The following is a 72,089-nucleotide window of genomic DNA, read 5'->3' as shown; positions in this document are numbered from 1 at the left end:
ACATATGTGCCATGGTACACCTGTGAAAGTCAGAGGAGAAATTAGAGAAGTTGGTTTTTTCTTTCCCAATGTGGGTTTCTGGAATCAAACTCATATCAGCAGTCTTCCTGACAAGTGCCTTTACCTACTGAGTGATAGAATCAATGAAAACTGAAAGTATGAGTATATGATTAGACAAGTAACCAGAAGTTGACACTAATACTTAATTGGAAGGAGAAGTGAAGGAAATAAAAGCAGAGGAAAGAGGAGAAACGTGAGAAAAGAGAGTGGAATACGATGCAGCGATAGTGATAACCTACTGAGTGAGTTCATTATTAGGCCTTGCTTCACATGCTTGTATTCATTTAATGCTCACAATAAGCCAGCACAAAATGCTATCATCATTTTATAGATGAGGGGGTCAAATCACAGAGAGGTTAAACAAATCTCTCAAGGTCATAGAGCTAACAAATGACCATTCTGATGAATAATTCCTATTGATTAAAACAATATAATAAGTATATTGATTACCATGACAGGTGGAACTAAAGTACCCCTTTTAAATCCATGATATCTATCTATATATCTATCTATATCTACATCTGTATTATATTCCCTAAGTTCTGAGAAGCAGATAATAGGAGTCAGTGGAGAAACTTGGTTGTTTTCCATTGGAGACCCATGCAGCTTTGTTAGATAATGTTCTTATCTAAAGTGCAACACAATATTACATTTGTCTAAGTGCTTTGCCAGATACTGAAAATACAGGCAGTGTGAGAATCAGAACAAGGTCAGGTTCCAGGAGTCTGGAAGGTAACCAAAGGCTTAATTTAGAAGCTAGAGCATTGAAATGCAGAATGAGTAATGAGGATATGAGACCTTTCTGGTTTGGCAGGCAAACAAAGCAAGATGGTGGTTATAAATGCCACACTTGCAGGTTTCTACGTAGAGCTATATTAAAAATACGATGGCTTGGTGAACTGGGAAGGAGGTTTCACTTTTTAGAGAGCTTTGAATAGGAATGTGGTTTCTTCCTCCTTGTCACAATCTTGGAGTATTTTAGGGGAGAACAGAACAATGAATGGGGGTGCATGATGTCATCAGTCAGTGGGACAGTAGGATCATTCTGCTTGGAAAATAAAACAAATTGCAGGAGGCCTTCCTTGGGTAGACTTTGAACAAAGAAAATAGATTACGAAGGTGCTGCAAGCCCTGCTTGAGTTAAAGAACACTAACACAGGTTGATGGCTGTGGGAATACAGATGGAGGTATGGGTCAAAAATTGCTTTGTAAAGCATTTAGTTTATTGTTCGTGTGTGTGTGTGTGTGTGTGTGTGTGTGTGTGTGTGTATGCATTTGTGTATGGAAGTGCCAGCCGAATCTAGAAGATGATATTGGATTCCTTGGAGTTCTAAGAGGTTGTAAGCTGCCCGATGTGGGTGCTGGGAACCAAACATGGATCCTCTGGAAGAGTAGTATGGCTCTTAACTGCTAAGTTATCTTTCCGGTCCCTGTTTCTTTTGTTTTAAACTTTTGTTTATTTTGTTTTATGTGCATGAATCTTTGCCTACACAGGAGGATGTAGATGCAGATGCTTTTTGACTCTTAGGTCTTTCTGAGTAGTGGGAAAGAAACTGAAAGGCGAGAAGTGGTAAATTAAGTTAAAGCTGAGATGTGGAGTAAGGGTGTAAAGGGAAAGGGAGAGAAAGGCAGGGTGATAGAAAGAGGGTGAAGAAAGACTTCACATGTTTTCACTCATATGCAGAATCTGGGTTTATTTTATTTATTTTAATGTCATATATAATTAAAGCTGAAGGGGGAAATTTGGGGAAAGGAACGGGACCACCAGGAGTCAGGAGAGAGAATAATGGAGGGTAGTGGTAGTGGTGGGGGTGAATATGGGCGAAGTATGATACACATGAAAATATCACAGTGAAACCATTATTTTTCTGTTAATGAAAAATTGTTATGAAGAGAGAATACAGTGCTTCTGTATAGGGAGAGAAATAAGCATCAAAAAAATCAAGTAATTTGTTTAGTATCATAAAATTAGAGAATGATAGCATAGAGATACTTTTAAAAATTATTCTTGAACTCCATTTAGAAAAATGTTATTATTGAAAATTTAATACATATAAAGAAATATAATATTTGTCCCTCAATTTCTTCCTTCTAACTCATACCCCTCTCAATTTCATGTCTTTTTTTTTTATCTTATATACAACCCAAACAACAACCAAGAACGCACCCTCTTCTGGCCCCATCAGCTATCAGCTGCTAGTACTGAGCTCTGTGGTTACCACTTGCTTGGAATGTTTAAGATATAAATACAGGGCTGGGGCTTCAACTTAGTAATAGTGCACTTGCCAATATGCATAACATTCTGGATTTGATCTAGGTTAACCACACTCCAGTGGAAGGCCATTTATCCATGAATATATGGGCAGTACAACTTGGACTGGATCGGTGGGGAAAAGAAGAAGATGACAAAGAATGGGGAATGAAATTGAGGGTTTATCTGGAAGGAGTTAGTTGGGAGGGAAGAAGACTCTTCAAAGTACAAAATTCTCAAGATCTGACTAAAAATCCAAACACAACTGAACATTGAATAAAAAACAAATCCAACACAAAGATTGCATAAAAGAGACTCACAATGATATAACATTTCCACACATACAAAATAACTCAAAGTAATTCAAATAATCTAATATGCTGTCCCTATAATAAACGATAAGTGTTATCTAAAAAGACTCAGTCAGAGGCTCATGTCAGTGGTCTTAGCATCCAGGAGATGGAAGCAGGAGAATCATAGCATCAGAGGCTCAAGTCCATCCTGAGCAGGTTGCTGAAGGAGGCTTTGCCTCATAAAATGAATCAAAGAAACCAAACAGCAACCTCAAATCTTCATTGGGAATTCTGTCTTTCTGTTACTGGTGACTAGTCTTTTCTCTCACTTCCTGTTAACACAGCAATTGACATGGACATTATGGTTTTCCTCCAAAATTTGTATTCTATAGGCCTACCTTTTCAGAATGTGACTGTATTTAGGGAGAAAGCCCTAAAGTAAAGTGGTGATTAATTTAAATAAGGAAGCTACGTGGGTTCTAGTACAACTTGAACAATTTTCTAAGTATGAAGAGGAATTTCACAACTTCTTGCATATGGGAATGATCAAGAGGGAAGCCATCCAAGGTGATCCTCTGAGGAAAACAGCCCTGAACACACCTTCGTCTTGGCCTTCTGGCCGCTGTCACTGTGAAAAAATACACGTCTGTTTCTTAAGTCTCCCTGTGTATGATGGTTTGCTACAACAACCTTATCAATTGATAGTCATGTCCTGGAAGTTTAAGCTTCCTGGTGAGTGTCTTGGCAGAGCCAATGTTCCTTCCCAACCTCTCTCGTAACTCTTTCTAGAGATATTTATTAAGTTCCTGTTCCAGAAAATGACGAAATCATAAATTTTTAATCAAAATTAAATTGTTCAATAACTGATATAGTTTAGCAGCACAGAAGGGATGAGAATGTTCAGATGTTAAGATGTAATACTCAATATTTCCCAGCCATTCTCCCTTATGGCAATCACTAGAGATGTTAACATGAGCTACCAGTTTAGCTTTTTGTGTATTGCATTATTGGTCTATCCTGTGCCATTCACCATTCAATGTATCACATTTGCTGTCAGATTTATAGTGGGTTTTTTATATGAATTTGTCATTCTTAAATATTCCATAATATCTTCCTATGGATAACTTCTAAATAATCTTAAAGAATCCATTTGATTGGACTTTTGAGATCCTGGCTTATTTCCATTTTATAAATTAAAAAAAAATTTTGATAAACTGTTTATTTGAGAATTTCACACACGCGTACACTATATTGATATTTCCAGCCTTCCCTCTCTCCCCCTTTTCTATTGTTACATTTATGTATTTTCTAGTGGTGTATGTGTGGAAATAAGTAGACAACTCGGGGGAGTCAGTATTCTCCTTGTACTAGTAGGGTCCTTCAGATCCAATGCATGTTTTTAGGCTTTGGGGCAAGCACCTTTACACACTGAGACATCTTGGCAGCCTCTCTTTTCAGAATTTTTTTCTTCCTTAAAGCTTATGAACATGTTATATTTATGAACAGCTACTAAATACATAAAATAATGTATGTAATAACAATTAGTGAAATAAAGAGGCCATAATTTTGAAGGAGAGTGGGAGAGGGGCACATAGGAGACTGGAGGAAGGAAAGGGAAGGGAGAAATGTTGTAATTACAAAAAAAGTTTAACAAAAAAATTTTAAAAAGGAAAATCAGATAATTAGGGGAATGGAATAAAAGAACTAAAAAATTAATCTTCAGATTTACATAAGGTGAACTTGCTTCTATGAAATATGAATAATAGCTTAAAATTTTATGTATAATTTACTTATTCATTTAGACATACATACATAATACATGAATAGTTTACTAATTTAGAAACACTTATGAATCTGACTCTGACATTTTAAGAAAGATTTAGTTCAAGCTATCCATGTGCGCCTTTGCCATCGGCACCTTTATAATCCACAGAGGGTTTCCGGGGAGTAGCCACCAAGTGCGAGTACGAATTATGGCTCCAGTTCTCACCACAGCTCCTCATCTTTCTCAGCTCGTAGATTTGCAAACATTCTCTACACATTATCAGGCTCAACAAGACAGGCTCTCCTAATTCGCATTCACATAAAAGCTGCGGATGAATTGGGAAAGGTTGCAGAGTTGAAACAGTCATTAATAATATGTGGAGCCAGCATATCTATGCTCACCAAATGTAAACATTCTGAGTTTACACATAAGCTCACTGTAACTACCTGCTCCCATGGTGAGTATATATATTGCACCTCTACTCTCTCAGTGCTTGAGGTTTAATCTCTGTCTAGATGCTCTGGATTGCCCTTTGACAACTTTTGTAAGGGATTCAAATCACAGTGGTGAATATTTGCAAAGGCATATAGGTGTGGGGAATGTTTCATTAGGAGCTTTTTTCTCTCTGTATAATTGCATGCATGTGAGCACATGCTGGAGGGTGGACTCGGCCCCTTGGACATGCTGAGGTATACCTTTAGCTCTAGAAAAGCTTTTATTAGAATGATCAGATAATTTGTTAGAAGATCATTTAACTATATAACAGTGATCTAGAAATATCAACCTTTTTTACACATTGTAATATTCACTTAAGGTCACTAAGCTGGTGGAGATGACATTGATGTCTTTACTTCTAACTGCATCTTTTTGAGATAAATACTTTCTAATACCATTGTTTGAGGGTTTACTATTGCTGTGAAGACACACCCCCACCATGAGATGACTCCTGAGCCCTAAGGAGGAATCTGTATAGTTGCCCTACTTATGGCTGAGCACTTCCCTGGCACTTTTTCTCTGCCCTTTGACTGGTTGTATTAACTCAATTCTTTGAAGGTCTCCTAGTTTTCATGGGGTTGAAATGCACCCAAGTATCTCCCAGTTATCTAATCCCCACTAATTTCCATAGCAGATGTACACATTTTTATTAATAGCAGCAATAGAGTTTCCCCCTTACTCAACATCCTCATCAGCATAAACTGTAACTTGTGTAATTGATCTTGGCCATTCTGACAGGTGTAAGATGGAATCTTGTAGTCATTTCCCAGCTACCCAGACCCCAAATAACCACACAGAAACTGTATTAAATAAAACACTGTATGCCCTATTAGCTTATGCATATTTCTAGCTAACTCTTATATCTTAAATTAACCCATTTCTATTAATCTGTGTATTGCCATGTGTTTGTGGCCTACTGGTAAGGTTCTGTCCAATGTCTGGTGTCTGTTTCCTGCAGTAGCTACATGGCGTCTCTCTTATTCTACCTACTCTCTCATTACATTTCTTCCAGCCTGACTATATTCTGCCCTGTCATTGGCCCAAGCAACTTCTTTATTCACCAATGGCAATAAAACGTATTTACAGCATACAAAGAGGAATCCCACATCAGAATCTCAAAGTTGTTTTCATTTGCATTTCCTTGATAACTAAGAATGTCGAACATTTCTTTAAGAGTTTCTTGGCCATTTGAGATTCCTCTGTTGAGATTCTCTGTTTAGAAAGGTATCCCATTATAAAAAATGGATTATTTAGTTTGTTGATGTCTACTTTGTTCAGTTAAAGAATGTTGGATATTAGCTCTTTGTCAGTTGTAGGGTTGGAGAAAATCTTTTCTCATTCTGTAGGCTGTCATTTTGTCCTCTGCCTTATGGAAGATTTTTAGTTTCATGAGGTCCCATTTATTGATTGTTGTTCTTAGTGTGTGTGGTATCAGTATTCTGTTTAGAAAGTTGTCTCCGGTGCCAATGCTTTCAAGGCTATTCCCAACTTTTCTATTAGGCTTAGTATATTTAGTTTTATGATGATGCCTTTGATTCACTTGAACTTTGGTTTTGTGCAGGGTGAAAGACATGGATCTATTTGCATCCTTTTACATGAAGACATCCAGTTAGACCAGTCCCAGTTGTTGAAGACGATTTCTTTCTTTCAGTGTTTATTTCTGGATTCTTTATAAAATTAAGATCAATGTGTCTGTTTTATGTCAATGCCATGTGGTTTTGATTACTATAGCTCTGTAGTGCAATTTGAATCAGGGATGGTGCTATCGCTAGCAGTTTTTTTGTTTTTTTGTTTTTGTTTTTTTTCGAGACAGGGTTTCCCTGTAGTTTCTAGAGCCTGTCCTGGAACTAGCTCTTGTAAACCAGGCTGGCCTCGAACTCAGAGATCTGCCTGCCTCTGCCTCCCGAGTGCTGGGATTAAAGGCGTGCGCCACCACTACCCGGCCAGTTTTTTTTTGTTGTTGTTGTTGGTTTTGTTGTTGTTTTGTTCAGGATTGTTTTAGCTATTCGGCTTCTTTTTTGTTAATCCATATGAAACTGAGAATTTTCTTTTCAAGGTCTGTAGAGATTTGTGTTGAAATTTTGTTGAGGACTGCTTTGAATCAGTATACTTTTTTTGTAGGATAACCATTTTTTTAAACTACATTAATCTTATTGATCCATGAGCTTGGATGATTTTTTATGTCTTCTGATATCTTCTTCAAAGACTAGAAGTTTTTGTAATACATGTCTTTCTCTTGCTTGGTTAGAGTTATACCAAGATATATTTTATATTATTTGAGGGTATTGTGAAGGGTGTTGTTTCCCTGATTTCTCTCTTAGTCCATTTGATATTTGTATAGAAAAGGACTACTGAATTTTGGAGTTAATCTTGTAAAAACACTTTGCTGAAGGTGTTAATCATCTGTAGGACTTCACTGGTGGAATTTTTCAGATCACTTATGTATACTATTATATCATTTGCAAATAATAATACTTTGCCTTCTTTCTTTACTGTTTATGTTCTTTTGATTTTCTTCCATTGTCTTATTGCTCTAGCTAAAACGTCAAGTACTACTTTAAAAAGATATGGAAAGAGTGGACAACATTTTCTCGCGCTCGATTTTAAAGGAATTGCTTTGAGTTTCTCCCTCATGTAATTTGATGTTGGCTATTGGCCTGCTGCAAACTGCCTTTTTCATGTTTAGGTACATTCCTCATATCACTAATCTCTCTAGACTTTTATCAAGAAGCGTGTTGGGTTTTGTCAATGGCTATTCTCATGTAGTGAGATGATCATATTTTTTCTCCTTTATTTATATGGTGGATTACATTTACTGAATTTTGTATGTTAAACTACCCCTGCATCTCTGGGATGAAGCCTACCTGATAAGGTTGGAAGTTCTTTGTGATGTGTTCATTTTCGATTCAGTTTTTAGGTATTTTACTGAGTGTTTTTGCAGCTATGTTCATGAGGGAAATTGTTACTCCTTTTTTTTTGTGGAATCTTTATGTGGTTGGTGTTCTTATCAATTACCATTTTATGTACTATCTACCACAAAAGAAAAAAACTATGATAGAGTTACAAACAAGATAAAATATCTTTACATTTTCTTTTATGAGTCATGTGTGCTAATGCCAACATGCTATCCTTTCTTAACACCTAATATTCCTCTTTTTCAGTTTTCTTTCTATGTGTTGTACTACCCATACTTACACCTGTTAACATGCATACATCACAGGGTAGGACCCACATATGAGGGACAATACGTGTTTCTTTCTGAGTTTGGGTCTTCTATAATATCATACATTTTACTTATCTATTCTCTTGTTGATGGACATGTAGGCTGGTTCCATTTTTTTTTTGCTATAGCAAATGGGGCACTGATAACATGGCTATGTAAATATTTCCATGGTAAGATATAGGATTTTCTGAGTATGTACTCATGAGTGGTATGGATGTTTCATATGGTTGTTCTATTTTTGATTTTTTGAGAAACCACATCTGTTTTCCATATAGCCGAATCAATTTGCACTCACATCAGTAGTGAAGCAAGGTTCCTTTTCCCCCACATCATCCTCTCCAACTTTTGTTGTAAAGATAACCCTTCTGATTAGAGTAAGGTGCTATCTCAAAGTAGTTTTGCATTTCTCTGATGACTGGGGATTTTGATGTTAAACACTTTACAAATTTGTTTTTGGCCTCTCCTCACTCTTATGTCTAAATTTTTAAATTAAACACACATGGAATTTTTAAAAAAATCAATAGTTCTTACAAGATTTCTTTACCTATTTCTTGTAAACTCTTTGGAATGTTTTTCTGTACCTCTAAGTAACACAAGTTCTTGTGCCCCTTCTTGGCTTATTAGTCTAAAATATCACCTGCCCACTTCTGACTGTGGAATTTTCAGATTCACCTCCCCTACCCCACTGTGCCTTCTGACTGCAGAAGTGCCACTTCTCAGCACACATCTCCTCGACAGAACTAAAAGTGATGGAGTGGAGACCACTGAGAGTCTTGAGCATTTTCTTTGTATGCACAATGTTTTTGTTTTCCCTGGAGGCCACAATTGCCTCAATATCCTCTTGGGATGTTGAGATGCATCTAGGAACCCTTCAGTTTTATCTTCCTGGAGAACTCATTCTCTGAAGCACTCTGTGACCCACTCTAATCCCTATTGTTTTTCTTCTTTGCTGGGGTATATCTGTGTCAGATCTTACCACCATCACTGAAAATCATACTTTTTTTCCCTCTGAGTGTACACTGTCCCCTCAACTTCTTTTTCTTTCTTTTTTTAAAGTATTATTTTGTTTTATTGTATCAAAAATAGTTATGGTTAGTGACACTAGTTTTCTTTTTCTTTTTTTCTTATTTATTTATTTTTAAAATTTTTAAAATAAATTTTTCCATTCAAAAATTTACACTTCCTCCCCTCCTCCCATTCCCCCCTGCTCTCGCACTCACCCTTCTTCCTCCCCCAAATATCACCATAGAATCTTCGTCCTGCTACAGATGGAGATAGAGACAGAGACCCTCATCAGAGCAACCGACTGAGTTCCCAACATCCGGTTGAAGAGCAGAAGAAGGGAGAAGATGAACAAGGAAGTCTGGACCACAAGGGGTTGGTCTACCCACTGAGACAGTGTGCCTGTTCTACTGTGGGCTCACCAAATCCAGCTGGACTGGGACTGAATGAGCATGTGATCAAACCGAACTCTCTGAATGTGGCTGACAATGGGGGCTGACTGAGAAGCCATTGATAAAGGCACTGAGACTTGTTTCTACTGCATGTACTGGCTTTTTGGGACCCTAGTCTATTTGGATGCAAAGCTTCCTAGGCCTGGATGGAGGAAGGGAGGCCTTGGACTTCCCACAGGGCAGGGTTCCCTGCTCTCTCCCCTCAACTTCTTATCTTTCCTTTTGCCAGCTGATGTGCTCTATTTTCTGGAAGCCCATTCTCATCTAGGTTCTCTCAGCAGGAAATCTGCAAAGAAATTTTGAACATCCTGATTGACTTTTCCCTTCACACTTTATTTTGATGTACGTGCACTCCCTTAGGATTTCAGTTATTACAACAGGTCGTTAAAGCTCTGGTTGTGGCTCTAGAAATGTGATGATGTTTTGATTGGCATAGTTTGTTTCTTAGTAACCTCTTTTTTTTTTGAGTTTTTCATTTCAGTGATGATGTATTCAGTTTAAAGAACTCTTTTAAAATGGCAATGCTCGTGATCCCTTTGTTTCTATTTGTATGCATGCAGTCTTACTATGTATAGAAGGCCCACTTAATGGCTGGTCCCATGTCCAGTAGTAGATGGCCAACACATAAAAAAGAAGTAAAATGGTATTTTTCATGGTTTTTTTGTTTGATAATGCTTTGTCTGGGCATATTTCTTTAGCCTTCATATCTTTTGCTTATGTATTATGGTTTCTGATTTTTTTCATGAGTTTTCTGTATATGCAAATGTGTGTGTCTCTATATGTTTCTTGTGCTTTTCCTTTGGCTCTTTTGTCCTGTTTCTTTTGTCCTTTTCTAGTTTGTTTTTTATCTTATCTTCTTCTTATTAATTATTATTGATTTTGGTGCCTACTTTTGTAGTAATGATGGAGAGAGAAGGAAGGGTGTGAACTTGGGTGGGTGGATGAGTGGGGAGGCTCTGGAGGAGTTGACAGAGAGGAAACTATAATTAGAATATAATGTATAAAAATACATATTTTCAATAAAAATAATTGCCTCCAAACAATACTCCTTACTTTGATCCCTTTCTTCTCTCCATTTCCAGTGTGAACTTGTCTTTTTAATTCCCGAGAAGTTTGTGAGTTCCACTAAAGGAACAGCTTGTATATTTTGGCCTTACCCTTAAGCTTTAGGATTCAGTTTCTCAGGTAGTTTTGTCATTGCTATGAGACGATCTCTGCTGTTGTTGCCGCCTCCCAATCTGCCTGATGCCTCAGTCTCGCTGTTTGAGTGAGGTTTGGGGGTAAAGCAAGGGTGTGCGTGTGTGTTCAGTTTTCTGGTCGGATACCAACAGCGTCAATATTCTGACCCACTGTACTTTCATCATTTTATACATATTGGCATATGCTTTTAACTTGTTTTGAAAATCATGGCTGCAGCACCTTGAAATGTGTCTGCCAAAGTCCAGATGTAAGAGTGCTCAGGGGAGTGCGACGGGGAGATGCTTTGAAGTCTCAGTAGGTAGAGCTGAAAGGGGACTTGACTCTCCTAAGCTGCGAATGAAATAAATAATTTCTCCTCATAAAGTTTATTAGATGCCTAAGCTAGTTCACAGCTGAAGGTAAGAAGCAATATAAGATGAAATGAAGAAACCTTGCCTACCTTGGCTAAAGTCCCAAATTCGTAGGAACCTCCTTCAGCCAATGGTCTTTGAGAGGCTGGACCAGGTTAAGGCGTGGCTTTGGGGTACCAAAGAGCTGAGGTCCCACCTGCTGGCAACTCTCTTCCTGTGCTCCACACCTAGATGTTGGATCCTGTTCCTGTTCTGCGAGTTTCCTTTTTTTTTTTTTTAAATAAAGAAAAGCCTTAGTATACTCTATTAGGAGTTAGCTTAGAATTATTTGACTCACATTCCTGCCATTTGACCCGTTCTGCATCACCAAATGTGTCTAAATGCTTCATAACACTATGCAATATTTTAGTGCATCAATCATGCATTATGATTTTTAATGTAATATTTTTATTAATTCTTTGAGAATGTCCATACCTTATATTTTGATCACATTCTTCTCCTCTTCCTAACTTCTCCCAGATACACCTCCTTATTCCACCAACTTTATACCCATTTAAAACAAAACCCTCACCAAGTAAAATTCGTGATACACATGCACTCATGGGATTGGGGCTATTCACTGCGGTGGGATTGACCTACGTGGGACCTCCTCACCCTTAAGGAAGTTATCAAATGTCATGGTTACAGTTAGTGGTGCTGGCTCAGGAACTCCTGGAATATTGACTGATTTGATCTTGTCCAAGTAACCACAGCTGCCCTGAGCTCATGAGTGCAGCAGCCTTGTCATGTCCTGAAGACACTGTTCTCATCCTCCCCGACCTCTGGCTCTTCCCGTCTTTGTGCCCCTTCTTGTGTGATGGCTCTTGAGCCATATGGAGGGATTGATAGAGTTGCCCACTCATGGCTGAGCACTTCCCTGACATTTTTCTCTGCCCTTTGACCAGTTGTGTTAACTCAATTCTTCGAAGGCCACCTAGTTTCCACGGGGTTGAAATGCACCCAAGTATCTCCCAGTTGCATATCCCCAACTGGCCACATTTCCTACTTAGTCCAAAGTGTGTACATGTCTAGCGGGCAGCTCAGCTGTGTTAGACTCATAGAATGTTGGCCTCCCACCTGGAGGCCGTCTAGTAAGGGAGCTTGAAAACCAGTCTAGGCTTGACTGGGCTTGAAGTGTTTCACTCTTCAATAGTAACTTCTCCACAGCAGCAAGAACCTGGTTGTGTCAGAAAATGTCGCGAATTTTACTGATCTAAAAAACAAAAGGAAACATAACAGAAAACTCCACAAAAGCCCTTGCAGGGCTCAGACCAGCAAGCAGAGAGGTCTTATAGCTCTCCCTGCATTCTCTTTGGGGAAGAAAGCATAGGAGCTTTAAATTAATACTTTCCATCTGTGCTGTGGTGTGTTCATTGTTCTGAGGCGTATCAGGGTCCATCAGGTGTTAGGAAATCTCCTAGGGATATTCTGTATTCAAAGGAAATAGTACCTCTGAGTGGTTAGTCTTGAAGTATGCTAACACTCTTCTGATTTGGTTTGATCTGAGATAATGTATTCAAAAGGTATTTTTAGGCAGAAAGCACCCAGCAATTTTCTAACTGAATTTTGACACATACTCTCCTTATCCACAGCAAGAAAAGTTATTTAAAAGTTATGCCAGTTAGGTTTAGGTTTCAATAAATTCCTGAAATTCCATTTTTAAAAAATGGTGACCTGGACTCCCATTGTTCCCAGAATAATCTGTTTGGAGATGCGTTAAAAAGGCAGGGAACAAACACTGAGACTTTTAGATGTCCTTTCCCCTCAGGTGTGCAGTTTAGGGTGAAAGAATTTTTTTAGTTTTGCAAGTACACAGGAGGGAATGAATCCAGGTGCATTTTAATCATGTAAGATTTTGCAAGATTTTGCTACATTTCCCTGGACAGTAATCAGTCAACAGACAATTGCCGCCAGTGGTGGTTTGCACACATGGAAATCAAAAACTGTGCTTGTGCCCCATGTGTTGATTAGATGCTGGAAACTGAAATAGTATCTTTCCTTTACTGAATTTTGTGCTTATGATTGAAAGGCACCATATTATATTTCAAAGCAAAGGCACCTCTTTAGGGAATACTTGTGTAATTTACATGATTGTAAAATGGTACTAGGAACATTCACTAGATAAGCAGTTACCCTGGCAAAAACTACAGATGAAGGAATTAATTAGTATTAATTAATGCATATATTACCTTAATTATTAAGACATGTCTGTGGTGTAGCTGTCAATAAATGCTACCTTATAACTTCCTGAAACTCAGAATATTTGGGGTTGATTTTATCTGGTTATAAATTGCATAGGTGAAAATGAATTATTTTTACATATAATTCAGTGTATTCTACCAAATACACACATCCTAGTCCTCACATGGAATATTTTTTTGTCCTACAGAGTTGCCCCATAAGACTCATCTCCTTCCTTGGCCTCTGCTTACCAGTTGTCTATTTTCTACATCTCACCAAAGAACTGGAATTACTGAGCATCAAGTCATTTCTTTTCTTCATTTCACACATTTGAGATTCACCTATGCTCATGTAATTATTAGCACTTTTTCTTTACTGTTGACTGCCATTCCTTTGTAGGACACAGCACAATTTCCTTATCCATTCACAAGTGGACTGGCATAAGAGTTCTTTCCAGCATATTATGAACACACCTAGAATGAAGTCATTTTTTTTGTGTGCGCATAACAGCTCTTATTCTATTGAGCAAATGTCTATAGAATAGATGGGTCATAGAATAAGTATGTCCTCCCAGAATGTGTATCACTAAGCACATCCTTAGTAAAGAAAAAGAAAGAAAGGAATTCCAGCTTGACTGTATGTAAAGTGGGGCTGTTCCACATCCTCACCAACACCAACTGGGTATTTGTTCAGTCTTGTTGCTATAAATAACACAGGTTGGTCATTAATCTGTGATTCTCCTGTTTCAGCCTTTAAAATTCTGGGATAGCACATATACAACCATGTTGGACTGTCAGTTATTTGATTTAATTATTATACTTGGTTCCTTGTGGTATCTGAGTTAAGTTTCAACTTTCATTCTGTGATTACAAATGATGTTGAACATCATTATTCTGTTGACTAATCATCTAAATCTCTTCTTGTAATGTGTCTGTTCAAATATTTTGCCGTTATTTAACAATTTAAGTCATCTTAGTGAGCTAAGAAGTTCTTTAGATAGTCCACAGGTCAGCCTTTTATAGGCATGTTTATACAGTCTCTGGTTTGTAGCCCCTTTCTCTCTCTCTCTCTCTCTCTTCTTCCTTCCTTCCTTCCTTCCTTCCTTCCTTCCTTCCTTCCTTCCTTCTTTCTTTCCTTCCTTCTTTCCTGCCTTCCTTCCTTCCTGATGTGGAATTTCCCTCTGTATGCTGTGATTACCATTAATGAATAAAAAACTACTTTGAGCCTATAGCACAGCAGGGCAGGACAGAGCAGAGCTAGGCAGGAATGACTGGACTGAATGCTGGGAGAAAGAAAGGCAGAGCCAGAGAAAACCATGGAGTGGATGGAGACAGTTGCTGTGAACTTTACCTGGTAAACCAGTCATGTGGCGATATACAGATTAATAGAAACAGCTTAAATTAATATAAGAGTTAGCCAGTAAGAAGCTAGAGCTAATGGGCCAAGTAGTGATTTAACTAATACAGTTTCTGAACCGGGCGGTGGTGGCGCACACCTTTAATCCCAGCACTCAGGAGGCAGAGGCAGGTGGATCTCTGTGAGTTCGAGGCCAGCCTGGTCTACAAGAGCTAGTTCCAGGATAGGCACCAAAGCTACAGAGAAACCCTGTCTCGAAAAAAACCAAAAAAAAATTAATACAGTTTCTGTGTGATTATTTCGGGTCTAAGCTAGCCAGACAGCTGGGAACCAACAAGTGGCATTTCCTCCAATACCTTCCTTTGTTCCTTCCTTTGTTCTTTCCTTTTGTTTTGCTTGTTGCTCTCTATTTTAGTTTTTAGCTGGATTTTTATTCATCATTATGCATATATATGTATATATATATATATATATTGCAAACTTAAGCCTCTTTTGTATCAAATTTAAATCTTGACTTAATCAAGATTTAAATCAAGATATATTTATAAACAATTTCCTGTATCATTAAGTACTAGTTTATATTTTTAACATTGTAAACAGAATACTTCATGTTTTATTCTTCTACTAAGCAGCTTTATAATTAACATATATATCAATTGTACCTGTTAAAGAAATTCAAGATAACATTTACACGCGTGTATATAGTATACTAACCTCTCATGTTCTGCCTCTATCCTACCAATTCTGCACCCCTCTTCATCCCTAGTAATTTGTTTTTCTCTGAGGTTGACTTTTGAAGAATGAGAAGTTTCCATTTCAATAAATAGTAATTTATCAACCTTCAAACTTAATTTTATTTATCTCTGTGTGTGTTTATGTGGTCAGAAGCCGACTTGTGGAAGTGACATTTTTCCTTCTGCTGTGGTTCCAGGCAATAGATCTCAGATTGTTATGTTTGGCAGTGAGTGTCTTTACCCATTGAGTGATCTCCTGAAGCATTCATTTAATTTTCCTAAGTGTTTCTATTGGTGGTTGTATCTTTTGTATGTTCCAGAAACAAAATTGATCTAAATGAAGGTTATTACCAAGATTTCATTTTTAGATGTTCTATGGCTTTAGATTTTATGTTTAGATTATAACCTATTCTAGACTACATTTTATGTAAGATAACAGATTATTTCTCTCTGTGTTTTTCCGCTGTGCTGACATTCAAATTCAGTTTTTTTCAGTTAATAATGAATAAAAAAATAGGTTTGTTATGGATTTTCACATTGCACCACACACACACACACACACACACACACACACACACACACACACACACACTCTTACATATTTTTATCATCCCCATTACTCTATTCCATACTTCCTCCCATTTTACTAGTTTCCCTTCTTTCTCTAAACAAGTGGCTCTCAAATCCTAATGCTTTACCCTTAGTACAGTTCCTCATATTGTGGTGACCCCCAACCATAAAATTATTTTTTTCACTACTTCATAACTGTAATCTTGCTATGGTTATGAATTTTTATGTAAATAACTGTTTTCCAATGGTCTTAGATGACCCCTGTAAAAGGGTCATTTGCCCCTCAAAGGGGTCATCATCCACAGCTTGAGAATGACTGCTCTAAACAGTACCCATTTCTGCATTTAGCTCACATGCATTACCCTTTCTTTTCCTTCTCTGTTTTTCCCCCCTTAAGTCCTTTGCCCTTTCATGACCTTATTTCTACATTTATAATTTATAACAGCACACATATAAATTTAAGTCTAGATTTGGTGTATGATAGATGCACCTTGAGATAGGGTAGTCCTGATGAACAAGGTCACAGGTGTCGGGGAGTCCAGTGTGCTTTCCTAACTGAGCGTCACATACACACGTGAAAGTGGAGGCTGCAATGCAAATGCTGCAGAATAAAGCTGGGTCCAGACCATGAACTGCTGCCATATTCCTGGGTTTGTCTAGATGTTTATTCTCTTATTATATGAGTTAGATTTTCTTTAATGTCTCGCTTGTCTGTTACAACTCAAATAAGTGGTTTTTAAAAAGTTTTATAAAGAAGAGATTCGTTTCATTCATAGTTTCAGAATCTATAATTCCAAAATCACGAAGCCTCATATGTTCAGCTTCCAATGAGGGCTCAATATCAGACAGCAGGAACATGGGCCGTAGAGACAGATTACATAATCAAAGGAACCCAGAGACATTGGAATCCATAGACCTTTCTCAAAGCTTGCCCCAAGTTGGTGCAGGGATGTCCCAATATTATTCACTTCTTTTATTAACAATCATATTATTAGTTCTTTGAGAATTGAATGCACATAATGTGTTTTGACCTATTTGCCTCCACTCTTCCCTCTAATTTTTCCAGATCTGCCTCCACCTCCCTACCCATTCCCAACTTTGTTTCCTCTTTTTCTTTTATAACCTACCAAGTTCAATTTGTGTTGCCTGTATACTCATGAATGTGGGACCATCTACTGGAGTGTGGTTAATCTCCCAGGGGCCACATTCTTAAAGAAAATGAACTTTTCCCCTCCTAGAAGCCATGATCTGTCAATAGCTCCTCAGTTAGGGGTGGGGGCTCATGAGCCCTCCTCTCTGTATGCTAGAATGTTGACTGGTTTGGTCTTGTGCAGCTCTTGTGTAGGCAACCACAGCTGCTGTGAGCTCCAGAGAGCAATGGCCGTGTCATGCTCAGAGACATTGTTTTACTCTGCTTCTCACTTTGGGGGTCTTACAATCTCTCCATCCTGTCTTCCACAATGGTACCTGAACCTCAGGAGAAGGGGAGGTGGTGCACCCCATTTATGCCTACGTACTACACAGAACATTTATTTTCTGCACTTTGAACAGTTACATTATGTGTTCTTAGGGCTATAGCTTAACCCTCTGACCTTAGTATCTCCATAAAGAAAGTGGAGATAAAAACTGTATTTGTCTTATACGGTTCTTAAAGAGATTAGAAAGACAAGATGGGCAAAGCACTAAACCATTCACGATTGATATGAAACTTGTTCTTCCAGTTCATTTTTAGCCACCAGCTCACCTAAGCACAGAGTTTAATGGAATCCCTCGACATTAGGTTCTGTTGTGTTATTTGTTCTCTTGGAGCAGAAGAATTCCGGTACAAATATTAAATCACCTTTTGCCTATTAATTCTGGATGAGGTTCTTCTAATTCACTTGTTTAAAAAGACATCAAAAATGACTAATGGAGAATGACTGAACTCACATCATGGAATTAATTATGTACAGATGACTAAGCATTTCACTTGTGCACAAACACAATTACAAATGAGCCAGCTAAATATATGCTGCCACCCTCAATGTTTATCACTAACTTGTTTCCAAAGACTTTTGAAGAAACGCTCCATGGATACTGCTAAGGTGTTTTCCCTGGGATCTTCATTCGTATCTGCTTTCTTCCTGTGCTGTTCAATGATGGTCATTGATCCACTTCCATGTTCCATGCTGGGCAGTCGCTGCCAAACAAGCTGCTCATGTCTTCTTTGTCACTCCCTTTATTTAAGACTGATGCACTGATCCCAAGGATGTCTAAGTGCCTGCCTGCATTTCTATGACACTCACAATGCTGATACTATTATAGATACTCCAGCACTTTATCCCAGGGTTTTGCAAATATGGTTGCTGGTTACAAAGTGTCTTCTTTATTGATTCCTGAGTAGTAATGATCTTAATAGAAGCTCTTGGACAAGCCAAGCCATGTAATTTACAAGGCTGAGTGCAAAGTGAACAGGGATGGATGTTTGCTCAAACAACCCTAATGTTCTCAAGATAGTGACAAAAGAGCCCAAAACATCCGTGGAGTCTGTTTCAGTGCAGAGCCTGTGCTTCTGCAAGTTGCATTCTTGAGCGTTTACATGTTTTGCTGGAAAAGTGTTCTACATAACTCAATCATTCATTTCTCTGATGCAAGAATACATCCCCTCTCTGCCATCTTCACAACCTTAGCAATCGTATAGAATTCACTATCCATGTGCTGTCCTCATAGTTCTGGTGGCTCAATTGTTGTATAGCTGGTACTTGTAGACTTCCAGATTTCTAATAGAGGCAAGGTAAGCCTTGGGTTACTCGTGATAAATGTTTATTGACCAGAAATATGTACATGGTTAGATGTACACAAAGAAGCATAAAGGAGTTGTGAATTGGGGTGCACAGGTCTGTGATCACAATGCATAGATACTTGAAGCAGGAAGATCACAAGTTTGAGATACTTGGTTACATGAAGAGCTTGAGTCAAGAATGTGTTACATGAGAGCCTGTCTTAAAAATAAAGAAAAAGAAAGGAAGGAATACAGAGAGATAGAGAAAAAGAAAGAAAGAAAGGAAGGAAGGAAGGAAGGAAGGAAGAAAAGAAAGAGAAAGAAGGAGAAAGCTAAAGGGATATGTTTTCATACTTCAAAGACTACTTTCAGATATTATGTTCTAACTGCTGTTTGACTTTAAATGGTTTTTCTTTGTTACTATCCTATAATTTTCTTGTCAGGAGAGGTGAAAGAATAGTTAAGATAGTAAAGCTGATGCAGTGAGAATCACATACATTTTGCTATCAGGGACAATATTTGACACATAGTAAGTACTCAAAACTTTTGCTGTTTCTCTTGGTTTCCATATTTGGGCCAGGGAAAAACGTAACATCCACACTCTTGACTTTTATGACCAAAATTTGGATCAATATAGGCTATCTGTCCTAGCATAATCTGATGTTTTGCTTGTTATACACAAAGCTATATATATCAGCCCTGGATATACTTCAAGATTAGAGTCGATAAAATGCATATATCTGCTGACTTAGCAGTTGGTGGGCTCCCAGGTGTAAAGGTATGTGTATATGTGTTGGGAATGGAAGGTAAATGAGTGCATTTGCTCCTTCCTTCCCTCCCTTCCCTTTTCTTTTATTTCATTCTTTTATTTCCTCTACCTCTGCTGTCTGTTCCTATTCTGGAGGTCAAAGACAGTAGCACTGTTTCAGGCCTAGAGAATGAGATATCTTCCAAGAAACTCAGCACACTGAAGAAGAGTAATAAGAAAAGCAGATGTATTTAAACTGTGATAGTCTGGATGAACACAAATGAGACATTAACAAAGATCTAACTGCCACATTGAGATTCTGGGCTACTTCTCAGGGAGGGTAACATATATATATATATATATATATTTCCTTTTTTTTTCTCATGGTTTATTTTTTTTATATTTAAAAATTTCCATCTCCTTCCCTCCTCCTCCCCCCTCCCTCCCCTCCTCCTCCCCCTTCCCTCCCCTCCTTCTCCCCCTTCCCTCCCCTCCCCTCCACCCATACCTCCCCTCCCTCCCTCTCAAGGCCAAGGAGCCATCAGGGTTCCCCACTCTATGCTAAGACCAAGGTCTTCCCAACTCCCCCCAGGTCCAGGAAGGTGATCGACCAAGCTGAGAAGGCTCCCACAGAGCCCGTCCATGAAGAACAATCAGAGCCCAGAGCCATTGTCCTTTGCTTCTCAGTCAGCCCCCGCTGTTGGCCACACTCAGAGAGACGGGTTTTGTCGCATGATCCATCAGTCCCATTCCAACTGGAGTTGGTGATCTCCCATTAGTTCTGTCCCACCGTCTCCATGAGTGAACGCACCCCTCTCGTTCCTGACTTTCTCCCTCATGTTCTCGCTCCTTCTGCTCCTCATCGGGACCTTGGGAGCTCAGTCCAGTGCTCCAATGTGGGGCTCAGTCACCTTCCCCATCTGTCGCCAGCTGGAGGTTCCCTCACGGTCCTGACTTTCTTTCTCATGTTCTCTCTCCTTCTGCTCCTCATCAGGACCTTGGGAGCTCAGTCCGGTGCTCCAATGTGGGGCTCTGTCATTTTCTTCATCTATCGTCAGGTGGAGGTTCTATGGTGATATGCAAGAAATTCATTAGTATGGCTATAGGAACTGGCCTTTTCAGGCTCCCTCTCCTCAGCTGCCCAAGGAACTAACTGGGGGCGTCTCCCTGGAAACCTGGGAACCCCTCTAGGGTCAAGTCTCTTGACAACCCTCAGGTAGCTCCTTAAATTCAGATATATGCTTCCCTGCTCTCATATCCACCCTTCCTATATCCCAAGCACCCCATTCCTCCGAGCTCCCCCCGCTCTCCCCTTCACACTTTTCTCTCCCCATCTTCCCTTGGCCCAGTCTTGCCCAACCCTCAAGTTCCCAATTTTGCCTGGCGATCGTGTCTACTTCCAATATCCAGGAGGATTACTATATCCAGGAGGATTACTATATCTTTTTTTGGGAGTTCACCTTCTTATTATCTTCTCAAGGATCCCAAATTTATAGGCTCGATGTCCTTTAATTATGGCTAGAAACCGAATATGAGTGAGTACATCCCATGTTCATCTTTATGGGTCTGGGTTACCTCACTCAGAATAGTGTTTTCTATTTCCATCTATTTGCCTGCAAAATTCAAGATGTCATTGTTTTTTACTGCTGAGTAGTATTCTAGCATGTATATATTCCACAGTTTCTTCATCCATTCTTCCACTGAAGGGCATCTAGGTTGTTTCCAGGATCTGGCTATTACAAATAATGCTGCTATGAACATAGATGAACAAATGCTTTTGTTGTATGATTGGGCATCTCTTGGGTAGATTCCCAATAGTGGAATTGCTGGGTCCTGGGGTAGGTTGATCCCGAATTTCCTGAGAAACCGCCACACTGCTTTCCAAAGTGGTTGCACAAGTTTGCATTCCCACCAGCAATGGATGAGTGTGCCCCTTACCCCACAACCTCTCCAGCAAAGGTTATTATTGGTGTTTTGGATTTTAGCCAATCTGACAGGTGTAAGATGATATCTCAAAGTTGTTTTGATTTGCATTTCCCTGATAGCTAGGGAGGTTGAGCATGACCTTAAGTGACTTTTGGCCATTCGAACTTCTTCTGTTGAGAATTCTCTGTTCAGTTCAGCGCCCCATTTTTTAATTGGGTTAATTGGCATTTTACCGTCTAGTCTCTTGGGTTCCTTATATATTTTAGAGATCAGACCTTTGTCAGTTGCAGGGTTGGTGAAGATCTTTTCCCAGTCAGTAGGCTGCCTTTGTGTCTTAGTGACAATGTCCTTTGCTTTACAGAAGCTGCTCAACTTCAGGAGGTCCCATTTATTCAATGTTGCCCTTAAAGTCTGTGCAGCTGGGGTTATGCATAGGAAACGGTTCCCTGTGCCCATTTGTTGTAGAGTACTTCCCACTTTCTCCTCTATCAAGCTCAATGTGTTCAAATTAATATTGAGGTCTTTAATCCATTTGGACTTGAGTTTTGTGCATGGTGATAGATATGGATCTACTTTCATTCTTCTACAGGTTGACATCCAGTTATGCCAGCACCATTTGTTGAAGATGCCCTCTTTCTTCCATTGTGTACTTTTGGCTCCTTTATCAAAAATCAGGTGTTCATAGGTTTGTGGTTTAAGATCCGGGTCTTCTATACGATTCCATTGGTCAACTTCTCTGTTTTTATGCCAATACCAAGCCGTTTTCAATACTGTAGCTTTGTAATAGAGTTTGAAGTCAGGGATGGTAATGCCTCCAGAAGAACCTTTATTGTATAAGATTTTTTTGGCTATCCTGGGTTTCTTGTTTTTCCATATAAAGTTGATTATTGTCCTCTCAATCTCTGTGAAGAATTTTAATGGGACCTTGATTGGGATTGCATTGAATCTATAGATTGCTTTTGGTAGAATTGCCATTTTTACTATGTTGATCCTCCCAATCCACGAGCAGGGGAGATCCTTCCATTTTCTGGTATCCTCTTCAATTTCTTTCTTCAAAGACTTAAAGTTCTTGTCAAATAAATCCTTCACTTCCTTGGTTAGCGATACTCCCAGATATCTTATGCTATTTGTGGCTATTGTGAAAGGTGATACTTCTCTGATTTCCCTCTCTGCTTCCTTATCCTTTGTGTATAGGAGGGCGACTGATTTTTTGGAGTTGATCTTGTATCCTGCCACGTTACTGAAGGAGTTTATCAGCTGTAGGAGTTCTTTGGTGGAGTTTTTGGGGTCGCTTATGTATACTATCATATCATCTGCAAATAATGAAAGTTTAACTTCTTCCTTTCCAAATTGAATCCCCTTGATTCCCTTATGTTGTCTTATTGCTATTGCTAGAACTTCAAGCACTATATTGAAGAGATAAGGAGAGAGTGGACAGCCTTGACGTGTTCCTGAATTTAGTGGGATAGCCTTGAGTTTCTCTCCGTTTAATTTGATGTTAGCTGTCGGCTTGCTGTAAATAGCTTTTATTATATTTAGGAATGACCCTTGTATCCCTAATCTCTCCAAGACCTTTATCATAATAGGGTGCTGAATTTTGTCAAATGCTTTTTCAGCATCTAATGAGATGACCATATGGTTTTTTTCCTTCAGTTTGTTTATATGATGGATTACATTGATAGATTTTCGTATGTTGAACCAGCCCTGCATCTCTGGGATGAAGCCTACTTGATCGTAATGGATAATTTTTCTAATGTGTTCTTGGATTCGGTTTGCCAGTATTTTATTGAGAATTTTTGCGTCAATGTTCATGAGTGAGATTGGCCTGTAATTCTCTTTCTTGGTTGAGTCTTTGTGTGGTTTAGGTATCAGGGTAACTGTAGCTTCATAGAAGGAATTTGGCAGTGACTCTTGTGTTTCTATATTATGAAATACCTTAAGGAGTATAGGTATTAGGTCTTCTTGGAAGTTCTGGTAGAATTCCGCATTGAAACCATCTGGTCCTGGGCTCTTTTTGGTAGGGAGGTTTCTGATAACAGTTTCTAATTCTTCACGACTAACAGGACGATTTAGAGCATTTACCTGGTCCTGGTTTAACTTTGGTATATGGTATTTATCTAAAAAACTGTCCATTTCTTTTACATTTTCCAATTTTGTGGCATACAGGCTTTTGTAGTAAGATCTAATGATTTTATTCTATCTAAACATTAAGGATACTCCTAAAGTATTTGATGGTAGACTATGATTAAGACATCACACTACAAAAACCTTATGCAGAAGGAAACCTTACTGACGTGCTTCTGCTTTAAATATTGTGAAAAACGTTACAGCGGAATGAATTTTCGCAGTGGTTAGGTCAAATGCAGTTACATCATAGTATGCTTTGCACAATTTAAGGCTTTGGCTGGTTCTTTAGTCAGCTTCTTCCTCTGATTCTTCTTCTTCAGCAGTTTCTAGCCAGGTTAGCCACTGATTTACCTGGAACAAAGCCTTGCCTTTTCCTGGAAACTCTTGAGTTATGTCTTCCTTCCAAGCCAAGAAAGCTTCCTCCTCAATAATTTCCATGTCATAGAAATGAACAAAAAATCGAAGTAACATGCCTTTTGGGAAGCTGCTGTTGTAACAGTGCACCTGCAGAGCATACAGGGCACTGACCTGTAGATCCACATGATCATGAAGGAATTTCTGCATCACTGGCTTGAAAGAGAGTAGCAGTTGTTTCTCCTGCTCTAACTGTTCTTTGGAAGGAGCAGAGGAAGAATTTGTTTCATCACTAGGTGGGCTTACTTCACTAGAAATGTACTGTAAGAAGCTGGTCATTAAGATGTTCACAAATCCTTTATCTACATGAAGTTTGGGAGATATGTTATCTTTAATCCATTTATATATAGTTTGAGGGGATGGATCCAGCTTAATTTGCTTCAATAGTTCCTTCTCCAATTTAAGAAGCGGGAATAAGAAACTCAATCCCTTTCCTTCCAGAATCTCCAACATTCGATCTTTATTCTGATCAATTTCTGGCAGCATTTTCTGCATATTGACCTTGCTTTGTTGAAAAAGTTCAGTTAGCCATTCTCGATCTTGTAATTTAGCTAATTGTTGAAGACAAAGTAAGAAGAGAGGGAAGTGGGTGCCACTCTCCAGTGGTTGAGCTAGTTCTGAAATGCTCACCAACTCTGAAATTATAGCACGAGCTGCAAACTGTGCCAAATAAGATTTCACCAAGGGGATGTCAACCTCCAGTTTGGGGCACTGCTCCAATACGTTCAGGAAAGCCTGCATGAAGTTGTCACTTGTGGCTATTCCTTCCTGTTTGAGTAAACTGATCAAAGAGCTCGCTTTTTCTTTATCTTCATCACTTCTATCTAGTGACAAGATGATCACTTTGCTTAACATCTCAGGAAGAAAGTGTTTCGGGGCTCTCATTTCTCTCATGCCATTGACGGCCTCATTTGCATTTCCACTATTCAGATATTCAGTCACAACGGCTTCAGTCTGTTTAAGTAGTTCTTCCTTTGATGGTGGTGGCTTTTTGCTAGTCTTGGCAGGCTTTTCCTGGATAAGTGGTGGATTAGTTTTGAGGCCAAGTTGTGGTGTCTGTCCCAGAGGTGGTGTTTGAGTGCGTGGTGGCTGTGCACTGGGAGGAATCATAGTTATCTGGGGCTGAAGCTTTGGCACCTGATTTTTATTCATTAGGAACGACTGAGCAGGCCTCAAACTAATCTCATCTGCATTAAGCTGTCCTTTTTTAGAAAACAGAGGTGGCATATCCTTCGACTGTCCTTGCAGCTGGGATAAGAGTCCCTGACTCTGGTTATGGTAGAGCTGGCTTAGCCCCTGGCTTTTCATAAATTTGCCCCCCCATCTCTCCAAACTGCGATTGCGTGGGAGGCATGATGTGTCCCCCATGGCCATTGAAGAGCTGATTTGAACGATGTCGTCCCATCGTGGGTGAAAATCTATCCTGGATAACTCCTGGACCAGTACCAATTCCACTACCCGGCATTTGTCCAAACATATCAGCGAGTCCCCCAAGTGGGTCCCTATCCATTTTCATCCTTGGCGGCATGAACGGTCCCTCCAGGAAGAAGTCATTCCTCCCTTGAGCCATAGGAGCAGGAATAAACACTCCTAGATCTTTGACTGCATCTTGACGGATTTGATTGATCGTCTTTGGTCCATTGTCAAGAAAAGCCTTGCGAGGAACCCAATGGTGTTCTCGCAACTCTACGGTATCCTGCAGTAGGAAACGAATCCTTGCTGGCAATTCCTTACTTAACATTAAGGAACACATTCTGGCAAAGTACTGATCCATTAAGGACTTGGCTCGTTCATGGTCTAATCGAGGTCCCACTGTCCTCATTATCTGACAGAGGCACTCCAAATCCTCTCCCATATCTTTGAGTTGGACTCTCTTTTTCTTTTCCAAAAGTGTTTTGATGCACTTATGAAGGATAGATTCGTGAATAAGATCAAGCTTGCCAAGTTCTCCAATAAATTTGATGTTCCCCAACATCTTGATCTTAGCAATAGCTCTTTGTTCCTCCTCCTCAGGGAGGAGGGGATTTTCACGCTTATCATAGACATCAACATTTCTGGTTCGGTTTTCAAATTCATCTTGCAATTTGGAAATCAAGAGGCATCTGAATGTTGTGCTTTGCTTCTGTCCTGGTTGACCCTCTGCTGCTGGGCCATCAAAGTTTGGTGCATCTTCTGCCAATCGCAGACATAGCTGAGCATACAGCGAGCTATACTTTGGCTCTTCTAGGGCTTTGTCCACAATCAGCAGTATGACCCCTTTAAGGATGAGTTTAGACTCTACACCCACATTGAGGAGCTCAAGGCATAGCTTGTCAAACTTTTCAGGAGTAAGCTTATTTAGTATGCCTCTTACTTTCCTGAAGATTGCATCATGTCGTTCTTTTTCATTTGCGGAGTTGTTTGCTGCGGAGTTGTCATCTCGTCTAGTGCTTCGTGCAGGAATCCATTTCTGAGCGTTTTGCCCTGGGGTTTTCCCCAGGAACTCGCTGTTGCCAGCAGTCTTGGGATAGTGCTGAGGTGCATGCACCCCTACTTCCTCCTCCGCCCGAAGAAGCACTGAAACGAGAAGCACCCCCTTCTGCGATCGCACTCTCCACTTTGGCGGCTTGACAACGAAGAATCTTCAAAAGAATAATATTAATGGATGGGGTGGGGAGGGGAGGGGATGGTACAAACGAAAAGCCTTCACCGAGAACTCAGCAGCTGCGACCGCAGCTGCCTCCTCTGGATCCGGTCGTCGGGGACGGGGAAGGGAGGGGGAAGGGGAACGGAAAACAAAAAAGGGGGAGGGAAGGGGGAGGAAGGAGTCGAGGATGGCCTGAAACGCTCAGCTCAGAGGAGTCGCCGCTGCAGCCGCCACCTGGTACCCGCCGCCGCCTCCATAGAGCTCCGGCTCGCTGCTCTCTCTCTATATATTTCCATTAAAAAATTTCCACTTCCTACCCTTCTCCCATTCCCCTTCCGCTCCCCCACTCACCCTCCTCCCTCTCCCTCCAGTCTTAAGAGATGGCAGGGTACCCTTCCCTGTGGGAAGTCCAAGGCCCTCCCCCCTCCATCCAGGCCTAGGACTAGTGTCCCAAAAAGCCAGTACATGCACTAGAAACAAGTCCCAGTGCCCCCATTGCCAGCCACATTCAGACAGTCTGGTTTGATCACATGCTCATCCAGACCCAGTCCAGCTGGATTTGGTGAGCTCCTATTAGATTAGGCACATTGTCAGTGGGTGGACCAACCCCTCACGGTCCTGACATCCTTGCTCATCTTCTCCTTCTTTCTGCTCTTCAACTGGACCCTGGGAGCTCAGTCCAGTGCTCTGATGTGGGTCTCTGTCTCTATCTTCATCCATCACCTGACGAAGGTTCTATTAGAGATATTCATCAGTGTAACTATGGGACAAGGCCAGTTCAGGCACCCTCTCCTCTGCTGTTCAAGGACCTAGCAGGGGACATCCCTGTGGACACCTGGGATTCCCTCTAGAGCCAAGTCTCTTGCCAACCCTAAAATGGTTCCTTTAATGAAGATATTTTCTTCATTATATTTCTTCTCCTATATCTGCCCTTCCTCCATCTCAACCCTCCCACTCCCCCAAACTCTCCCCAATTCTTCCATTCTCCCTTCTCTTTCCCCCTCTCCCCTTCCCTTCACCCTACCCCACCCCCATGTTCACAACTTTTGCCTGGCGATCTTGTCTGCTTCCAAATTCCAGGAAAATCTATATATGTTTTTCTTTGGGTTTACCTTATTATTTGGTGTCTTTAGGCTTGTGAACTATAGGCTCAATGTCCTTTGTTTATGGCTAGAGTCCACTAATGAGTAAGTACATACCATATTCATCTTTTTGGGTCTGGGTTATCTCACTCAGGATAGTGTTTTCTATTTCCATCCATTTGCATGCAAAATTCAAGATGTCATTGTTTTTTAACCGCTGAGTAGTACTCCAATGTGTATATGTTCAACACTTTCTGTATCCATTCTTCCATTGAGGGGCATCCAGGTTGTTTCCAGGTTCTGGCTATTACAAATAATGCTGCTATAAACATAGTTGAACAAATGCTTTTGTAGTATGATTGGCATCTCTTGGGTATATTCCCAAGAGTGGCATTGCTGGATTCTGAGGTAGGTTGACTCTCAATTTTCTGAGAAACTGCCACACTGATTTCCAAAGTGGTTGCACAAGTTTTCATTCCCACCAGCAATGGATAAGTGTTCCCCTTACCCCACATCCTCTCGAGCATGGGCTATCATTGGTGTTTTTGATTTTAGCCATTCTGACAGGTGAAAGATGGTATCTCAAAGTTGTTTTGATTTGCATTTCCCTGATTGCTAAGGAAGTTGAACATGACCTTAAATATCTTTTGGCCATTTGAACTTCTGTTGAAAATTATCTGTTCAGTTCAGTACCCCATTTTAAAAATTGGGTTATTTAGAATTTTAATGTCTAGTTTCTTGAGTTCTTTATATATTTTGGAGATCAGACCTTTGTCTGATGTGGGGTTGGTAAAGATCTTATCCCATTCAGTAGGATGCCTTTTTGTATTAATGACTGTGTCCTTTGCTTTACAGAAGCTTCTCAGTTTCAAGAGGTCCCATTTATTCATTGTTGCTCTTATTGTCTGTGCTACTGGGGTTATACCGGGAAGGTAACTTATGAGCAAGTCCTGCAAGGATAACTGTGAACATGGCAGGAAAATCATCCTGCAGATGCAAGGGGTATTAGGCAAAGTGAGCATTTAGTGCGTTCTCTTCAAGTTCCACCAGCAGTTTGTATATGGAACAGAAAAGTGAAGGCTGGTGATTGTGATTTGATTCATAGACAATGTGGACAAGAAGCAGTGAACTAAGAGAGTCAGGTTTTTATTTTCTCCCTGCCTGTCATTCTGACCATGCTTGTACCCCAATATCTCAGCCATTCTGGGAACCTTTGCATTTTGTCTTTACTTCTTTATGGAAGAACATAACCCTATGGCTTTCACGGTTTTTTTTTGGGGGGGGGGGTATGCTAATTCTAAGAGGAGCCTGATAGCATCCTGGGGCCTTATTCTGATACTGAGTATCTTTTTAATGCTGATGAATCTTTTCCACATGGGGCTATATTCTTTACTTTCCATTTCCAGGTAGATTTTGTTGCTTGTTGTCCCTCTCCCAGTCCCCATCCCTGGTAACCTGATTTTGTTGGATACCTTAATCAGAACACCGACATTGTGATTCCAAAATCCTATTTCTTTTTAATTAGTTATAACTTAGTTCATTTTTGGGGCAACTCTTCCAACCCATTTTTTTGTTCTTTATCAGGTAGACGTGTGTAAGGAACTAGATTTCTTTGTTATTTTATCTTCCCTCCTTTCATGCCATGCTCATCCTCATAGAAAGAGAGCTATATACCCCTTCCCTTAGAATCTGGGGTGCTATGGAATGATCTGAATGTTCCGGGACTGCTGACTCCAAGCTGTACATATACTAGTAATCTTCGCTCTATTTCCTCAGAAGACTTTAGTGAGATGCCTTCAAAAACTTGTGCCAGTCATGCTAGAAGCCACAGAGGCCTTGAGACATATTGGTGTTTATCCCTAAGTAAGCTTCCAGTGTATGATCAGCTCCAGCTGCTGGCATGTATTTTTTTTCTGTAAAGGAAGTCTGATGTCCAATCAGAATGCAGTTGTTTATACCCCCTACCATTTTTGCCACTATCACATTTTGGGCACGGCTTACCATGCCAGTCTATATTATAGTTAACAGATATCCACCTGTTTTAATCAATTTAATTCTTAGTCTGAATACCTTGAGGGTTTTAATCTCCTAAATCTAGGCGGAAACATTGATTACATAAAAGTGCCACCTTATCTCTGTGGTACTTTCTCATGTCTAGTGAATGAAATCATGCATATCTAGTTTTATGAGTGGCCTGGCTGTGATAATTTTGAGTATATAATTATGTTTTATGAGTGGCCTGGATATTATGATCTTTAAAACTTCACCTGTCATTGTAAATCTATAGTTGGCTATTTGTGTGACTAACTCAATTTTAGATCTCTTTGATGCAGTAGAATATCCCCCTCTGAGCACCTTCTTATTTCTAGGAATAGAAAGCACAAGGCTGCACTGCTTAAGCAAAGCATCAGATTCCAGAGAGGAAACATTGGATATTCCCAGGTGAAGCCACTCTCTTTTGTCATTCTATTGCTGGTTAGCCAAAACTGAATAAGTCACTATATCTCATTAAGCCCATGCATCCCCATGAATAGAATAAATTTTCATCTTGCTCTAGTATTGTTGGTCAACAACACATACTCTAACTTTCTAAAATTTATATGCAGAGTGCCTATATGGTTTATAGATGATTTAAGTCCTGTACGTGAAGCATTTTGGTAAAACACAAATTTCTGTATTACTGCCATGTGAGCATCTATATTTATATCCAAACACAGAAGGTTCAATTTGGTATGTATTTCAGAAACATTTCAATATCTAATGATTTTTTGAAACCATTTTTAATTACCCAGTATCATAGAATTCAAACAAAAACAACAAAATAAGCACATCAAAACATGTTTGACTTAAATAAAAATAGCAGGCAGCTGGAGAAACAGGCAGACTTTGCAAAATAGGCTGTATGAATCAGACTTTACATATTTATAGCTGAGTAGCTCCAGCAACGCTGGCAGTTAGTGCAATGGCAATGGGAGAGAAGCTATTTCAAAGGCTTGTTGCTATTGGACAAAAGGAAAAACAGCCGGAAAACCACGTTTTACTTTATTTATTTATTTTTGGCCAAATTTTCTAGGAGAGTAAGACATTTATTTACTTTGTATCTGAAATATGTTCATCCAGCAGATAGCCAGCAACACTAGGGTAGAACCATCTTTATCATGTCCAAGTTGACTTCCAAATAGAAATTATATTCTGTACATAAATAAAATTAGAGTTATAGAGGAATGCAATTTATTTGACCGATTAATTGCTATAAATAAAGATTACCAAGAAAACATGTAAAGTTTTAATACATATACAGGACATACAATAACTTTCAGAAAAAGATGATATAAGCACCTGGGGAAAATTAACACCCACAAAGATCAAATGCAATATATAGGTTTTGGATTTTGGGGTGGTGGTAGAAGGAGTAAGATAATGAAGAAAAAAAACAATGAGAGTGTTTGCTAAATAAATGAACATGACACTAGTATGCATATTTAGAAACATTTATTTCTGACCAGAAGCTCAAGTGTTTAAGAAGAGAATACAGAATACAGAACAAAAATAGTATTATGGTTCCTTTTATGCAAGCCAAGGATAACATGACACATATCACTGCTCTAAGTTGAAAACAATGTATAATAGAAAATAAAGCAATAATGTGGAAGTTTGTTTGTTTATTTTCTGAGATGTGACTCGTGATAAAGCAAAGCCCAAGCTACAAGAAAACCATGTTCATGGTCAAACTGAGAAGTAGTGAATGGGGCTTAGGTTTGGTTCATGGTTGGTAAGGACACTTATGGGGCACAAGTAGGTATTCTAGGTCAGAAATGCATAAAGATATGCTAAAGCAAAGTTATGGGTGATTTTGAGGAATGACTGCTGGAGAATCTAAAACTTGCTGGTGACAGTGTGATAATCAAAGAGATTTGACTATAAGTCTACACTGTGCCTCCATGCTCAGTGTATTTACACTGGGATGTCTGGTTTTATGTCTTGCTGCAATACTTATCTATTAGTACTACCTGTTTGTTGATACATAACAAATTCCTCCCTCAATTTATCAACTTCAAAGAATACATACTTACCACTTCATCATTATTGTGGATTACAAATTTAGGAGGAATTTCATCATCTTAAAGTCTCATAATGTTGACTCAGGAAGCCAACCTGGGCTACAGTCACCTGAAGACTTTATTAAGCTTTGGAGGTTGGTTGTGCTCATTCACATGGCTATGGGCAACAGGTATTAGGGCTTGTCAGGTGAACCCCTATTTAATATTTTTTGAGTAGTAGAAAACTAGAAACTAGCTTTCTAAATTGACTTATCTGAGAAAAACATTATGTCATTTGATGTAGGAAATTGTGTTTCAGTACCTGCATTTCCTGTTGCCCATAGGCAAGGAGAGGAGGATTAGGCTTCACTCTTACATGAGAGAAGTATAAAAGGATTTCTGGAAATATTCTAAATCAGTATACACTGAGAAATATATATTATGTCACCTGAGAGAATTGGATTTTTGGCTAAGGCTTTTTAGAAGATGTGTACAGTTGAATTACCAAGAAGGTATTATTGTGTCTGTTTACACAATTGCATTTAATATATATATATATGTATATGTATATATATATATATATATATATATATATATATATATATGAAAGCTATAGAAATCCCATACATAACACACTTATAGTATATACCAGAGAGTTAATAGCAATCAGGTTGGTACCATCTGAAAGGACTATGAAATAGAACAATTCCTGAAACCTAGAAGGAATTCTGTGTACATGGCTGCTTTGGGTTGATGGATAAAGCCATGTCATGTTTTCTCACCAAAAAGGAATTAGGAAATAAATGTAAAAAAAAATCTTACTTCTCTCTAGTCTTAGTTAATGTTGTTCTGAAGAGAAACCATGACCAAGCCAACTTATAAAGATAAACATTAAATGGGGGCCTACTTACAGTTTCCAGGGGTGAGTCCATGCCTATCATGGCAGGAACATGGCAGAAAGCAGGCAGGCATGGTGCTAGAACAGTACTGAGAGCTTATATCTTATCCACAAGTTGATTTCAAAGAGAGTAAGACTAGGCCTGGCATAAGCTTTGAAACCTCAAAGTTCAACCACAGTGACACACTTTCTCTTACAAGGCCACACCTCTGAATCCTTGCCAAAACTGTTCCAGCAACTAGGGACCTAACATTCAAATATATGAGCCTATAAGGGCCATTCTTAATCAAACCACCACACTTTTCTCTTTCCTTCTCAATTTCTGCTCGTTTCCCTTTAGCCATCATAACTGAGAGCTTAAGTTGAAAAGAGATCATTGGTGTAATCCATCAACCGTAGATTAAATGACAGGAAGGCAAGGAATGGAGGGACGATCTAAGGGTCAGATGGAGGATCTCTTCACCATGATGAGAACTGAACTTGTTTTTGAGGGATGAGTCAGGAGCAATAAAATGAGGAGTAAGAATAAGCCAGTGACCGTGGTGGCACACACCTTCAATCCCAGAACTTGGGAGGCAGAGGTGGGTGGATCTCTGTGAGTTCAAGGCCTGTTTAGTCTGCAGAATGAGTTCCAGGACAGAATCCAAAGCTACAGAGAAATCCAGTCTTGAAGAAACAAAAATAAACAAACAAAAAGAATAAGTCAATGGGTCTGATGATGTAACTCAGCGATTCAGTGGTTCAGAGTATGTGCAGGGTGAGCCTGGACTGCTTGTAAATGAAAAAAAATTCATCAGATAAAACCAAACAAATAAGAACATAAAAAACCAGCTATCAAATATTTATCTATCCAAAGAGAATTTATGTGATGTATTAGAGTTTAAATAGCATGGTTGCTGGTATTAAAGGAGCCATGTTGAGGAGGTCCTGAGAAACACAGGGGTTTAACTTAAAACAATGGTCATTTAATGCATATTAAGAACAAATATGCTGAAGGACTGTGTGGTGGTTTGAAAGAAAATGATTCCCAACAGGATTGGCATGGTTAGGAGTTGTATGGTTAGGAGTGTATGATATAGAGATGAATACTTTGCATTATATGGATATTGGTCTGTTGATACATACTTAAGGTTGATTTTGTTACACTGTGTATATGTATATTTTACTCTTGTTTAAGGTATTATGTTCATGCAGTTCATTTAAAAATGTAATGTGTAGTTAAGAAATACAGATTAATTAGATAGTCATTTGTAATAATCAAAGTCTGTAATCATGTTAGTTAGGTTTTCTAGATGTATAGAGATATATTTTAGAAAGAGAGGTAATCTTAAAACACTTTAAAGAACTGTATAGTATGGCATTTATATAATTTAGGATTCTTGCCGGGCAGTGGTGGTGCACACCTTTAATCCCAGCACTCGGGAGGCAGAGGCAGACAGATCTCTGTGAATTTGAGGCCAGCCTGGTCTACAACACCTAGTTCTAAGAACCAGCGAGGGCATTAGAAATTGAGAAACAGAACACTCACTCAACCAAACAAGACCAGATATTAGCACCTACAATTACATTCTTCCCACACCCAGAGCCCTAGACACCAGAGTTAAAAACACAGTCGATAACAACCAGGGCAATATGTCTCCACTAGAGCCCTAGAGTCCAGCAAATCTAAGGCAGTAGGCTCTGATTATTGCAAAATAGCTGAACCACAAGCTAAATAATTTAAAACAGACTTTATGAATACAAAAGAGCTCCTAAAACTGGAAATGAATAAATTATTTAAAGAAGTCTATGAAAGCACAAACAGTGGAAGGAAAAATATAAAACAGCTCAAGATATGAAAGTGGAAATAGAATCAAGAGAAAGACAACTGAAACTTATGGAAATATAGAAGTAAAAAGTTTAGGAACTTGAACAGAAACTTCAGACTCAAGCCTCACCAACAGAATACAAGAGATGGAGGGGAGAATCTCAGGTATTATTGACATGATAGAATAAATGGATACCTCAGTCAAAGAAAATAAATCTTAAAAATTCCTGGCACAAAACATCTAGGAAATATGGAACACCATGAAAAACCAAAGTCTAGGAATAATAGGAATAGAGGAAAATGGAGAAACCCATGTCAAAGGCAAGAAAAAAATATTTTCAAAAAAATCATAGAAGAAAAATTTTCTAACCTAAAGAAAGTGATACCTATCAAAGTACAAGAAGCATAAAGAACACCAATTAGATAGGACGAGAAAAGAAATTCCATTCATCACATAACGATCAAAACTTTAAACATAAAACAAAGAAAGAAAACTGAAAGCTACAGGGGAAAAAGCCAAACCCAGAATTATACCTGACCTCTAAATGGAGATTCTAAAACCCAGAGGTGTCTGGGAAAATGTTCTATAGACTCTAATAGACCACAGATGCCAGCCCAGACTACTATACTCAGAAAAACCTTCAAATACAATAATGGAAAAAAGAAATTCCATGGTAAAACCAAATTAAGTAATATTTCTCTAAAGATCCAGTCCTACAGAAGGTACTAGAAAAACCTCTAATCTAAGAGATTAACCACACACAAGAAAACACAGGGAATAATACCAGACCAGCAAACCAAAGGAAGAAAAAAAAAACACAAACACATATACACACACACTCATACCCACACCCACCACCACTACCGCAGTTAACGTAATAACAGTAATCTACAAGCACTGTTCATTAATATTTCTCAATATTAATGATTTCAATTCCCCGATAAAAAGAACTGGACTAAGAAAATGGATAGAAAATGGAACCCATCCTTCTGTTGCATTCTAGAAACTTCTTAACAACAAGGATAGACACCATCTCAGGTTATAAGGATGGAAAAGCATATCCCAAACAACTGGACTTAAGAATAAAGTTGTTGTAGCCATTTTAATATCTGACAAAACAGACTTTAAACCACAAGTAATCAAGAGAGATGGGAAGGAAACTACACACTCATCAAAGAAAAAAAAACAACCAACAGGACCTCACAATTTTTACCATTTATGCCCAAACATAAGGGCACTGAAGTTCATAAATAAATACTACTACAGCTAAAATCACATATGGCCCTCATATACTGAATCAATGAATTAAAGATTTAGTTATGTGAGACAATAAGTAAGATCGATCAACCCTCATCCAAATTAACTAATATTCAGAGAGAAGATCCAAATTAATGAAATTTGAGAGTAAAAGGAGACATAACAACAGACACACACACAAAAAAAAGTCAGAGAATCATCAGGAAAACTTGTATCCCACCAAATTGGAAAATCTAAAAGAAATGGATCATTATCTCAATCATACCACTTACCAAACTTAAATCAATATCAAATAAACAATTTAAACACACCTACAACCTCTAGTGAAATAAAAGTTGTAATTAAGAGTAAAAAAGCAACAACAACAACAACAACAAAACAGAAACAACAACAACAACAACAAAATATCAGGGCCAGATGTTTTTAGAGCAGAATTCTACCAGACATGAAGGAAGAATTATTGTTTTACAAAATATAAACACAAGAAAAATTGCCCAGTTAATTTTAAGAGGCCACAGTTACCCTTGTACCCAAACTACATAACAACCTAACAATTAAAGAGAATTATAGATAAATTTCCCTTATCAATCTAGAAGCAAAAGTTCTCAATAAAATACTTGTAATAAATCCCAAGAGCACATAAAATGATTAAAAACTAGGATTCATCCCAGAGATGCAGGGATGGTTCGACATACATAAACTGATAAATGTAGTACACCATATAAGCAAACTAAAAAATAAAAAACACATATAACCATCTCATTAGATTAGACCTTTGAGAAAATCTAACACCCCTTCATAAGAAAAGTCCAGGAGAGATTTAAGGATACAAAGGACATACCTCGATATAACAAAAACAGTTTACAGCAAGCCTATCGCCAACACCAACTTGAATGAAGAAAAACTTAATGCAATTCCATTAAAACCAGGGACAGAACAAGATTTTTCACTCTCTTCACATCTATTCAATATAGGACTTGAAGTTTTAGTTGGAGAAATAAGTAAAGGAGATCAAAAGGATACAAATTGGAAAGAAAGAAGTCAAAGGACCTTTATTTGAAGATGTTATGATAGTGACCTGAAAAATCCCACCAGAAAACTCCTACAGCTAATAAGTACTTTCAGTAAAGTAGTTGAATACAAAATAACTCACAAAAATCAGTAGTCCTTCTATATACAAATGACAAAAAGACAGAGAGAAAAATCAGGAAAGCAATGCCTTTCATAATAGCCTCAAGTAGTATTAAAAAATCTTCAGGTTACTTTAACCAAACGAGTGAAAGACTTTTACAGTAAAGACTTTAAATAGTGAACAAAGAAACTGAAGAAGCTATCAGAAGATGGAAAATCTCCCGTACTCATAGATCAGAGAATTAATAGATAAAATGGCCATTATATCAAAAGTGAGCTACAGACTCATTGTAATCTCCATCAAAATTTGAATACAATTCTTCACAGACCTTGAAAGAACAATACCCAGCTTTACATGGAAGAACAAAAAGAACTAGCATGGCTAAAACAATTCTGAACAACTAAAAGAAATTTGGGAGGTATTACTATCCCCAATTTCAAGTTTTGCTACAAAACTATATTAATAAAAACAGCATGATATCAGCACATAAATAGACAAGTTGATCAATGGAATCAAATTGAAGACCCGGACATATAGCTACACACCTACAAAACCTGATTTTTGATAAAGAATCCTGAAATTCACACTGGAAAAAAGATAGCATCTTCAACAAATGGTGTGGTCAAACTGAATGGCTGCATGTAGCAGAATCCAAATAGATCCATACATCTCACTCTGCACAAAACTCAACTCAAAATGGATCAATGACCTCAACATGAAATCAAATACACTGAATCTGCACAAAACTCAACTCGAAATGGATCAATGACCTCAACATGAAATCAAATACAATGAACCAGCTTAAAGGGAAATTGGGGAATAGCCATTGGTCCAGGAGAAGACTTTCTGAACAGAACACTGTTAGCACAGACTCTAAGATTAACAATTAATAAATGGGACCCCCATGAAACTGAAAAACTTCTCTACGGCAAGGCATCATTCAAATAAAACAGTTGCCTACAGAATGGTAACACATATATTTTTTTAAATCAACTACACTTTGTATAAAGAGGTAATACACAAAATACATAAAGAACTTAAAAAATCTAGATATCAAGAAAACAAATAATTCAATTAAAAATAGGATTCTGACCTAAACAGAATTCTCAAAAAAGGCAACTCACGTATCCAAGAAACACTTAAGAAATTGTCAACATTCTTATTCATCAGGGAAAAACAAATCCAAACTACTTGGGATTTCATTTTACACCTGTCAGAATGACTAAAATCAATGAAACAATGAAACAAATGACATCTCATGTTGTTGAGGATTTTGAGTAATAGGAACAGTCATATATTTCTGGTAAGACTGCAAACTTGTACAGCTACTATGGAAATCAGTGTTGTGGCTCCGCAGAAAGATGAGAATCAATGTACCTCAGTATTCAGCTGTATCACTTTTGGGAATATACCCAAATAATGCATTATCCTACCACAGAGATGCTTGCTCAACCATGTTTGTTATTGCTCTATTCATAAAAACCAACATTTGGAAACAACCTAGATGCCCCTCAACAGATACAGAAAATGTGGTACCATACATAATGGATTATCACTCAGATGTTAACAAAATAAAATCATGAAATTTGCAGGTAAATGGATGCAACTAGAAAAAAAAATCGTGAGTGAAGTAATTTAGATTCAGGAAGACAAATAATATGTATGTTCATTTATATGTGCATATTAACCATTAGTTCAATGATAACCAAGCTACAATCCATCGAACCACAGACATTAAGTGAAGAGTAAGTGACTATGTTGGGCAGCAGAGGATAGAACTCCCTAGAAAAGGGAAATTTAATAGATAGTTTTGGGTGGGTGGATGGAATTTTAGCTGTAGGATCAAATGTGGAGGAGGAGAAAGAAGAGAATGAGGGAGGGAATACGGGGAGACAGAGTCCTAACTTGGTATCTCTTGCCTCCAAAATGAAGCTTCCAGTACTGGGATTCAGTTATATATAATTGAGTTCTTGGCCAAAGGGGTCCCAAGGAAATCTCTAAACAACTCAGACTGTTGCCAAGATTATAGACTGCTCTCCACAAACTGGCAAGGCCCCATTGCTGAAGACAACACCTATACATCTTATTGAATATGAAGAATTTGAGCTGGTTCTTTCATGAAGCCTTCAACCCTATTTTCTAGCATCTTTGGCACAGGAAACTACTCTGCATGATACCAAAGTAGAAACATAAACACCAAGCTAGCCACAAACCTGTTGATTTACGATAGAGTTCTGCTGACAAGACAGACTAGAGCAATGGTGGCATAAAGCCTGTGAGAATAACCAAGTCATATGTGGTTTGACCTAAGATCCACTCCAGGAGATGGAACCAATACCCAACAACTGCTTGGGAAACCAAGAATCTGAGACTAGTTAACACAATAACGAAGGTTAAACGTGAATACTGGCAAGCGGTGGTGGCATTCTGCTTTAATCCCAGTAGTCAGGAGGCAGAGGCAGGTAGATCTCTGAATTCAAGGCCAGCCTGGTCTACAGAGCAAGTTTCAAAACAGCCAAGGCTACACAGAGAAATCTTGTTTCAAAACAAAACAAAACAACAACAACAAAAACCCAAATACTACTATTCTAAAAATCAACCAACCTACCAAACGACTGACCAACTGACCAACAAACCAACAAAAGCCCACAAACCTATAGCAATAAAATGACTCCTAATGACATTCTTCTTTACTCATAGATCAGTGCCTTGCTCAGTCATCGTTAGTGAAGCTTCCTCCTGCAGCAGACAGGAACAAATACAAAATCCCTCAACTAAACCTTGGAACACTCAGCCCTAAATAGATTCCACCAAATTTCTCCCCTCAGGCATCAGGGAAACTTGGGAAGAGGAGGTGCAAAGAGTGTAAAAGCCAAAGGCAATGGAGGACACCAAGAAAATAAGGCTCTCTAAACCAAAGGGATTGATGCGCATATGAACTCAGGCACAGACATTTGAGGCAGCATGCACAGGACCCATATGTTTCTGGGCCATATGGGGTCTTCAAGCTGAAGGAGAAATGGATATATGCCCTCATCCTTAACCTAGAAGCTATCTCCAATTGATAACCACCTGCAAAAATGAAAATTTAGTTTCCTCTGAGGGAAATAAATAATTAAGGTAAGGCTGCATGCTCAGAGGAAGATGCCCAACAGAAAATGTAATCAACGGCATAATTGAATCAAGGTTCATTGTCTCATACTGTCATGTCAGGACTTTCTTTTTAATTATTTTTTTTTAAATTTTATCTTATAGATTATTTCATCTATACAAATATTTTCTCTATTTTTTTTTTACCCTACAATCCTTTATATATTTATTATGGCTTCCAGTTTAGTTTTCTTATGGGATTTTTTTTGAGCATGCAAATGAGTGTGTCTTTGCATCTACATATGTTTCTTGGGCCTTTTCTTGGGATCTTTTCCTTTCACTTGTTGGTTTTGTCCTATTCTGAATTGTTAGTTCTTATTTTAACTCATTATAGTTTATTATTATCCTTTAGAAGCCTGTTTTTAAATGAGGGACAGAAAGGAGGTGGATCTTGATGGGAAGCAAGATAGGGAGAAACTGGGAGGAGCAGAGGGAGGAGAAACTCTAACTAGGATATAGTATGTGAGAAAAACTATTTTCAATAAAAAATTACAAGTAAGAAAAAAAATGTAATGGTAAGTTAGAACCATTTTTCATCATTGAAATTGTATTTTCAAATAAAAATAGATATTGAATTTTGTCCAAATACTTGCTAATAATCTATAGAAACAGCCAAATGGCTTTTTCATTTTGAGTTATCAATATGTTGAATTAAATTCTATGTTTTTGTATGGTAAGACAATCACTGTAACTTGAATTTAATTTGTAGTATATTAAATTAATTAAATTAATTTGTAGTAAATTTAAATTGTAGTATATTATTATTTTAATATTAAATTTCCTTCTACTTGATAATAATTCTTTCAAATAGTACATGTTGCTCTTCTAATCCAAAAAAATCACCTATGAATAAAATTCTGGGCACAAGAAATACTAGATACTAAATGACGAGATGAACAACAGTCTGAATTTATTGGAATGTGGCAGCCACATTTCTTGATTCAAAGTTTCTACAATTTGACAAAATTATAAGCAAAGGTATAATTATAAATATTTTAATCTGGAACAATTATACTGCACTGAAGTATGAATGTGGGAAAGAATGGCGTGTCCTGAAAGTCACCATCAGGCTCGATTAGCCTTCTGCTTGCCTCTGCAGCTCTTCTCTTTGAAAGGTGTTGACAAGGGTTGAAGCTTCGGTGTGAGTACAGCCATTTTCCAAATATCCATTTATGATTTGAAAACTTAGAAAATTCATGAAAACTTCACATCCTTAATTTATTTGACACACAGGCAAATTATTATATGTCATATATATCTGAGATTGCAATGAAGATAAAATATATGCAATAAAACACTGGCATTATGTCATAGTTTGGGGGAAAAATAAAAGTACAATGTATATTAAAATGGATAGTCCTGAATCACAGCCATTCCTTTGGCACACCCTGACCCACTCTCAACATGTAAATTTAGAGGGAAAATTAACAATAAATACTTGATGATGGCTATTGCATATCAGAATATGTGAGTGGTATGTGACTGATTATGCTTGGTGACATTTTCATATTACATTTTATAGTGAACATTGCTTTAGAAAACGTAATGTCATCATAAATCTAACTGGAATTCCACACATTCACAACACAGAAATGCAGAGAACACTTGAGAAGTTAAAAGGACGGTAAGTTTACTTTCTGAGTACTCTAGGCTGTTGGTTCTTTGCAGTTATCTTGGAAATTAGTAGTGTGGATACTGCGATTCTCGAGGAAAGGCCTGAACATTTAAACCAAATAAAACTCTGAAAAACATTATTAATACAACAGTACTTAAATTAACTACTGTTTTGAGAGTTTGGAAATTGTAAGTTTTAGTATACAGATGAAGAATAAAAATATGTTTCCAACTCTAATGAATATAGGCTAGTAGATTTCACTAACGTAAGTAAATGACTAATTTACCATCGTAGTAAGTGCTGCAAGGGTTTTTATAGACACCAAGAGAACACAGGTATGGCAGACTTGGCTTGTTTGATAGGTTCTTTTGGCATTGCCTTCATGATTCACATGCCTTTAGTAGAAAACAAGCACACAAGACAAAGAATCGAGTGTTGTTATAACCAGGGACTAAGCACAGCAAACACCTCCTTCTCAATTATCTCTCCTTTGTTTTAAAAAGTTTACCCCACTGACTATTTTGTGGCTCTCGGAGACCATAGAAGAAAGGGGAGAAGATTGAGTGTAGAGAAACATAATTTCATAGACTTTTCACAATGACTGATATGAAATAGTAAGTGATTCCATATGATTTTGTTATAAAATATTAGAGGTGGAAGAGAAAATGGATCTGAAGCAGTCAGATTTCATGGTTTCAGAGGCAAGTTGAATCCAACAGACTCCACATCCTTGATTTAGTGACTGTGTCCTTCCCGGAAAAAGAAAGAAAACACACAGGTGGGGACTGGGTGTGTAGCAAGAACTCATGATTCAGGCTCATTGAATCCAGCCGAAAAGGGAAGTGTAAAAGACCCAGGGAATTGGACAAAGCATCACTGCCAAAGCTAAAGGGGGAAAAAGGGAAGTCGTGGGACTCATTAGCAAAGTGTTAGGACATCATCTCACCCTAACGCGCGTTCATCAAAACTGCAAATGGCTTATCCCAAAGCTCAGAGAATCAATAAAGCTAATGTGTGTATACACTTAAACGAAACGTACACCTAGGTATAATATGACCACAAATGATCTAGCTCACAGGGAGAGTTATGGAAATTAAAAGAAGAGACACAGAAGAAGCAGCCAAATAGCTAAGGGAAAGAGAAATGAACGCTGTTGTTTAACTAAGCACCCTAATAGCAGCAGTCAGAGGAAGGTCATGAAAGTCATCGCCTGATTACCCCAGCCTCGTTCTTCCCACAGGCCCCATCCCGTTCTGGGCTTAGGTTTCCTGCAAATCACAGTAATTGGGAATCAGTTCACACAGCTGTGAACCAGGGCTCACGGATACAGAGGGAGCAAATTTGAAGCTGAGCCTCTCCGCTGGAGAGAGAAAGGAAGTGACTTGTTTATGTACCGTTTCATCACTCTTCCCAAGAGGCATGGGCTCCACATTTATGTTTCATTAAAGGTACAGTGACATTTGGATTTTAAAGTGAGAAGACTGGGCCGCTGTTGCTCTTAGAAGACTCAAATTCAACTCTAAGTTAAAAGCCACGAACTGTTAGCAGTGTGAGGGTTACCACTTCAGTAACTATTCTCCCAGTCTTTGGAAAATTATCCCTGAGATCCTGAGGCTGACCAATTGTAGCAATCTCTCTCTTCCCTCCCTCCCTCCCTCCCTCCCACCCTCCCTCCTTCTCTCCCTCCTGTCTCTCTGTTGCTCCTCTCTCTCTCTCTCTCTCTCTCTCTCTCTCTCTCTCTCTCTCTCTCTCTCTCTCTCTCTCTCTCTCTCTCTCACACACACACACACACACACCATTCCATGATACATATTCTGTGCCACACAGAACTCTATCATGTGGCTTGTCATTTTTGTTCTCTCATCCTTGGTTCTGTTCTCATCCAGGTGATATTTTGATAACGATAGACATTATCACCCAACTTACTAAATTCATCTTTCCTTTCCACCTTTTACTCTATTTACTTTTTTTTTTTCATTAACGAACTCCCATTACTTTAGCACAAACTATTTGTTCCTAAGAACAAAATCAGGTATGAAATCACAAAATTTATTATTCCACTCTCTGGTTAAAATTCTTCTAGCCACTCATTAATCCACACATACGGGTTACAGGGTAATCTGTCAAGATAGACAGAACCCAAAAACTTCTTTACTTGTGCATATGTGTTGTAGTCTAGATGGCAGATAATACTCAGTGTTCTATATAGTCAAGGGATACAGATTCTCTTTACCTTTTGGAGCTGACATCCCTAATAGGCTATCTTTGTTCGCAGATATGAAGCTAGTTCATGTTACCATATGTAATTTTCAGCAGACTGAGAAAGGAGAGCAGAAGGCTAGTACGTTATTAATTTATGCTTACAGGATAGGCTCCAGCATTCTCCATATTCCCTGTGCCATCCTCTTATCTAAAGACTGGTCCTGTGATCATTCCTGGCTAAAAGAGATGCTGAGAGGTGTGCTGCTTCTGAAAAGAAGAGAGAGGGGTATCATAGAGCAGCTTTTTCTCATGGTGATATTTGTTGACTACTTCCTTAATCCAACATTTAAAGTCAGTGTATCTGTCTGATTCTGGTCTCAGTGTCACTGCCTGCTCTCTTATACAAGGATTCCATGGCACCCAGCACAAACTTTCTATGATGACTTCTTTCACTGTCTTGTGCAGTCTAGTCTTTCACAGTATTCTACTGGTAGTGTAGATGGCCAATTGTGGAAAAAAAATCGTATCATTCTTCTTATTAGTGGCCATAGATTTTGGACTTCTAGCTCAGTAGGAGTCAATACAATTCTATTATCATCGAATCTTCTAAACTGTAAGCTGTTCTAAGATAAGAGTTATCTATCTTCTTTAATGCCCACTATTTTCACACTACCTCGTTATAGGTGAATGAAAAAGGAAATCCTGCTGATTGAAAATATGAACACAGTATGTTTCCAACTTTGGAAACTTAATGGCATTTTAAATTGATCTATCATCTTATCATCTTTACTGTTTTCCACATCATATTGCTTGCTTGCTTGCTTCCTTCCTTCCTTCTTCCCTCCCTCCCTCCCTCCCTCCCTCCCTCCCTCCCTCTTTCTTTCTTTCTTTCTTTCTTTCTTTCTTTCTTTCTTTCTTTCTTTCTTTCTTTCCTCTTAAGACAGGGTTTCACTATTATCTAGCTTTGGTTGTCTTGGGACTCACTGGCCTCAAATTCACAGAGATCCACTTGCCTCTGTCTCCCCAGTGCTGGGATTAAAGGCACTCCCAGACAGATCATATTGTTCTTATTCACAGCTAACATAAGTTATATTCTTAACTTTTCTTCATTTCTGATAGTCACAGTTTTCTATAGATTATGGTTCCAAATATCTTTTAAACTATACCTTCCATTTATCATCCCATCCTATTGGCATGGATCATATCTCCATCCTTGACTTACAGGTAATTGTAATAATCTAATGTCATCCCTTTCACTGGTTTCATTGTCTTTAAAGAGCTGGTCTACGTTAAAGTATAGAAACATCCCATACGATTGTATTTTCTCATTACTAAAACCCTTCTCCGTAGTAATAAAATACCCAATAAATAAGAGCTCAAGAAGGTGTATGAAGATGGAAAAGAGTTTATTGTCAAAGTGACTTAATCACATCTAAGGAGCCTATTTATCTTGAATACTGGTGACTCTGAAGTTCATGTTGAAACATGTCCTGGGGTTACTATTTCTGTGTTGAAATGCCATCACCAAAAGCCAGCCAAGGAGAGAGCAGTTAATTTGGCTTACCTTTCCTTATCACTGCTTACCATGAAGGGATGTCAGAACATGAACTGAAACAGGACAAAAATTTGTAGGTAGGAGCTGATGGAGGCCCCAGAGGAGAACTGATTATAGGTTTGCTCCCTTTTGCTTGCTTAGCTGCTTTCTTCTAGAACTCAAGACCATCATCACAGGGATGACACTACACACAATGGGCTGGGCTCTCTCCCATCAATCACTAGTTAAGACAGTGCCCCATAGGTTCACCTGTAGCCTGATTTTATGAAACTATTTTCTTAATTGAGGTTCTCTCCTCAAATTACTTTAGTTTTTTTCAAATTGACATAAAACTATCCAGCACAAAACCCAATCTTCATTGTAGCGGTATGAATAGGCAAGACCTTTAAGAAGTGAATAGATCTTTTGACATAACAGGGGCAGTTGGTGACTTTTTCAAAATGGTTTCTGGAATTTTCTATCTCACCTTCTATCATGTCTGGACACAAGAGGTATTCTTCTCAAAGAATTTACCATCACTAAACACCCAGTCTACTCAAAATTTGCCATTGGGTTTCCCACTCTCCAGAACTGCATTCAATAGAGAGAGAGTTCTGACCTGCTCGTCTCCCATAACCTCAGATTTAGAGGATAATGAATGGCGAAGAAGAAGAATGGGCTAAGAAATAAGATTGGAACTTGAGTTTGTGTGTAAGGGTTCTATATAAATATCACCTTCTTGACTAGCTATGGAGGTATGGGAGTCAGACTTATGCAATCTTAAAGTCTTTAGCACACATATAGGGCCATCAGGTCATCTTTCACCAAGGATATTCTCAAAGCTGCAGCATCCTAGCATCTATACAACAATATAAACCTGAAGAATTCTTTAGAACATTAGAAAAATCCTTGAGAAAATGTTTCTAAAATCTCAGTGTACAATAAAAAGATCAGCTCCATGACCAATCACTTAGACATGATGATTCTTCATGACAAACCCTTGTGCTGTCATAAGAACCAACAAACCACTTGAAAGTTTTTATTTTGTTCTATGAATGTGGGTATGCTTACATGTTTGTCTCTGTATAACACACATTCCTGATGTCAGAAGAGACCAAAGAAGGGTGTCAGATCCCCTGGACCTGGGGTTACAGAAGGTTGTGCGATGCTTGACTTGGGTGTTTGGACTTGAACTCTGGTCCTCTAGGAAAATAGCGAGTACTCAGCTTCTTACCCATCTTGACAGCCTGACAAAATACTTTTTAGGTATTTAGTTTTTCATTAGGAGATGGATAAAAACCTTTAAATAATTATGTAAATGTTATTATCTTACGAGTGTAAACTAAAAAGAAAGAAGAACATCTATCATCTAAACAAACAGTAAACAAATCAGAGACATGGATAAAACAGGCAGGAAACAATGTGAACTCTGCGAAGTTACTACCCTGAGAACTACAAAACACATAATGTAGCACGAGAATAGTGTTTCTCAAGGAGAATGACAGTGGTAAAAATTCACATGTGAATTCCCTCCTATTTAGTAGGCTGGAGGTCCAGTTAGACATCTGTTTGTTACTAACATATTGATGCTGCTGTTATGCCACTGGGGATACCCTGCTGGGCTGGTCATTGTGTTCACAGGCTTACAGCTGGCTTGAATTATTAATTACTTTTCTCCCACGGTAGCTGCATAGTGCCTTCTGGTACTATGAGAGTTAGTTGTTAGGGAAGAGGCTTCCGGGTCAATTCCAGTTCAGTTATTCCAATCCTGTGCCCAAAGTTTGTGCTGTCTTCAGAAATATGGTCTTACCTTCAAGTTCTGGGAGATATTCCGAGGAAAGGAAATATCTTATAATGTTTTGGGAATCTCTTGGATTCCCCTGGCCAACAACTTAAAAGGAAAGGTCCCTTGCCTGTTATTGAAATTTTTGTTATATTGTCCATGGCTTCTGCGGGTGGTGTAAGGAGGTAATGGTGGTTGGTAACACACACACATACACACACACGCACGCACGCACACACACAACATACACAAACACACTATATGTATTTGTTATTACGCTTATAAAAGAATATGTTTTTATATAGCTTTTACAAACATCTTTAGCGTTATTTATCTCACCTTTCTCTCCATCCCTTTCTTCAGTAAAGACGCCTCCTGTTTTCACCTCTTCCTCTTCACAGTGCCTGGGTCCTACTCAACGCTCTCCAGAGATCATTCTTTTCCCTCAGAGTTTTATCTACTTTTAAGGCTTCCGTGCTACTCCAATTTATCTTTAGGAATTAGGACCCATAATAGGAGAGCCAATAAGAGAGAATATATAGTGCTTGTCTTTATGGGTCTGGATTACCACAGTATATTTTCTAGTTTTATTTGTTTACATAGAAATTCCATGATATTATTTTCTTTGTAGCTGAATAAAATAACTTTCATGCATGTGTACTATATTTTCATTATCCATTCAGTGGTTCATGGACATACAGGCTGCTTTGACTTCCTAGCTATCATGAGTATAGTGACAATGGACTTGGCTGAGCGAGTATCTCCGTTGTAGGATATTGCATCATTTGATATATGCTAAAGAGTGGTATAGCTGGGTCATATGGCAGATTTACTTTTTGCTTTTTGAGAAGTTTCCTCACTTATTTCTGTAGTCATTGTACTAGTTTGGGATTCCACAGAAAGTGAATAAGGCCCTTTCTGTATACTCTCAACAGCATCTGTTGTCAGTTGTTTGCTTAGTCTTGGCCATTCTGATGGGGGCAAGATGAAACCTCAAAGTAATTTTAATTTTTACTGCCCTGATTGCTAAGGATCTTGAGCACTTTTAGATATTTCTTAGTGATATTTATTTCTTGTTTTATAAGACTTTATTCAAATCCATAGCCTATTTTTTGGACTGGATCAAAATTTTTATTTGAGGTATTTGTGTCTTTTTGGTACGAATTCTCTATAGGACGTATAGCTGATAGATATTCTCTTCCACCCTGTGAACTTCCTCTCCACTTGGTTGTGTCCTTTGCTATGGCAGAGGCTTTTTAGTTTTATGAGGTCCCATTTGTCAGCTGCTGGTTTGAATCCCTGAGTGAGGGGAGCCCTGCTCAGAAAGTCCTTTCCTAGACGTCAGTCTAGTGGGACACACCCTACGCTTTCTTCTGTCAGTCTCAGTGTTTCAGGTTGTACACTGAGGTCTTTTCTGCATCTACTGAGATACATTTCTTGGATAAAGTCAACTTGATCCTGATGGGTAATCACTTTGATATATGGCTATACTTATTTTGCAAGAATGTTATGAATGATTTTTGCAAGTCTTCTCATGAGGATATTAGCCTGTGGTTTACTTTTTTGTTGTGCTTTATCTGACTGTGGTATTAGGCTAATGTTGCTTTGTAGTAGGTGTTTGGAAGGGCTCCTTATCTTTCTTTCTTCTTTCTTTCTTTTTTATTTATTTATTTTTTCAGGACGGAATCTCTTTATGTAGCTCTGGCTATCCAGGAGCTTACTCTGTAGACCAAGCTGGCCTTGAACTTAAAGATCCACCTGTCTCTGCTTCTCAGTGACGAGATTAAAGGCATGCATCACTATTGCCGTGCTCCAGGCCAGTTGGTGGCAGAACTGTGCTCCTCACCTGGCAAAGCTAAATGACTGACAGGGACTATTATCATCACACAGTCCATTGATGCAGGCTTTTCTGCACCCACCCATTTGACATATGGCCACTGTGCTTATCAGAAAACTGACTTGGAAAGGGGAGTAGGTTCTTTCCAGTGTGGTAACGAGTTCTACAGACGTCCTCTTTGGGATTAGATTGTGAAATCACTCTGTGAATCCATCTTTAAGAAGAAATCCAGAATTCATTGTGGAGAAATTATAATCATTAAACTCTTATCTGGAATAGTACAGGGGGTTGCCTTTTACAGTTTATATAGCAGAGAGAGGATTAATTGTGTTCCCAAAAGTTAACTCTGTTGTTTGCTGTCTATTAAAATACAAACCCAGAACTTGAACTGTGTATATATCTCATTTTAGGAAACAACTTTAAAGAATTTGCAAAGTAACACAGTTGAAAAATTGGAAGATATTGCAAACATGCAATAGTCTGGGGGATTTTTCTGATTTCATTTTTAAGTCTTGGTCTTACTGGCAGGTCTTTTGTCTCAAACTTGATGGGAAGTCAGAATAAACCCTGGTATCTGAAAGAGCCTTTGCTAGGCTTTTTTTTCTCTTATGCCATGGTTTTAAAATGCTCCCATAGTTTCTAAACATAAATTGTGGGCTTGTTTATGCTTGCACACCACCGATAGCAAAGCAACACGACCTTTTCTTTGAAGGATAGACTTCAAGGACTATCACAAGTCTCAAGATGCTAGGTAACACACAGTATTAATGAGATAGATCGTTGATAGCATAAGGAAACACACAATTGTTGCTGTTTTTTTCTATTTGTTTTTGTTTTTTGAGATAAGATTTTACTATATAACCCAGTCTTGCCCGGAACTCTCTCTGTCTAGTCTAAGCTGACTTCACACTTTGGTTATCTTCCTGCCTCAGCCTCCTAAGTGTTATTATTACAGGCATGAATCTTTGCACCAATCCTGTCATTTTATAACATTTATAACATTTGTAACGTTGGTTACAGCTTTTAAAAGTACTGGGTGCATTTTATTTATTCCCTGTCCCTGGGACTATTCTAATCTGTGTCTTTCCTTCCTTTCTGGCCTCAAACTCATTCTGTAAGCTAAAAATAACATTGAACTTCCAATTCTACTTGTTCAATTTTCCATGTTGGGAGTATGGACCTACACTATAACACCCAGCTAGGTTGTATAGTTTCTTTAAAATTAAAATATGTAAATGTTACACTCTGAACATAGGTAAATACATAAATAGCAATGTATTATTTAAATAATTATTCTTATAGCTAGCTTATTTTATTGAAGAAGGATAATAGCATTGATACTTAGGATATAAAGCTTCACTTTTAAAAACTCTTTTGTGACCAGGAATACGATAACTGGATATTTGTGTTTCCATACTTCCAAAGAATTTCAAAAGATGAGGCCTCAAGCCATTAATATTGAAATTCAGTAATACACAGGATTAAACTATCTCACAAAAAGCATACAAAAATATGGAGAAATAGCTTCAAGTTGTCCTTGGTCTTGTAGAGAAATATGATAATATTCATTTGAATGGAAAAATGAGAGAGAACATTTGATATAGTTTCTCATAACACTGTAAACAGAAATCAAGTTGCTTTGGAAAGGAGCTTCATGAACAAAAATTAAAAAAAATATTCAAAAGTAGAGGAAAATGTAGATGAATGGAGAGGGGCTACTGATCTGGAAAGAGGAGATAACACATAGAGGACAAAGCATCAAAGGCAACGAAGAAAATGAAGGGCAGCTGCAGTGTTGCAAGTTGTGGTCACTAAGAAAACTCTGGAATATGCTGGACTATGAGGAAAAGAAATCTGTATAAGGCAAGCTGAACATGACCTATGAAATATGCTAGTAAAAAGCACTTACTATGTCAAATAAAAAATAGAATTAAAGAAAAGAAAATGCAGTAGTAGAAATGAAAAAGAGAGATGGGAAGGTGCCTATTATCCACACAATGTAGATATAACCTGAATTTTTAACTCTCTTCACTCATTTCCTGTGTTCTACTCTGACCTCCTCACTGTGATACATCACAGAAAACACTCTCCTTAGTCCTTATGTTGTCTCTTGAGAAACCCCAGTGATGTTGATCGCAGGAGGCCTTCAAGATGCTTTAGATCTCAAGGGAGACATGGGAGAGATGTAAAGTATACGCAGATGATGGAGGACTAAGACAGACTATTTTTGGTTCAAGGCAAAAATCCTCCAGAACTGGAAAGTGGGAACTACAGTGTAGTCTCTAGGATTTAGATAACCACAGAGCAGTCCTTAACTACCAATACTGCACATAGGGAGCAGAAAGGTTTTAGAGAGCCCATAAACAGCAGTTTCCAGGTACACAAAGGCTACTTGAGAAGAATAAGTCCATGCATATGGTAAATCACACTTAATGATTTACATAAGTTGAACTACCCTTGTATCCATGTAATATCATCTGCTTGTTCATGGTGAATGATCTTATGGATGCGTTCTTGAATTTGCTTTGCACAAGTATAGAATTTCAAAAAAATATTCCAGCATAGAGAATACTGGCTAACATTTGAGAAAAAAAGTGAACTTATTTCTTATATAAACGAGTTAAGATTGATCAAGTACTTAAAAATTAAGTGGAAAACTTGAAATCAAGAGATTGCTGAAGACACATTGAGGGATACTTTTTATAATATATAATACAATTTATAGTATATAATTCAATGGCCTTAATTTTATTGGGAAGCATTGAAACTGTCATGAAACCCAGAATGCAAATTTTCTTTACCTATCAATCAAGATGCCTACATAGACTCTGTTCTCAGAAAATAGATTCACTGGAAAACAACAAAAAACCCCATCTTTGACATAACATATAGAGCAATCAAAGGTAATGCAGTTTTTACTTCAGTTTTTAAATTGTGTGTGAGAAATTACTACACTTGAAAGAAAGGAAACCCACAAAAACACATGAAATAACCATTCTATTAAAACTTACATAATATTTATGTTCATGCTGATATTTTCATCTTCAGGATATTTTCTAAGGTGCTCTGTGTAGGCAAAGGGGATAGAACCGAATGCCAAAGAAGTAGTCAATATGGTTTGTGATGGAGCACAGAGCTCTCTTAACACATGAGAAATATCCTAGAGAGAGCACCTCAGAGAGAGGTGACCATATATTTCCTTGGATATGAGGAGTGGTTCTTAAGAATCCAATGTACAGAACATGAGGGTGTCCACTAGAAACAGCAGAGGGGCCATTAAAAGCCGAGCAGATATTGGTAGCAACATTATAGAAGTCAGAGTTCAACTTCCTTTGGAATAATAAAGCGTCATGCAGATCTGCTGTAATTCTCCATAGATGATGTCAAGAGTGTAAATAAAGATAAACAAAATGACCTTGCACCAAAGAAAATTAAAAGAGTATAGATGTATGCACAATCTTTAGATACCAAAGCTGTCATGCAAGACAAGCATGATGTTTGAATAATTTATTAATAAGAATTTACTCAATAATATGTAAAAGAAGACAGAGAATGTAACAAAGTTTTAGATTTTAAAAGTGTCAAATAGGAAAGCCGAGAACTCCAAATATCAAGACTAGAGTTAATTGTGAAAACATGAGTGTAATAGCAGCTTGAACATAAATGAATAACAATTAGCAAAATTATCAAGCTGAAGCATAGAAAGGAGGGACAGGCAAAGAAGACAGAAGAAATAGTTAATGATGCACCATATAAACCTCCAATTGTAGACAGTGTGTGATCTTAAAAGTAGTAGAGACAATAAGCCTGGGTATGAGAAGACTTAGACAAATGAGGAGTGTTGCAAATCCTCAGGCCCTTCAAAGCTGAACACATCACATCAGCCTGCTGAAAGCCAGAACAGAGAGAATATATTAGTTCCAAAGAATAAGGAATACGCTGATGTATGAATTTTCAATTAAAGCTGAATGCTATTATTAATGTGGTATGGATGCCAAGTTGCAGTTCTGTGTGCAAGTATTGTGCCTCAAGAATTAAGATAAAATCATTTTCAATAAAATCAGACAATTTGCTCCAAGCCGATTTTTACTAAAAAAAAAAAAAAATACTAAAAGAAGCTATGGTTAGAAGGAAAAGGGCCTCAGATGGAAGTACAAATTGGGAGAAAGACTAAAAAGTCACAGCAAGTGTAAATACTTGAATTAATGGGAAAGGATGACAATATTTTCAAAGGGCATTTCAAAGGTAAGAGAATAAATTATATGTCAATCTTAGCACAAAAGAGGAAGGGCTGAGAATTAGATTTAAATTTGCTGCAAGGTCTTTCAATTTTTTGGGCAAACATTAAATATGTTAACCTAAGATGTAGTGTCATTTGAACATACTTCAATTCCTATGTAATAAGTATAATAATAATAAAACTAGGTAGACACTAAATGTAAGAGAAAATGACAAAACAAAATAACAAAGAAAATTGAAAGGATAAAATAAGAATGAAGTAGCAGATAAGAAAAATAAGAAATATTGTAAAATAAGAGGTGGAGTAATGATGGAGGAGTGTCTATGTTTTACTTTCATTGGTTAATAAAGAAACTGCCTTGGCCCCTTTAATAGGACAGAAAATTAGGTAGGTAGAGTAGACAGAACTGAATTCTGGGAGAGAGAAGGCAGACGCTTCAGGCAGTCGCCATAGTCAGTCGCCATGCCTCTCCTCTCTGAGACAGACGCAGGTTAAGATCTCTCCTGGTAAGCCACCCCTCATGGTGCTACACAGATTACTAAATATGGGTTAAAGCAAGATGTGAGAATTAACCAATAAGAGGCTGAAACTAATGGGCCAGGCAGTGTTTAAATGAATACAGTTTCCGTGTAACTATTTCAAGTGTAAAGCTAGCTGGGTGGCGGGATGCAGCCCCGCCATTCCATCAACAGAGTAAGCTTTAAATAGTGTTTAATATGAATGAAATAAATACATTTGAGTACAAAGTTAAAGTGACACATTTTGTCATTTTTAATCTTTTTTATTTATTTTTATTGAGCTCTACATTTTTCTCTGCTCCCCTTCCTCCTTGGTCTCTTAATGGCTGCATAACACTTGACCACAGCCTTCTGGCTTTCATTGTCTCCATGAGAAATCAGGTGTGATTCTGCTAGGTCTGCCTTTATATGTTACTTGGCCTTTTTCCTTTGCAGCTCTTAATATTCTCTCTTTATTCTGTATGTTTAGTGTTTTGATTATTATGTGGCAAGAGGGCTTTTTTTTGATCCAGTCTATTTGGTGTTCTATATCCTTCTTGTATCTTCATAGGCATATCTTTCTTAACATGGGGAAAGATTTTTTTTTTTTCTGTGATTTTGTTAAATATATTTTCTGTGCTTTTGAGTTGAACTTCCTTTCCTTCGTCTGTACCTATTATTCTTAGGTTTGGTCTTTTCATGGTGTTCCATATTTCCTGGATATTTTGTGTTATGCTTTTTTTAGATTTAATTTTTTCTTTAACTGATTAGTCTGTTTCCTCTATTGTATCTTCAGCACTTGAAATTCTTTTTCGATCTCTTGTATTCTGCTGTTTATGTTTGTATTTGTGGTTCCTGATCGTTTTTTCATGATTTCTGTTTCTCTAATTCCCTCAGCTTGTGTTCTCTTTATTGTCTCTTTCAGTTTTCAAGTCTTGAATCAAGTTTCTTTCTTCTGTTTGATTGCTTTTTCTTGGTTTTCTTTAAGGTATTTGCTGATGTCTTCCAATTTTATGTATGTCTTTCCCCCCACTTCTTTCAAGGAATTTCTCATTTCCTCTTTAAGAGTCTTAAACATTCTCCTGAAGTTACTTTTTAGGCCCTTTTCTTATGCTTCACCTATTTGGTTGTGCAAGTCTTGCTGTTGTAGGATATCTAGATTTTACTCATGTCATGTTGCTCTTTGTGGTGTTGTGTGTATTTTTTTCCTTGTCTACTCAAATTTTCTTCTAATTGGTGTGGTTGGGGCTATCTGTGACTCTGGAGATTAATCTTCTAGATGCCAGTGGATCCAAGGCTCAGATGGCTGTTCCTCATGGTATAATCAGTGCCACGGTTCTAGTTACCCTGTTGGTCATTCCATGTTCCTGGAGGTCGCTCAGAATTTCCAGGGTTTGCTCTGCTCCCATGGAGTTTGCTGTCCCAGGCCTGCTCTGGTCTAAGTTGCTGTCTTAGACTTGTTCCTGTAAATGTCCCTGGTCTGGATCTGCTCCTGTAGTGGTCCCTGACTTTTGGTTGGTCCTGCAAAGGTTTCTGGCTCTGATCTTCTCCCTCAGAGGGCCCAGACTTGGGTGTGCCAGGACCCACAGAGGACCTGGCTCAGGCCTACTCCCTCATAGGTCTCAGACTCACGTCTGGACCCGCAGATGTTTCTGGTTCCTGCCTACTCTCTGGGAGGTCCCAGACTGTTACCTGGACGTACAGAGGTCCTCACTTAAGCCTATTCCCTTGAAGGTTTCAGATTCATGCCTGGACTTGCATTGGCGTCTGGCTCTGGACCACCCATTCAGCAGTTGCTCCCCTGTAGCCACTCTGGCCTAGTTCGCTGGCTCAGTCCTTCTTACACAAAAGTCCCTGGTCTGGATCTGCTCCTGCTCCCATGGAGTTCACTGTCCCAGGCCTGCTCTGATCCAGGTTGTTGGCTCAGTTCTGCTCCTGTGGAATTCACTGCCTCAGGCCTATTCTCTGTCAACTACTGTTTTGATAAGCATCAAGACTGGTTGAATAACTTAGCTGTTGTGAATAATGGTATGTTGTTTTAGAGCCTTTTCAGTGCCCAAGAGTACTACAACTGAGTAACATAGTAGTTATATTGTTATAATTTTTGAAGGACTTCTGACTTCCATAAAGGTGGTACAATTTCATACTCTCACAAATACTGAAAAGGATCTCTTTCTTACCATCCTGGCCCATATTTGTTGTCTTTGATGATGACCGTTCTGACTGCAGTGAGATAAAAATCTTTGTTTTGTTTTGTTTTCTGAGACAGGGTTTCTCTGTGTAATAGTCCTGGCTGTCCTGGAACTTGCTTTGTAGATCAGGCTGGCCTCGAACTCACTGAGAGCCTCTTGCCTCTGCCTCCCGAGTGCTGGAATTAAAGGCATGCACCACTACTGCCCAGCATGTGATGGAATCTTAAAGTCATATTAATTTGTATTTCCCTGATGATTTGGAATATTGGATACTATTTCAAATATTTTGTTCATTTCCATTTCTTCTATTTATTTCTTTGACCTAATTTTTGATTTGACAATTTGGGATTTTTTTTTAGTGTTGTTTTTTCGCCCTAGTTCTTTCTATATGAGACACTGTTCAACACGAATTTCATAAGGGCTTTTTTATTCTGTAGATTGCCTGTTCACTCTGGCCAGTGCATATCTGCCATGCAGAAGCTTTTCCATTTCATGTAATTGCATGTCAATTCTTGAAATTATTTCCTGTGCTATTACAATCTTTTTCAGAAACTGAGAGGTATATTTTCTGATGAGTAAAATCATAGTACTAATGTTGACTGTGCCCAGCACTGTGCTTGTGATTTTCAGAATTTAAATCATCTAATACTTAAGACAAACACAGAAGGTAGGTGTCACTTTACTATTTCATTTTGGTAAAAAAAAATGAGTTACATAGCAGTAGTAGGGTTGAGATTTTTTTTTTTTTAACTTTGCTATACTGACACTGAGATACCAAGCTCAATGCCCAGTAGTACTTTTTTGCATGAATTCTAGTAGGTCTTACTAATAAACACCCTGAGTCAGATATAGGGCTTAATGCTAAGGCATTAACAGACAGGCTAGCCACTAGAGAGTTTTTTTTTTTTACCTGTACCAATGTTCAGACTAAAGGGGCGATCCTGTCCTCAGACTGCATCTCCAGACCCCATCTGTCTCCACCAAGCCTCAGAATGCAACTGCTTTCACCAAGCCTCAGACTGCAACTGTCTCCATTAAAACTCAGACTGCAATGAGCTCCTGTCTCCTTCTGCCTTATATTCCTCTCTCCATTCAGCCTTATCACTCCTGTCTCCACCTCCTTAGTGCTGGAATTAAAGGTGTGGTATCCCAAGTGCTGGCATCTTTGTGTGAGCTCTGTTTCTTTTTTAGACAGATTCAATCTTGTGTAGCCCAGGGTAGACTTGAACTAACAGAGATCCCACAGCCTCTGTCTCCTGAGTTCTGGGATTAAAAGTGTGTGGCACCACTCCCTGTCCTCTAGAGGTTTAGCTCTGCACTCTGATCTTTAGGCAAGCTTTGTTAAAACACAATACTTCACTGAGGTTAGAACACCATCTGTAGAAACAATTACCCATACTGCATGCCCTTTGTAGAAATACAATAACAGTAAAAGAGAAGGGTCATTGTAAAGAAATGCAACCAGTGAATTTATAATAATTCTAGCTTTTGGGAGGCTGAGACACAATGGCCCTGCAGACCAAGTCAGTCAATGTTCTCTGGGAAAGGTAACTCAACAGGGAAAGCAGAGGGGAATAAAGAGCTAGACATGACAAGAACAGAATAAACTAGGGCTGACCTGCTATACCGATGTTGGATAGTAAATACAGAATAAATAAATGTGACGGGAAGAAGGTGGGATCGGAATAGAGAAGGAATGTCTGGCTATTTGCTGGTTGTCATCTCACATGTCGTGGGGTTCCTCCCACGCCTCCAACATATCCTGTTACAGTCTGAATCACTCCTGAGAAGTTATACCTTAGATGCTGGTCCCATCTTATGGTGGTTCTTTTCAAGGGTCAAATCTGCAAGAGATGTTCTTTCCCCATGTTTCCTTTGAGAAACTGAGTTACAGATGCTAGTCAGGATACGCCACCATCTAGTGAAGTCAGGGCAGGGATTCCATGCAGGAACCTGGAAGTCGGAACAGAAGCAGAAACCATGGAAGAGTGCTGCTTCCTCTCATGCTCCTCCTGGCTGTCTGAGCCTACTTCTCACATAGCTGTTGGCTACCTGCACTGTGCTAAGTAGGCTGCTCCCTCACATATCAATCATTAATCAATAAACAACCCCACAGGCTTGCCCTAGCTTCATCTAGTTCAGGTCACTTTCTCAACTGAGGTTCCCTCTTTCCCAGTGACTCTAGCTGTGATGGTTCTCTTTGGATTGTCAACTTGACTGCATCTGGAACTAACTAAAACCCAAGGGGCTAGGAACACCTTTGAGGAATTTTTCTTTTTCTTTTTCTTTTTTCTTTTTTCTTTCTTTTTTTTTTTTTTTTTTTTTGGTTTTTCGAGCAGGGTTTCTCTGTAGCTTTGGAGCCTGTCCTGGAACTAGCTCTTGTAGACCAGGCTGGTCTCGAACTCACAGAGATCCGCCTGCCTCTGCCTCCCGAGTGCTGGGATTAAAGGCGTACGCCAGGAATTTTTCTTAATTAAACCATTTGAAGTGCAAAGACCCACCTTTAGTCTAGAATTTTTGAGGTGAAATAATCCACCTTTAATCTTGGCCACATCTTGTGAAGGCAGCTAACATAAAGGACAAAGGAGAAAGAAGTTTTTGCTTTTTACCTGCTTGCCCTCACTCTCATGGGCAAGTCCATTCCTTCACTGCCATTACTTATTTCAGATAAATAAGTAACAAGCCTACTTATTTCAGATTCCAGTGTATACTGATGACCAGATGGGACATCCAACCTCGTGGACTGAACAGCAGCTGATTCTAGGATTTTCTGTTAGCAGACAGCCATTGTTGGCCTAGCTGGACCACAGTATATAAGCTACTCTAATAAATCCCCTAAATAGATAGATACATAGATAGATACATACATAGATAGATGACAGATAGATAGATAGATAGATAGATAGATAGATAGATAGATAGATAGATAGACAGATAAACAGACAGACATATTCATTCTATCAATCAGTACTGTTCCTCTAGAGAGCCCTGAGTAATACACTGGCTTATGTCAAATTAACAAAAACAAACTGGGACAACAAGATATTCAAATATTAGAGTACTGGTCGAAAGATCCCTGATTTGGGAAAGGAGATAGCTAGTCACATTCAGATACAGTCAGCTGGAATATCCAAGGAATGAGCCAGAGAAAGTTGATAATAGATATCAGAAGGTATGTGTGTTACCCAAGCCTTTGGAGACAATGTACAAAGTCATCTATGCCTGATGGATTCACTAGGTGCGGTGGTTTAAATGGGTTTGTCTCCCATAGGCTCATGTGTTTGAATGCTGCGCCTATAGAGAGTGGTACTATTAGGAGGAGTGGCTTTGTTGGAGTAGGTGTGACCGGACTGGAGGGAGTGTGTCACTGTGGAGGAAGGCTTTGAGGTTCCATATATGTTCAAACCATGCCCAGTGAGTTCACTTCTAGTTGCCTGCCAATCCAGATGTAAAACTCTCAGATCCTTCTCCAGCACCATGTCTGCCTGCATGAAGCCATGCTTCTCACCATGATGATAAAGGACTAAGCCTCTGAAGCCATAAGCTACCCCCAGCTAAAAAATTTTCCTTTATAAGAGCTGCCATGGTCATAGTGTCTCTTCACAGCAACAGAAACCCTAAGACACTAGGTTTGGGGAGCTCCCTTTATTTACCCAATAAGAGGGAATGCCAATGGTAGAAAAAAGTGGAAATTCAATAAAAGCCAGAAAGATTCAGAATATCTGCACTGTATATTCAGGGATGACGGTTTTAAAATGAAGAAATGACGGGTGTGGGGGTGGCATTCAAAAGGCTTTTGGTAGTAGCACAGGAGGAGAGAGGAGAAATGCCAGGAAATGTTCCCTTCTCAGCACTTGGCTGGAGTAAACACCAAAGGCCATTTCAAAGAAAAACAAAAAAGCTGCTGAGCATCCCAGCAATTTAGTGCCCTCTATGAACAGCACTTGTGAGAAACTCAGTAAAAGGGCCACAGGAAATGTCTCTAAATCCTAGTCTTCAGGGAAGAAACTCTGAATCAAAACCACTCAATATTCAGAAAGATCAAAACTGTCAGAACCCAAGGAGTACAGATTCCGGAGATCTAAGCAGAACCCTGAACATTGAGAAGGATCTGAGCAGAGGTGGGTCCAGTATTCAAAATCTAACTTCGAAGAACAGACGGCAATCTGTGATTCCACTTCACAATGGGCTGCTCTTGGGTGGTGCTGGTATTCTCCGTCAGACTCCAGAGACTCCCAGAGGGGTGACCACTATTTGCTGCCTGAAATAAGACCTTTCCACCCCAAGATGCCTTTAGTTAGGATGTTTTCACCACAGCAACAGAAACCCTAAGACACATATCTTTGTTATTGTTATTTGCTGTTGGTATTGTTCCAGTGTTTTTAGTATGATGGACAAATCCTCTACTATTGGGCATTAGCCCTCACTTCTGATTTTGACTTTACCCTTGACAACTCTACATATTTGTAGGCCAAATCATGATGCTTCAACATTTAATACACAAATAAATATGAAACTCTTCAGAGTCAAGGGTATTTAGAAGGAGAAAAAAGGAAAAGAAAATAGCTTTTCTCACATTCTATGCCTTAGAAATAGGTGACTATGCCTGACTCGTGTTTAAGGTGAGGGAATGAGACTTCATCTTTTGATAGTAGTGATGTGCAAGACTTCCTGAGCATATTCAACATGACTGTAAAAGAATGATGTCCTAACCATTATGTGAAGGAAAGCAATGGGGTAGACAGGTCTGTGTGAGCTGCCAGAGAACTGCATCCAAGCTTTTAGGGACACGTGAAGTGTCTTCATAATATTTTATAGGCGAAAATCTTATAGATGTGTGTCTTCATGGACAGATTTGTATTTGTTCTCACGTACAGCATTTCGGAAAGCACACCAGTAGCTGAAGGACGTTTCGTTGTACTTCACACTCTTCTGAGTGGTTTGAATTATTTACAGTAAAAAGACTTTTGTTATTTTAATATTAATTTTAAATTTAAAAACAAATATTCTGTGGTGCATATAATAGAGTTCTCACCCTTGAACTAGATTTCAGTAAGTGAGATTACTGGTGGAGTGTAAAATGAAAAAAAAAAAGTGGGGCATTCAAGATAATGGTTAGCTCTAGGTTGGAAAGTACGAAATGTCCTAGAAGGCTGATATTTGGACCGAGCACTTTCCTTCAATTTCTTCTCCTTTTCAGTATAATAGGGGGGAATTATATTTGAGAGTGACTTAGGTCCCTTGCAGTTCTTATGCTCTATAAATCATGAGCCAGATGAGGCAGAAAGGCCAAAAGGCAGGGCAAAGATTACAGAAATTGTATTGGAGAAATACCTTCATTTTCTCAGCACCATCCACTTGCTAGTGAAAGAGCAGCTGCTGCAGGGTGGATAACACCACAACACTCTGTAGAGTGGGCATCTCCAGACAGCAGCCTGCAGCTCTGCTTCACAGTACAGAGCTTTGGCTTTGCCACTGTGGCAGAAGGGAAGAATTTCAGTTTTGTTAATTTTCAGGGTTTCTCCCCACAAAGAATTGTCCTCATCTTTTCCTCATTTTTTTCTTCTTGAAACACAATCCACCTTATAAAGAAAGAAAGAAAAAGAAAAAGAAATGGATTCATCAGCATAAGGCCACTCCTAAAAACAAACCAAAGAGAGCTCATTTAATTTCATTTAATTTATAGGTTAGCTTTCTAAAGTTTGCTGCTGCTGATCTTAGGTTCATTGACTTGGTAAAGAAGTCTTCAGCAGGTTGTGGGGTACATTTCAGAGCCTCAGGAATTCAGGGCTGAAAGCATCACAGTTTAAGCATTCTTTTCTCTTTCTAGTATGGCAAGCCTTCTTTGACAAGGACTGTCTTTGAGAAATTTCTTCTTTTAACATCTACACAGAACTGGAAGCCCCCTTTTTTTCTCCCTACAGAACAATATTCTAAATGCATTGGTTTCTTTATCCAAACCATAAGAAATTATTTGAGCCACAGTGCACCTAAATCAGAGTATTTTCAAGAGAACATGGACCAGACAGTGAAGCCTTGGGAGTCAGTCTGTTTGCATCCTCAGTCCGGAAGAAGACAGCTGGGGGAGGGGAGGGGAGACAAAGGAGCTTATGGAGGGAGGGTAAAGATAAAACCCAGCAGAGAGAGAGAGATGTATATGAAAATGTCATTAGGAATCCTATCATTTGTACACTAATGGACTTTCGATTTTTCCTGGGATTGAAGACTTTGATAACTCTATAAGACAGTCTTATTAACAGTAAGGCATATTTTTCTGTCATCTTTTATGTTTTTTGTTTTTGGAGTACTGATTTTTTTGTTAGATAGTTTCTAATGTTTCTAGCCTTCCTTCCTTCCTTATTTATTTATTTATTTATTTATTTATTTATTTATTTATTTATTTATATTTTGAGCAATTGATCAAGTACTATTTCCTGTTCATCCTGAGCCTTGATGAAGGGGTGAAATTGTAAGTAAGTCTCTGGGCAGGTCAGAGGTCCAGTGCGGGAAAGATCACAGCTAAGGCAGTGTCCCACGGAGGGCAGGGCCATAGCAAGAGTCACAAGAAAGGGAGGGGAACAGCTTGAAGAGGGACTGGCTCCCTGTATACAGGGAACTTTAACTGGTTATTGAAGAAGTTATTGGAGAAAACTTCCTTTCTTATATATTCACGATGCAACATTTTCCCATAAAATGCAGTGTCCTCTTCAGCTGCCAAGTGGATATCACCCACTTTCTGATGGAGATCAGCACTCCACCATGGAGGGCTTCCGGGCAGCAGGGCACTGGGCCTTGTGCCAGCTCCCTCCACTTCACACTTCACTCTGCCATTGCTCTTCTCTGTCCACTTGGCTCCGCTGGCCATTGTGCCTCAGGAGGCCTGGTGGCAGGTGCCAAATGGTTGAGGTAGAGAGCTTACTAGGAATTCTTTAGCTTTTTTTTCTTTGTTTTTCCTATTATACACTTTCTTGAATATTCTGTTCCGTTTCCTAATGGTTCTTGTTGGATTATAGTCTTTATTTTGTGTTATGTTAGCCAGCTGCTTTTTTTTCATACTTTGATTTTTTCCTAGTATTCTGTTAACTCTTCCAGTAACGATCAGTTAAATATAATGCAAAGATAGAGAAATGGTAGACTACTCTTCCCTCAAGTGTATATTCTAATTAGACACAGAGAAACACTGCATTATTTCCCTTATATATGGAAATGGAAAAGGTCAAATTCATAGCAGAATCATGTTACCAGAGGCTAGAATGGGGATGTGAGTAGGTACGGGGAGACATTGGTCAATAGGCATTAAGTTATTTTTAAATAGATTAATTCTCTCTAGAGTTCTATCTGGATGATGACTATAATTAGTAATAATGTATTGCATGTTTCAAACTACCTTTAAAAGGAGGATTCTATATGACTATAATTAGTAATAATGTATTGCATGTTTCAAACTACCTTTAAAAGGAGGATTCTCACTATAAAAACTGATAAATATGATTTGATAAAATGCTAATTAGCCTCATTTTTAATCATTGTATCACATCTATTTATGTATCAAAATATCACATTTTACTTCATAATTACGAGTATCTATTATTTGTAAATTATAAGTAAACCAAAACAGAAGAAAGAGCACAGCTGGGGAGAATTGCTCTACTGGGAAAAAGACAATATAAAATAATTAGAAAAGAAAAAATCTTTTCGGCTAGCATATACTGTAGACATTCATTTTCTTAGGAAAATAGGTGTTATGGAAACTGTGATTGTGTTCTTATGCTTACTAAATTATTGTACACATGTAGCATATTAGTTTTAAGAGATATATTCCCTTTTACACAATAATTTCTTATATTTTTCAGTAACTGTAGCACAAAAACAAATGCAGGAAGTCACTTATTTAAGACACAGTCAGAAAAGGTTCATGGAGAAGGTTTTCCTGAACAGTGTGTAAACAGGTAGTAAGTAGGGGTATATGCAGAGCTCAAAGTACCTATTGTTGTCTCACTTTTGTGGCCCTGTGAGCACCCACCATGATCACAGTGTTGGCTTCATCTCTTCTTCAGGTGTTCATCTTATTAATGTTTAACTTAATACCTTATGCTATTAGACAAAGTAATAAGTATGCTTCATTATAGAATTTTCATTCCTTGTCTTGTTACTGTTCGATTGCTGTGAAGAGACACCTTAATGAAGCCAACTCTTAGAAAACATTTAATTTGGGACTTGCTTACAGTTTCAGAAGGTAAGTACGTTATTATTATGGTGGGGAGCATGGAGGCATGCATGCGTGGTGCTGGAGAAGTAGCTGAGAGTTTCATAACCTGATCTATAGGCAATAAGCACAGGGAGTAGTAGAGAGAGACAGAAACAGACAGAAAGACATAGAGAGTCAGAGACACATAGACAGAGAGACAGGCACAGAAAGACAGCTACCAGACCCTGGGGCTCGTGACACCTCTTCTCCACAAAGAACACACCTACTTCAACATAGCCACACTTCCTAGTCCTTTCCAAATATTTATCACTGGGCACAAAACATGCAAATATATCAGCCTATAGAAGCCATTCTCATTCAAACCGCTGCATACACATGTGTTTTTATAATTTATTCTCATCCATGAGTGTTGCTCTCAATCATACTGGAAACTTGTGCATTCACTTTCCTGTCCTTAATAAGGAGTTTCTGATGCAGATCTGTTGTGGAACTCACAGACATTCTCTCAGGCAGTTCAGATGCAGACAGGCCACACTTGGGCTACTCACAAACTCCAGAAATAAAAATTTCCAAGCAGCTAGAGTCATATTCAACACTTTGCCATAGTAGCCCCAATCTGATGGCTAGGGCACACTGACGGATCCCCTCATTCTTGGTGTAGCTTCTTTTCTTGGCCCCCATTTCCATTCTGAATATTCTTTAGTTCTTTGTTTGCCTCGAAGCACATCTGCTTCCTCCTGATTCTAACAGCTTCGCCAGCAATTGCCAGCCACCTGGCAAGCAACATTACCACCTCTACTGCTTCAATTGGGTTCCTGCTGTGGCAACCCTATTAACCTCCCAAGACCTGTTCTTCAGCTCCTCCACTGTCACAGTGTGCCCTTGCCCTTCACTTCAAAGCCTCCAGGAGCTACCTGCCAAGAAACCAATAGCGGTACTCCTCTCCAGCCATAGCTGTGTTAATTTCTGTATGTGCGTTTTAGTACCTTTTAAAGCCCTGTCATTTATCTCTGCAGATGCCACTGTGTCCAGCCATCCGTCGCTTTCAGAGTCATACAGTCTGTGTGCCAAAGAACTCAATATTACAACATCTCCTTTTTAGAAGGTAAGCATTATGATGACATTGATAATTTAATTTTTAAAAACAAAATTCCCAACCAAGATGATTTTTATGCTATTTGCAGATAATAAAATTGCCATTATGACTATCACCTAGTGCTTTTGTAATAATGTCATTCTTTATGTAGACCTTATGGGACCGTGTACCCAGACTTACTTTCTCTATTCACCATAATGAAAAGTTCCTATAGAATTGTCTGGCCCATGCACATCATGTGACAGCCTCCCCATTCATGGTGGAATTTGGATTAGACATTCTTACGGATTGTTTTCTTGCTCTGGGGCCTCTGCTGTGCTCACTGAGAATTTTTTCTGACCACTCCCCCCCCCCCCCATATTCTTGTTGGGAGCATTTATCACAAGTTGTTGGGGGCCATGATGCAATTACAGTTTATAAATTAATTGATTGTGGGTCATGATGCAATTACAGCTTATAGCAATTGATAATTCAGATGTCAACCCACCTGAGAAATTATTCTCAGATGGAGGAACACTGCCTGGCAGGGCCTGCAGGACCACGGACTCTGAAAGCTGTTGCTTTCATCTGTAATTTTCTCGTGCAATAACAGTTATGGTGTCTCCCAATTATCATGCATTTTCATGTAATGTGTACATATAATCTCACAATTACTTCTCAGTCTCAAGGGCACACATAGTTGTGGATGGTCAAAAGGATGACTTCTCTCTTTACTATGTTCTCTACACTGCAGTGAGAAACTTAAAAACCTATTCTCTATCATTAGCCTTACTGACAGAGCAGGTTGGCCAGAAATGTGTCCTTCTGGATAGATCACAAATGAAACTTTCATAGATTTTACTTATGGAATTGCAGGATCTGGCTTTGTAGGACTTAAGCCTTCATAGGATTTATGATGAATTAGGGTGGTATTGTAGATATCTATCCTTGTTCTATCTTAGTCCTTCAAGAGACCAACAGCACCTAACTGATTAACCACGTCCAGATATTATTAATCACACTTAAGAAATGTAAAATACACACATATTCTTTGCCTTTTCCTTAGATCTTTCAATGGTTTAGTTTCCTTACTTTGTAACCTATAGCTGTCTCTTTGAAAGTTGTTGGGGACCTCCCCACAGTTGTAGCTGCCATTAGTTACAAACTAATTGGTAAGTTTTGCTACATATCTTCAAAGAATGCCTGTATCCCTGATAATTTTTCTTGCAGGTTTATTACTAACAAGTTGCTAATGGATATATGTATGTATATATATATATATATGTACACACACACACACACACACACACACACACACACACACACACACATATATGCTTGGAAATTTGTAATGGCAGAAGTAGTGATGGAGGAATGTCTATGTGTTACTTTCATTGGTTAATAAAGAAACTTCCTTGGCCCTTTAATAGGACAGAAAATTAGGTAGGCGGAGTAGACAGAACAGAATTGTGGGAGAAAGGAAACAGAGTCTGGCAGACGCTTCAGGCAGTCGCCATGCTTCTCCTTTCTAAGACAGATGCAGGTTAAGATCTCTCCTGGTAAGCGACCACCTCGTGGTGCTACACAGATTACTAAATATGGGTAAAGGAAGATGTGAGAATTAATCAATAAGAGGCTGAAACTAATGGTCCAGGCAGTGTTTAAAAGAATACAGTTTCCGTATAATTATTTTGGGTAAAGCTAGCCAGTTGGTGGGACACAGTCCGCCTTTCCATCTACAAAGTAGAATAAGAATATAGAATTAAGAATGTAGCAGAAATAGATTGAGATGAAATAAAATGGAGAAGTAGAAGAAGAAGAAAAAAATGTAAAGTAATTACAACAGGAATGAATTGGAACAGAGTATTGGAACAGAGAACTGGAATTAGAATTTGATGGAGGAATGTCTATGTGTTACTTTTATTATTAATAAAGAAACTGCCTTGGCCTTTTAAGAGAACAGAAAATTAGGTAGGCAGAGTAGACAGAACAGAATGCTGGGTAGAAGGCAGTGGTGAGACGCTTCAGGCAGTCGCCTAGTGAGTCGCCATGCCTCTCCTCTCCAAGATGGACGCAGGTTAAGATCTCTCCTGGTAAGCCACCCCTCATGGTGCTATATAAATTACTAAATATGGGTTAAAACAAGATATGAAAATCAACCAATAAAAAGCTACAGATAATGGGCCAGGGGCCAGACAGTATTTAAATAAATACAGTTTCCGTGTAATTATTTTGGGTAAAGCTAGCCGGGTGGCAGGACATAGCCCGCTGCTCCTTCTACAAGAATTGAGACAGAGAATTAGAGTAAAGAAATTATAGGCAATTAGGACAGAAGAATTAGAGTAGAGGTAGTAGAATAAATAGAGAAAAATAAAGAGCACATGAATAGAAAGAAGGTAAAAGATTTTTTTTTCCTATAGCCATCAGACTTTAGTTCCCATGCTTATTGTGGCTTCTTTTTTTGAACCCCGAGTGAAAATCTTCAAGGTAGGCCCTAGAAGGTTTTCAATATATTCTGAACTCCTTCAGCCCAATATGTGTTTCTGCATTAATTACATTTTTAAAGCCATCCTGCTGGTGGGACGAGGGATGTGAAAATGATGTACTTCCGTATGCTCAAACAGTACAGCAAGCTAGGTGTTTGGTGGTGTATGCCTGTTATCCCGGAACTGGAAAGATCAGAAGGATCAGGAGTTTGAGGTCAACCTCAGGTGCTTAATGAGTTCAAGGCAGTCTGGGCAAAAACAGCTCTGCATCAAAACAAACAGATCTCCCCACCCAAACCCCAAGAAACAAAACAAGGATGTGGCAAGGAGCAATTTATTATCTCTTTTTTCTATTTTGTATGTGGCATGGCACTGCTGCATGAACATGGGTACGGGAATTGTGCCACCATCACAGCTTCCCTCCACTTCATCTGTACCATCTCGAGCTATAGCTACATCTTTCCCACTTCTCACAACTCAGGTACTCTGTTGGAAATTATGAGTTTGTAAACATATCCTGGGAAATTGTGGCTTTTTACTAGTTTAGCACAATTCATAAGTAATTAAAAATGACACTACGACCTGTTGTAACTAGATAAGGATTTGTGATTGCTCCAGTTCCTTCCCTTAGACTATGCCATGGGTACAAGGGACTCTGCCTCAATCAAAACAAAAGAAAGTAGCACAGATACTTGGCTGTACAACGGAGTTTCTCAAAGTTGGCATTATTGATGTTTTCTACCAGATAAATTCTTGTGTGGGTGGGGAGTATCCTGTAGCTGTTTTTCCTTTCCTTGCCCTGCGTTTCCTTTCCTTTCCCTTTCTTTCTTTCTTTCTTTCTTTCTTTCTTTCTTTCTTTCTTTCTTTCTTTCTTTCTTTCTTCCTTCCTTCCTTCCTTCCTTCTTTCTTTCTTTCTTTCTTTCTTTCTTTCTTTCTTTCTTTCTTTCTTTCTTTCTTTCTTTCTTTCTTTCTTTCTTTCTTTCTTTCTTTCTGTTTCTTTCTTTCTTTCTTTCTTTCTCTCTTTCTTTCTCTCTTTCTTTCTCTCTCTCTCCCTCCCTCCCTCCCTCTCTCCCTCCCTCCCTCTCTCTCTCTCTCTCTCTCTCTTTCTTTCTTTCTTTCTTGAGATTAGAGTTTATATGTCTTTAGGGAAGTTTAGAAGTGTTGCTGAGTTCTATCAACTTAATTCTAGTTACCCTCCTTCTTTTCATGGTGTGACATAATTCAAAATGGGAACACACATTGCCAAGCCAGCTATGTTTAAATTTTCCCACAGTTTTAGGTGATCTGAAATCTAAGCAATTCAGTCCTCCTGATTACAATTGCAGAAGACTATTTAGCTATATAAGTTTTACATTATCTCAATTTTATTTTGAATATATTGAATAAGTATATTTAAGACCCAAGAAACTTAATCTCTGATTTGCTTTGAAGATAGATAATTTATGAAACTTTAAAGAACAGGCAAGAAAGAGTTCACACCACCTAAAATTAATATAGCAAGGCAATTATGAATCTAACCTTTTCCAAGCAGTAAAGAAGTGAGCACTAAGTAACAAACTTCCTGTATATGAGCTGCTGTCTACATTTAGGAAAATTGAGAACCCATTATCCAGGCTCAATTATTAAAAAATATTTTAATTAAAATATAAATCTATAACTTCCCCTTTCCTTTCTTCCCTTCAGATGCTACTATATTCCCTTTCTCTAATTCCTCCACAGTCTTATTCTGTATCCTTATTCTTTTTTTATTGATGGTCTCTTTTTCTTTGATTATTATTACTGCATATATATATGTGTGTATGTATATGTGTATATATTTGCACAAATACATAAAACAACACAATGAGTTCACTTTTGTTTGTGTAGATATGATTTCAGGAATCTTATCATCCAGAGAAGCTTTTTTTCTTTTTATTTATTTGTTTTAAACTTTTGTTTTATTAATCTTTGTGTCTTTCACATCACCCATCTCAATCCCATTCATTCCCTTGTCTCTTTGTATTTGCCCTCTGCCCTTGTATCCTCTGTTCCTAAACTAAACTAAACTAAACTAAACTAAACTAAAAAACGGGGGAAAAAGGAAAGATCAATATGGAAGCTGTGCTGAGACACAGGGAGTCACACAGTAAACCCCTTTGTCCATGTATCTTTACTTGCCAAGTGTTTACTGCAAGAGTCACTGGTCTGGTTCGAGGCCTCTGGATTTTACTACCATCATCAATTCTGGGTCCTCCCTGGAGCTCTTCTTGACTATCCTGTTGCCCTGTGTCATGGGGATCCTGAAGCTTTGGGACTTCAGGAGAGGCCTCTTCATGTGCTGCAGCAGATCACAGATGAGGTGGATGTCAGGGTGGGCCAACTCTTAACCCTGATTCTGGGTCTGGGTAGTTGCAGATTTGGTCATCCACCAGCTCTCCCTTCTCCTCATCACAAGGGTGAGCTTTCCAACATTGTCCTGGCTACTTTCTCTCTTGCAGCAATGAGCAAGGGGCCTGGCCAGTTCTCCTGCTTTCACACCATTGTGGCTGCCTAGCTCTTATGACCACAGGACCAACTCTCCCACCTGCCACAGGCAGGTCGTGAGGCGGTGGGTATTGGAAGTGGTAGTGGCATTCTCCCCCACATCCCTGGCCCCCAGACAACACCTAGTGGCAGATGAGGGGCAGGGCCAGATCTCCCACGCCTACTTCTTGGCAGTGGTTCACCTGCACCCAGTCAATAGGGTCAGCTCTAATGTGCAGCCCATGCTAGGGCCAGGGCCCCCTTTGCCTAGTGCTGCAGCTAGTAATGAGGATGGTCAGTTCCCTCACCCACCACGGGTGGTAGGGACAAGGTGGGGAGAGAATCTTTCTCTTACCCACACCACCACATGGAAGAGAAGGTGGGATGTGGCCATCTATCTCACTTTCACATCCCCACGGTCAGTTCACCCTCGCCTCCACCAGTAGGGTCGGCTCTACTGTGCTGCCAGGAGGAGGAGCAAGGCCTGCTTTCCTGAGTGCTGCTCTGGTAAGAGGGAGGGTTGGCTCCCTTGTCTGTTTGTGGCTGTTATTTGCCTCTCTTTCCTTCTCCTTCTGTTCTGACCTTGCTCCAAAACCCCCATGGGCACTTAATGTTAACAAAAACATTTGTGTATAAGTTCTGACTTTTCAATTTGAGAGGCAGTGGGAGGCACTGAGCGATATTTCTAAACTTATTGGTGACGAGACCTTAGATATAGCTTGGGAAAATATTGCTGCTTCTTGGTTCAGACATCTGTCTCCTAAGCCAAGTGACAACTGACCTGAAGTGAATAACTAAATTCCATAACTGATCTTGGTTCTAGATTCCTGATAATACGATGATTGGCAAGATAAAACAGAATTTTCATAGATTGGGAAAATTATGATAAGAATAAACAAAAAGAAAAAACAAAAGCATATATGGATGAACTATATAAAACGATGAACTGAACACAACAGAGAATTTTTGACACAGCCATTGACACATTACATCAGCATGTAAATTTATCACTTTGAAATAAATTTTTCCAAAGATAATTTTGATATATATATATATATACACATGTATATTTTTATATTTATACATGAATATTTATACATGTTTATTTTTATTTATCTGTTTTTAACTCTTTTGGCTACTTTGGGCTCTCTTGGAGGCCCACCACCTAGCTCCCAAGTAAATAGATTTATTCTTTCTTATGAATGCCCAACCTTAGCTTGGATAGTTTCTATCCAGCTTTTCCTAACATAAATTATCCCATCTACCTTTTTCCTCTGGGTTTTTACCTTCCTCTATTTCTGTACATCTTTTCCTTCATTCCTATTCTGTGTCTGACTGTGCAGCTGGGTGGCTGGCTCCCAGCATCCTCCTCTCCTTCCTTTCTTGCTCTTCAATCCCCTCTTCCCAGATTTCTCCTTCTATTTATTCTTTCTTCATGCCACTTCACCTATTCTTTCTCCTGATTTGCTATTGGCCATTCAGCTCTTAATTAGACCAATCAGGTGTTTTAGACAGGCAAAGTAACACAGCTTCAGAGAGTTATATAAATGCAACATAAAAGAATGCAACATATCTTTGCTTCATTAAACAAATGTCTCACAGCATAAATAATGTAATACACATTAAAACAATATGCTACAATATATTTTTACTGTTTATGATATTTCTAATATTAGACATAGAAAAATAAATAAAAATCAGTATATTTATATTGAATAAAGTATGTCCATCATAGTTAATACACAGAAAATACAAAAAACATAAAAAGAAATGACTTTTTTAGCAACATTATCTTTTATTCAAATTATTATATTTACATCATTTTATATTATTTATTTATTTTTATTAAAAATTTCCACCTCCTCCCCTCCTCCCATTTCCCTGTAGTGAGGAGCTGCGGGCAGGCCTGCTTTTCATCCCGCCTGTCTCCCACATGGCTAGCTTTACACCCAAATAACAACACACAAACTGTATTCT

The 72,089-nt window shown here is 38.6% G+C and overlaps 1 protein-coding gene across 1 annotated transcript; it reads right to left on the bottom strand.

Annotated features, from left to right (window-relative positions):
* Positions 1 to 23,604: 23,604 nt before the first annotated feature.
* Positions 23,605 to 62,705, bottom strand: LOC119824249 (eukaryotic translation initiation factor 4 gamma 2-like). The gene is given in 4 exon segments (XM_038344401.1): positions 23,605 to 25,267; positions 25,269 to 26,471; positions 26,473 to 26,642; positions 62,513 to 62,705. Coding segments are annotated over 4 exon segments (3,015 nt in total). The 3' UTR covers positions 23,605 to 23,818.
* Between the last annotated feature and the right edge of the window lie 9,384 nt (positions 62,706 to 72,089).

This window comes from Arvicola amphibius, chromosome 10, assembly GCF_903992535.2.
Source record: "Arvicola amphibius chromosome 10, mArvAmp1.2, whole genome shotgun sequence".
In the NCBI taxonomy this organism is placed as follows: domain Eukaryota; kingdom Metazoa; phylum Chordata; class Mammalia; order Rodentia; family Cricetidae; genus Arvicola; species Arvicola amphibius.
This window is presented reverse-complemented; position numbering and strand designations above follow the sequence as displayed.